The following is a 72089-nucleotide window of genomic DNA, read 5'->3' as shown; positions in this document are numbered from 1 at the left end:
ATTCTTCCTTTTTTTTGAATTGCAGGAGAAAGGAAAAGCTAAACAAAGAGGGCCCGAAGGCATACAAGCTTGGCGCCAGCGCCGCATCCTCAAGTAGCGCCTCAAGGTAGCCCGATGCTCCACCAATTCTTCCATAGGAGACCAGGGGCCACTGGCCTTGAGTCCAAGTTCGTCGGCCCCCAACTTCACGCCAGGCTCTTCTCCAGCTTCACTGGAGCGCTGCGGCGGGAAGAACCACTGGCGTCCTCGAGACGAGCACGAAGACGCGGAGGCCGGTCGTAGCCACTGCTGCTCGAGCTCTCGTCTGAGGAAGAGCTGCCATCACGGGAGGGGGAGCGCGCGTCGCCAAGGCCAAGCTCGCCATCGCCACCATCATCGTCGTTGCTGTCCTCCGGGCAGCACCCCACACGGCGACCGTCCCCCCTGAACACCCTGCTACGTCTTGAGCTTGCGTTGGTTTTCCTTGAAGAGGAAAGGGTGATGCAGCAATAGTAGCGTAAATATTTCACTCAGTTTTTGAGAACCAAGGTATCAATCTAGTAGGAGGCTCCTCAAAAGTCCCACACACCTACACAAACAAACAAATAACTCGCAACCAACGCATTTAAGGGGTTGTCAATCCTTCATGGCCACTTGCGAAAGCGAGATCCAATAGAGATAGTATGATAAGATAAATATTTTTTTGGTATTTTATAATATAGATGCAAAAAGTAAAGATGCAAATAAAAGTAGATTGGAAGCAAATATGATAAGAGATAGACCCGGGGGCCATAGGTTTCACTAGTGGTTTCTCTCAAGATAGCATAAGTATTATGATGGGTGAACAAATTACTGTCGAGCAATTGATAGAAAATCAAATAATTATGAGATTATCTAGGCATGATCATGTATATAGGCATCACATCCGCAACAAGTAGACCACTATTACTCCACACATGGACCGACTCCTGCCTGCATCTAGAGTATTAAGTTCATAAGAACAGAGTAACACATTAAGCAAGATGACATGGTGTAGAGGGATAAACTCATGCAATATGATATAAACCCCATCTTTTTATCCTCGAGGGCAACAATACAAGACGTGCCTTGCAACCCCTGCTATCACTGGGTAAAGATACCGCAAGATTGAACCCAAAGCTAAGCACTTCTCCCATGGCAAGAAAGATTAATCTAGTAGGCCAAACCAAACTGATAATTCGAAGAGACTTGCAAAGATAACTCAATCATACATAAAAGAATTCAGAGGAGATTCAAATATTTCTCATAGATAAACTTGATCATAAACCCACAATTCATCGGATCTCGACAAACACACCGCAAAAAGAGTTTACATCAAATAGATCTCCACTAGAGAGGGGGAGAACATTGTATTGAGATCCAAAAAGAGAGAAGAAGCCATCTAGCTAATAACTATGGACCCGAAGGTCTGTGATAAACTACTCACAACTCATCTGAGGGGCTATGATGTTGATGTAGAAGCCCTCCGTGGTCGATTCCCCCTCCGGCGGAGCGCCGGCAAAGGATCCAAGATGGGATCTCGCGGATACAGAAGGTTACGGCGGTGGAAATTGTGTTTTTGTTGGCTCCCTGGATGTTTTCGGGGTACGTAGGCTTATATAGGAGGAAGAAGTACGTCAGTGGCTGTCGGCGTTCTGGGACCGGGGGTACCCAGACTTGCCTGCCTGCGGCCTGCGGCGTGGCTCAAGGAGTGGCCCAGTACGACCCATCTTCATCAACACATGCTCAAGACCCTCACGAGGGGCCAAGCCTCGCGGGGCGGACGACAGGAGGCTTCCTCGGGCACGGCCTCGTTAGGCTGGCTCGCGAGGAGGCGGAGAGATCAAGGCGGGGTACCTTGCAAGGTGCCCATAACGCAAGCCATGACGACCAAGGCCAGGCGGGCACCGGCCTGCGCAGAGTCCTTGTTTCCTCTTTGGTGCAAAGGGGGCAAGCGCAGTCGAGAGTATCAAGCAAAGGCAACCATTTCGGTGCAACAAGACCAATACCAGCAAGACGACAGAACATAGGTCATCGTGGAGCCCAAGCCGGCGTCATCGCCAGGGTCTTTGGCAGGCGAGGACCAACTTTAGTCAGGATAAGTGTACTAGATGTTCCCCTTCAAAATGGCCAATTGTGGCGCCCTTTCCGCTCAATATTTGGGAAGAGGCCCGGGGCCTTCGCCTATAAATAGGACTAGCCACCCACAGGGTAGAGGCATCGGATCCGCATCTAAGACATAGAGAGAGAGAGAGAGAGAGAGAGAGAGAGAGAGAGACGATTGAACTCCCCTTAGCAGTTCATCGCCCCAGCCAAGAACAGACCCTCGCGAGGCTGTTCTTCCATTGTACTGTTCCTCATCAGCCCCTGAGGCAATCCACACACACCACAAACTGGAGTAGGGTATTACACCACAATGGTGGCCTGAACCAGTATAAATCTCGTGTCCCTTGTGTCGTTCTTCGTGTAGTTTAGATCCTAGCGAGGCGGCGAGACATGGGTAGGCAGGAGGTGTGATCTCTGCGCGCACCCCAGAGTTCGAACCTTGAGGGTCTGCCGAAACCCTGAATCCGACATTTGGTGCGCCAGGTAGGGGTGCGCTGGAGCTTTCCCTTCCACCAACCCGTGCTCCGCCAACACCGCAATTCGCCCTCATGATGGGCAACGCGCCGCCCGCTCCGGTCGCTGGCGTCATCATGGGGGCCAGGGGGCTCCGAGCCTTGGCCTCCGCCTTGCGACAGGTGCAATGGCCGAACAAGTTCAAGCCGGAGATGCCACCGCGCTACAACGGGATGGCCAATCCGCTGGCTTTCTTGCTGGCATACGAGGAGGCCATCCTCGAGGCTGGGGGCGATGATAGGGTCATGGCCAACTGGCTTCCCATGGCCCTCACTAGCGTCCCGCGTATGTGGCTGCTCCACCTGTCGACGGCTTCCGTGGCCTCCTCGGGGGAACTGCGCGGTCTCTTCCTCGCCCAGTACGCCGCACCGACGCACCCGGTCGTCGCAGCTCTCCTAGGTGGCTCGCAAGCACCACCTTCAGGCCGCCATATCAAGTCATTCGTTCGCCAGATCGGTGCCGCTTCCGCGCCGTGTGGGGCGCCTCTGGGATGGGCGGTGCCTAAAGCCGATCTGGCCTTCAGCTCGGATGATCACCCCTCCAACTCGGCCTGCTCGGGCACGCTCCCAATTCTATGAACTCCACCATCAGGTGGCCGTCACCAGGACCCTCATCGATGGCATTGCAGGCCTCAACATGCTCTTAGTGGAAGCCTTCAGCCTTCTCCACGTATCGCTGGAGCGGCTGCAGCCCAGCAGGCCCTTCTTGGGCGTCGGAGGCGGCTCCACTGGCTCCCTGGGGCAGATCCGCCTTCCGGTGACCTTCGGCACCTACGACAACTTCCACACGGAGCTAATCGACTTCGACATCGCCCCCATCAGCCTCCCACACAATGCCATCCTTGGCTACCCAGCACTAGCCCGGTTCATGGCCGCAACTCACCCAACGTACAACCTCATGAAGATGCCCGAGAGTAGCGGTGTCCTCACCGTGTCTGGAGACACTGGGGATGCGTTGCAAGCGCTCAAGCTCGCCTTCAAGGCCGCGGCAGTGGCGCAGCCCGCCGACTCAAACGCCCCTGAACCCAAGGGGGCTGCACCAGCCAAGAAGAAGCAGCTATTCACTTAGGACAAGGCGGAAACCATGCAGGTACTGGTCGACGAAGACGGATCTACCAGCGCCACCTTCACCATAGGCGCCAACCTCGAGCCCGAACAGGAGGAAGCCTTGGTGAAGTTCTTACGCGCGAACAAGAAGATATTCGCGTGGGAACCTGATCAGCTGGCAGGGGTCCCGAGGGGCGTAATTGAGCATCACCTCAATGTGTGCCCCAACGTGCGCCCCGTGAAGCAGAAGGCGAGGCGGCAGTCCACTAAGAAGCAAGACTTCATCGTCCAAGAGACCTGCAAGTTGGAGGCGGCGGGGGTCATTCGCGAGGTCCGTTACCCAGATTGGTTGGCTAACCCGGTTGTCGTGCCAAAGAAGGGGGGGGGGGAAGGAACGCATGTGTGTCGACTTCACCAACCTCAACAAGGCCTGCCCCCAGGATCCGTTCCCGCTCCCTCGCATCGACCAGATCGTCGACTCCACCGCTGAGTGCGACTTGTTGTGCTTCCTGGATGCCTTCTCCGGCTACCACCAGATCAAGATGGCAGTAGAAGATGTAGAAAAGACGACCTTCCAAACCCCGTGCGGAGTGTACTGCTATACATGCATGCCGTTCGGGCTGCACAATGCCGGTGCAACCTTCCAGCGGCTGATGCACATCGCCTTGGGCCGACAGCTCGGGAGGAATGCTGAGGCTTACGTTGATGACATTGTGGTGAAGTCTCGGGAGGCAAAAACCCTGATACAGGACTTGGAGGAAACCTTCGCGAGCCTAAATGAAGTGGACCTGCGGCTCAACCCGGAGAAGTGTGTGTTTGGAGTCCCCTCGGGCAAGCTCCTGGGTTTCCTCGTATCCCACCGGGGCATCGAGGCCAACCCAGAAAAGGTAAAAGCAGTTGAGGACATGAGCCCACCGAAGACCCTCAGAGAAATGCAGAAGCTCACCGGGCGCGTAACCGCGCTAGGGCGCTTCATCTCCAAACTAGGGGAACGAGCGTTGCCCTTCTTCAAGCTGATGAAGAAGAAGGGCCCCTTTGAATGGACTGAAGAGGCTGACAAGGCGTTCCAGGATCTCAAGAGGTACTTGACCAGCCCCCCGGTGATGGTGGCTCCGCGCCCTCAGGAGCCCCTGGTGCTTTACCTTGCGGCCACCCCCTACTCTGCCAGCACAGCCCTGGTGGCTGTTAGGGAGGAGCGTAGGACCAAGGCCGCAACAACCATCTGGGTTAAACCAAAGCAGGGCCAAGAGGGCCTCACAGAGACCGCGACTGCAGCCGAGAAGGACCAGCCATAGCATGGAAGCACACCCGGAACGGAAGAGGCCCCTCCTCCAGGCGACCAGTCGCTGGGGGCTCCATTGTCTCAGGAGGCAACCCGACCTCCGGAGGACACCGGCGGCACCAGCACTCCCAACCTAGTCGAGCACCCTGTGTACTTCGTCAGCACGGTGTTACGGGACGCAAGGGTGCGGTACCCCATGCCTCAAAAACTCCTCCTCGCGCTATTGGTGGCCTCGCGCAAGCTGCAGCACTATTTCCAAGGCCATCCCATCAAGGTTGTCTCAGCATACCCCTTGGAAAGGGTGCTCAGGAGCCCCAACTCAGCTGGAAGAGTCGCTGAGTGGAACATCGAGCTACAAGCGTTTCAGATAGAATTCAGCACAACCAGGGTCATCAAGGGGGCCGCGCTTGCGGACTTCGTGGCGGAATGGGCAGAGGGGCCAGGCCTCGAGGCTGGCGAGGATCGATCGCTGTCCCTAGGGAGCGAGGCGCCGGACGGATGGGTCATGTACTTCCACGGGGTGTTCTCCCGACACGGCGCGGAGGCTGGTGCGGTGCTCGTATCCCCCACTCAAGACAAGCTCTACTACACCGTGCAACTCTGTTTCCAGCACGGGGAAAAGGTCTCCAACAACATAGCAGAATACGAAGGCCTGATAGCAGGCCTGAAGGCTGCAGTCTCCCTGGGGGTGAAGCGCCTCACCATCAAGGGTGATTCACAGCTCCTCGTCAACTTCTGTAACAAAGTATACGAACCAAAGGACGAGCACATGGAAGCCTACCTCGCAGAGGTCTGCAGGATGGAGAAGCAGTTTTGGGGGCTGGAGTTGTAGCATGTGTCTCGCGGCACCAATCAAGAGGCTGGTGACATCGCCAAAAGGGCATCCAGGCGGCTACCTCAGGAGCCCAGCGTCTTCGAGGAGCGGCTCTTCAATCCCTCAGCGACGCCATCACTGTCAAGCATGGCACAGCCTCGGGGGGAGCTCCCCCAGCCGCCTGCCTCGGGAGCCCGGTCTGCGGCCCGACATCAGGAGCGCGCCTGCTCTTGGCGCTGGAACCTCAGGAGGGGTGCTGGATCATGGAGCTCAGGAGTTACCTGACACGAGGCACGTTGTCGGAAAAGGAGGAGGAAGTGGAGCGTGTGGCATGGCAGGCCACAACATACTGCCTTAAGGATGGGGAGCTCTACCGAAGACGACTGAATGATGTGTCCCTATGTTGCATTTCCAGGGAGCAAGGGAAGGAGCTACTGGCAGACATACACGGTGGCGACTGTGGGCATCACTCGTCGTCACGAATTCTCGTTGGCAAGGCGTTCCGCAGCAGGTTCTATTGGACCACGACACTCAATGACATTGTGGAACTGGTGAAAGCTTGCGAGGCCTGTCAGTTCCATGCCAAGAAGATCCATCAGCCGACGGGAGGTCTGCAGACTATACCCCTCTCATGGCCCTTTGCAGTCTGGGGACTGGATATCCTGGGCCCATTCCCTCGGGCGCTAGGGGGCTACCGCTACCTCTACATCACCGTGGACAAATTCACCAAGTGGGCTGAGGTGGAAGCTGTCCGCACCATCCCCGCAGGCTCCACGGTCAAGTTCATCAAGGGCCTCGTGAGCCGATTCAGGGTGCCGAACCGCATCATCACCGACAACGGTTCGCAGTTCACCAGTAACCTCTTCAAAACATACTGTGCTAACCTTGGAACGCAGATATGCTACGCTTCAGTGGTGCACCCGCGAAGCAATGGTCAGGCCGAGCGAGCCAACGCAGAGGTCCTGAGGGGCCTCAAGACCAGGACCTTCAAGAAGAAGCTGGAGGCCTGTGGAAGGGGCTAGCACGACGAGCTCCAGTCCGTGCTGTGGTCACTCCACACGACCGCAACCAAGCCGACTGGCGAGACCCTATTCTTTCTGGTTTATGGAGCTGAAGCCGTTCTCCCTCACGAGGTCAGACGTTGTTCCGCGCGGGTATTGGCGTTCGACAAAGTGCAGCAGGACGCCATGCGGGGGACGGATCTCTTGCTGGGGGAGGAGCATCGCCGAGAAGCCACGCTGTGGGTAGCAAGGTACCAACAAGCACTGCAACGATACCACTGTCGCAACATCCGCCCCAGGACTCTCGAGGTGTAACGCCCTGGATACAGCTTTCCATATTCGTAACTCCAACTCTTGCCTTTTCCGGAGATGCGATATGATATTTCCTTCGTGGTTGGCTTTTTGTCTTTTGTTTTGCATTTTGTTCTTGTTATGCATTTCATCATCGCATCATTTGCATTGCATCGGCACTCGTTGCCATCTTTATTTTTTTAACTTGCATCCGCTCATAGTTGCCGCATCCCCCCTTGCTTTCGTTGAATGTTCCGAGACCAACCAGGTTTTTTGAGTCCCTGTTGTTAGACCCCTTGTCTTCGTCGACCTCTCTCAGACACCTCACGTGCGTCCGAAACTTGCCCCGAACCTGAACCGCTCAGTCATCACTGTTGGATTCGGATCATCCCCAAACATCTACAAAACATCTCCGTTTTCCTATTTGGGCTCCCTAGCCAATTTATTCTCGATCGTCGCCGCACTCATCTCCCACCTCGGGATCCTCCTAGATCCCCTTCGCTCCAACCAGCCGCAAGCTCCTTCTTCCTCGATCTCCCCTGCCACCCAGTCCCGTCGATCCATCCATCCATCCCTCCTCCAACCTCCTGCCCGAGCACCCAACCAGCAGCTCCTTCTCGTCCTCATACCCGCTGCAGCCGCTCATCGACAGCCACCCCGACATCCCCGCCGCTGACCGACCAGGAACAGCCCCGTCGCCCCTCTGTTTCCTTCCTCCACTTCTTCTCCCTCGCTTCCTCTGATGGTGTTGCACCGCCGCCGTTTTTGCAGGAACCTGCCGCCCATGGAGCTCCTGGAGGTTCCTGTCACCTCCGCCTCGGTCCAGGGAGGGAAGCCCTCGCGCCCGCTCCTCCCGTCTGCTCGAGCGCCGCTGCATCGCGACCCCGCATCCCTCGCTGCCAGCCTCTGCTTCCCCTCCTGCGAGCAGTGGCTCAGGATCGAGCGCAGCCGGCGTGTCCGCCTCGTTGGCCAGCCCGCGCCTCGTCGGAACCGCGCCAAGCTACCATCTCCTACTTCACCGTCAAGTCCCCGCACCAAGCCCCGAATGCCATGGCCTCTCTGATCTAGGCCAAGCCGACGCCCTGCGCCCTCTGGTCTCCGCCGGACCTCCTTCCTCCGTCGCCAAGCCATCGCCTGCCCCCGCGTACCGCTCCGCCACGACCTCCTCCTGCCGTCGCCCGGATCCGGCGCCCCTTCGCCCGTCCTCGCCGGATTGAGCAGCCGCTGCCGTCTTCCCAGCGAACCTCGCGCGCACCCCTGCCTTCCCTGCATCGCGCCGCTGTTTCCTGCTTCAACCGCTGCTGCCTTCTTCGTCCACAGGCGCACGCGCTCGCGTTGACTGCATCCACATCGACCGAGCGCCTCCCTTCGATCTTGACCGGCTGGGCGACCCGCTTCATTCGTTGACTGCGGCCCAAGCCAGATCCGGCCTGCCTCGCTTCCTCTCCAGATCTGGCCCAGTGGCCCATGGTGAGGCCACCTCCAACAGCCTCCAAGGCCGAGCCCCAAGCCAACCGGCCTCCTCCAGCCTCTGCACCGAACGGCCCAAGGCCACTTGGTGAGCAGTCCCAGATCCAGCTCTCACTAGTCCGGCCCAGTCCGGCAGTTTCGGCCCATTATGTTTTTTCCTGTTCCAGCGATTTTAGCTATTTATCCAGGGAGTGCAGTTTTACAGAAAAACCCTCAATGTTCATGCATTTATTTCTCTCAAACCATGCATCGGATTAAAATGATTTATATATGTAAAATGCTTAGTTTTTCATCTAGTTTCATAATCTGCTACTTTCATCCATGTTAAATATGTTTAAAATGATGTTTGATTAAATTTGCTTAAATGCCATGTTAAAATGATTTATTTCATAACTAAATAACCGTAGCTCGGAATTAAATGTGCTTTATATGTCAATGGGGTGGAAAAATGCCTAGTTTAACATGGTGCACTTTATTTTCCTGTTTAACAACCTTAAAATATGGTTTAGGGCAGAATAGTACCAAATTCATTTTATGCATATGAGGATTTTCCCGGAATTGTTGTTTGTTGTTTCGGCCTCATTTAAACTTGCCTAAATATTTAGATTCCTTATGTTCCACCTCTTGCCATGTTTAACAACATTTAATATTGTTGTGTACCTAAACGAGAGCGAACTAAATAACTCGAATGTGGTGTTTCGTCAATATGCAACTCGTTGCATATTGAGCTCCACTTAATTTGTAGTATTGTTTGTGCACTTTGCCATGCCATGCCTTTTAAACCGGACATGCATCATACTTGAATTGTTCATCATGCCATGTTTATGCTTGTGCATTTATCATGTTGTTTGTTTCTTTCCGGTGTTGCTTCTTAGTTCCAGTAATGTTGCGATTGTGAGGATTCATTCGACCACTCTTGTTTGTCTTCTTCATGGACTCGTTCTTCTTCCTAGCGGGATTTCAGGCAAGATGACCGCTACCCTGGATCTCACTACTATCATTGCTATGCTAGTTGCTTCGTCCTATCGCTTTGCTGCGCTACCTATCATTTGCTCTTCAAGCCTCCAATTGCCATGTCAGCCTCTAACCTTTTGCACCCTTCCTAGCAAACCGTTGTTTGGCTATGTTACCGCTTTTGCTCAGACCCTCTTATAGCGTTGTTAGTTGCAGGTGAAGCTGAAGATTGCTCCATGGTGGACATGATTATGTTGCGATATCACAATATCTCTTATTTTATTAATGCATCTATATACTTGGTAAAGGGTGGAAGACTCGGCCTTATGCCTGGTGTTTTGTTCCACTCTTGCCGCCCTAGTTTCCGTCATACCGGTGTTATGTTCCCGGATTTTGCGTTCCTTACGCGGTTGGGTGATTTATGGGACCCCCTTGACAGTTCGCTTTGAATAAAACTCCTCCAGCAAGGCGCAACATTGGTTTTACCATTTGCCTCACCTAGCCCTTTTTCCCTTGGGTTTTCGGAGCCCGAGGGTCATCTTTATTTTACCCCCCCGGGCCAGTTCTCTTCCGAGTGCTGGTCCAAACCGAGCGATGTCCGGCGCCCCCTGGGCAATCAGGGTCTATGCCAACCCGACGTATGGCTCATCCGGTGTGCCCTAAGAACGAGATATGTGCAGCTCCTATCGGGATTTGTCGGCACAGCGGGAGGCTTTGCTGGTCTTGTTTTACCATTGTCGAAATGTCTTGTAAACCGGGATTCCGAGTCTGATGGGGTCTTCCTGGGAGAAGGTATATCCTTCGTTGATCGCGAGAGCTTATCATGGGCTAAGTTGGGACACCCCTGCAGGGTATAATCTTTCGAAAGCCGTGCCTGCGGTTATAGGCAGATGGGAATTGTTAATGTCCGGTTGTAGAAAACTTGACACCAGATCCGAATTAAAACGCATCAACCGCGTGTGTAGCCGTGATGGTCTCTTTTCGGCGGAGTCCGGAAAGTGAACACGGTTTTGGGTTATGTTTGACGTAAGTAGGAGTTCAGGATCACTTCTTGATCATTGGTAGCTTCACGACCATTCCGCTTGCTCTGTTCTCGCTCTTATTTGCGTACGTTAGCCACCATATATGCTTAGTCGCTGCTGCAACCTCACCACTTTACTCCTTCCTTTCCCATTAAGCTTTGCTAGTCTTGATACCCATGGTAATGGGATTGCTGAGTCCTCGTGGCTCACAGATTACTACAACAACAGTTGCAGGTACAGGTTATGCGATGATCATGACGCGAGAGCGATGCTTGCTTGTTGTCAGTTCTTCTTCTGCTTCATCATTCAGGGGATAGGTTCCTGGTCGGCAGCCTGGGCTAGCAGGGTGGATGTCGTTTGAGTTTCTGTTTGTGGTTCATCCGTAGTCGGATGATGCTCTAATGTATTGTGATGTTGTATTCGTGTGGCATTGTATGCCTTATGTATGTATCCCCATCTATTATGTAATGTTGATGTAATGATATCCACCTTGCAAAAGCGTTTCAATATGCGGTTCTATCCTTGGTGGGACCTTCGAGTCTCTTTAGGATAGTATCACATATTGGGCGTGACAAGTTGGTAATCAGAGCCTCGACCGACCATAGGAGCCCCCTTGATTGTTGGCCGTTGTTGAGTCTAGAAAGAAAACTATTTTTGAGTCTTAGGATTATATATATCGGAGAGTAGGATTCTTTTTACTCAGTCCCTTCGTCGCTCTGGTGAGATCTCCTGATGTAGATGTTTTGTCTTTCCTCTCCTCAAATTTCACTAACTTTTTTTAGGATCACGCGGGTATCTTGGAATCGCTCCGATGGTTTTGTGACGAGAACATTGTTCTTGGTGCCTCCTGTCTTTTATGTGGCATTGACCCGGGGAGTTGAGCTCTGAGGTGTTGTCGTCACAATTTTATCGTTGCGGTTCTGGAATACCTGAGTTTTGCCGACATCGAAAATCTCTTTTATGCAGTTGTTGGTGAGATAACCTCGACGCCACCTAGTACTGGGGCGGGAGTTCGGGAGTATTGCCATAACTCGTATAACGGATGCTTTTCGAAGGTTGAGATACACGATTTCCGAAGGTTTCTTGGTTATGTGTTGACGGATGGATACAACTGGATGTAGGTATTGTTAGTTTGGGTGAGATATATTGCTTCCCCTGTATCCCCAACACCAGATTGCATAACCAGAAAGTTTCGGGAGTTTATAGGTGGGAATTCAAGTAGCTTGTAGGATATCTTTCCAACAGACACATGATACGATATGGGATCTATCATATGTTTGTTCCGGCTTATTCTGCAAGCCAAATCCTTTGTTTTGTTTTATTTGCGGTATTCGAGTTGCTTCATTGTCAAGTGTTGATTCCATACCTTTCAAGTGGTGTTCTCATATTTCTATGAGAGTGCTAATCCTTCTTGTTTATCGAGATTGTCATGTCAATTCTTTTCCAACCAGCGTGCTTCTCTCCAGGCTAATACTATCATTTTATTTCCATTCGCGAGATCAATTCCAAGATTTCTCAAAGTTATCCATTCAATCTGCCCAAGTTGCCTTTGTTTCCTGCCCTCCCACCCTTTTTTCTTCAACGACTCAGATTTCTTAATCAAGTATCCTTTTTATTGATGGGAAGTCTCTCCATTCTTTTCCGTCAATATTCTTATCCGGTGATTCTCAGGAAGATACTAACGGAGCTTCTAGTTTATTATTCTTCGTCTTTTTATTCTCCGGTGGATTAATTTCAAGTTTCGGTGTTGATCTTGTCTCTTCCCTTTTGTTTCACATATCTTCCATGTGAATTTCGTATCCCAGGTTCTCTTATTTATTCACCTCTCACAGTTCATAATCCGGAGTGCTCAAGATATCTTAGAAGACATGTTTCCATTCTTAATCCATTCGAGTTAGTTCGAGGTTTTTCTATCATTCAAGCTATTTAATTCTACCGGTGCAATCTATATTTCAAGAAATCCTTCAACGATGGTTCTTTCGAGTGGGCCCTAACCCACAGGTCTTTTCCCAGGATCTTACCTGACTCCTCTAATTTCCCGGAGCCATTCCCAAATTCTTTTCAAAGTGTGACGTAAGAATGGATTTCATCAGTCACATGCCTTCTCCAAGATCAATTTCAAATTCTTTTCATTGTTGGTTCAACCTTTCTAATTTTCATTCTGGAGCGTCTCAATAATTCATGGTGGTGTTTATCGTCGTCATTCTCGGATTTTGAAGACCGAAGAAGAGTTCCTTTTAAATCCTTACCCGTTCTTCCAAAGATGCGTAGTTCAAGCTTGATGACATCCTCTCATAATTTTTTTATTGTGACAATTCTTTTCTTACCATCCGAAGCATTTCATGAGTTGTTTCCATTTCATTCCTCTGAAGGCCATCATGTCATAATTATTCATTCCAGCTTTCAGTTCTCGTTCTCCAAATCTTACCGGTGCATCGTTCAAATAACCTCTAATCAGTTCATGGCCTCTTTGTTCTCTTGTATCTAAATCCCTTCAAGTATCTTCATTCATTTTCAAATTCTTTCCGGTGAATTGTGCCTTTGCAACTTTCATTTTCAATTCTTACGGTGGTTCATTCAAGATTCCTCTTCCTTTGTTATCATATCAATTTATTCGTTGTTTCCAAATCCCACCGGTGGTTCCATTAATATCTTCTCAAGTTTGCGCTATATCTCTCTTAATCCTTTCTACGGGAATAAGTAGTATGCCAAATCCATTGCTTGTCATCAATTTAATTTGATGAAGGATAAGCATACAATAAATCTTATTCTTATTTCCTCGAGGTGATTCAATTCTTTTCTTCCGGAGATTGTTCATGATGAAGTAATTCTCGGTTGTAGTGTTTCATTATTTTTTTTCGAAGTTCCAAGTTTTCCGCATTATCTCGTCGCGAAGCTCCATCTAAATCATCGCAAGGCTTCACCTTGTGTTTTCAACTTCTCTTTCTTTCTATCATCCTTTCATTACTGGAGTTCTTCATGGAGGCTCTACATGATGGTTCGTCAAGGATTCTTTTCGTTCTTAAATTGTTCTTCAAGATTTCTCTTGAAGTTATGATCCGTCAAGCTATACTCTAAAATTAAACATGGTGCTCAACACATGTTTTGTTTTGGGGAGTTCAAGTATTCTTCATCTTGCATTCCGAAGTGCAATTCTTTCTACCTTATCTCTTGAGGTGGTGTTATGTCATTCTTGACAATTCGAGTTCGTGTTTCATGATTCACATGTTGTCAAGAATGAGGTATTTTAAATCCATCAACCTCTTTGTTGGAGTTATCTTGTGTCATATTTCACCTAAAGCCTTCCCTAAGGATTGTTGCTTTTGTGGTGCTTATCAATGATTCAAGTTATCTCTCTATCATCTTGGTGGAAGAAATTTTTCATCTCGTCGGTGTTATCAATTATATTATTTGTTTCGTAGTGGCAGAATTTCACCTCAAGTTTTGAGATGTCTACATAAGCCCACGAGGATCATATCCTTTCGTTGTTGGTTTTCCAACGACTCCATCAATTCCGTTCTAACCTTCTTGGAAGGGTGCTTTCCAAGATCATTTGTGGCAAAAGTTGTCATTTTCTTCTCCGTTCTTTTTCCAATGATCTATCTTCTTTTCGTTCTTCCGGAAGCATGGTGATGTTGCTCTTTTCACTCATCATCTCCAATTGTGAGGATCGTGTTCTTTTCTTTCTTATCCATTTAACCGGAGTGTTGTGTCATCTCTTCAAGTTCTTTTCATATTATCAAGTCTTGCATCTCTTTTCAACCGGAGTGCTGTCCGAATTTGTTCTTCCTTGTTCCGTGTTTATCTCATTTCAACCAGAGTGGTTCCAATTCCTTCTTATCCATTGTACTCGTCATTCATAGCTTTGCAGCCTCGAAGGTTCACATGGTGTTCCTTCTTTCTATTTTCTATCGCAGTGCTCTCAATTGTGTTCAACTCTGTTGTGTTCTTTCTTTCAACTTTTTAACCTCTCAAAGTTCTTTGGTTTCACTCATTTGTCGAAGAAGCAACATAGTTTTACCTCTTCTCTTCCTCTTCCGTTTCTCTCCGGTGCCATCCTAGATCTCGGGACGAGATCCTCTCGTAGTGGTGGAGTGTTGTAACGCCCTGGATACAACTTTCCATATTCGTAACTCCAACTCTTGCCTTTTCCGGAGATGCGATATGATATTTCCTTTGTGGTTGGGTTTTTGTATTTTGTTTTGCATTTTGTTCTTGTTATGCATTTCATCATCACATCATTTGCATTGTATCGGCACTCGTTGCCATCTTTATTTTTTTAACTTGCATCCGCTCATAGTTGCCGCGTCCCTCCTTGCTTTCGTTGAACGTTCCGAGACCAACCAGGTTTTTCGAGTCCCTGTTGTCAGACCCCTTGTCTTCGTCGGCCTCTCTCAGACCCCTCACGTGCGTCCGAAACTTGCCCCTAACCTGAACCGCTCAGTCATCACCGTTGGATTCGGATCATCCCCAAACATCTACAAAACATCTCCGTTTTCCTATTTGGGCTCCCTAGCCAATTTATTCTCGATCGTCCGTTTACGATCGGACGGACTAAACCCACTGTCTTTATCCTATATATAGACCAACCCTAACCAAATCTGCCCCAACCCTAAACTCTAGGAGTTTTGTCCCTGCCGCCGCCGCACTCATCTCCCACCTCGGGATCCTCCTAGATCCCCTTCGCTCCAACCAGCTGCAGCCTCCTTCTTCCTCGATCTCCCCTGCCACCCAGTCCCGTCGATCCATCCATCCATCCCCCCTCCAACCTCCTGCCCGAGCACTGAACCAGCAGTTCCTTCTCGTCCTCATACCCGCTGCAGCCGCTCCTCGACGGCCACCCCGACAGCCCCGCCGCCGGCCGACCAGGAACAGCCCCGTCGCCCCTCTATTTCCTTCCTCCACTTCTTCTCCCTCGGTTCCTCTGATGGTGTTGTGCCGCCGCTGTTTTTGCAGGAACCTGCCGCCCATGGAGCTCCTGGAGGTTCCCGTCACCTCCGCCTCGTTCCAGGGAGGGAAGCCCTCGTGCCCGCTCCTCCCGTCTGCCCGAGCGCCGCTGCCTCGCGACCCCGCATCCCTCGCTGCTAGCCTCTGCTTCCCCTCCTGCGAGCAGTGGCTCGGGATCGAGCGCAGCCGGCGTGTCCGCCTTGTTGTCCAGCCCGCGCCTCGTCGGAACCGCGCCAAGCTACCATCTCCTGCTTCGCCGTCAAGTCCCCGCGCCAAGCCTGGAATGCCATGGCCTCTCTGATCTAGGCCAAGCCGACGCCCTGCACCCTCTGGTCTCCACCGGACCTCCTTCCTCCGTCGCCAAGCCATCGCCTGCCGCCGCGTACCGCTCTGCCATGACCTCCTCCTGCTGTCGCTCGGATCCGGTGCCCCTTCGCCCGTCCTCGCCGGATTGAGTAGCTGCTGCCATCTTCCCAGTGAACCTCGCGCGCACCCCTGCCTTCCCTGCATCGTGCCGCTGTTTCTTGCTTCAACCGCTGCTGCCTTCTTCGTCCACAGGCGCATGCGCTCGCGTTGACTGCGTGCACATCGACTGAGCGCCTCCCTTCGATCTTGACCGGATGGGCCACCCGCTTCGTTCATTGACTGCGGCCCAAGCCAGATCCGGCCTGCGTCGCTTCCTCTCCAGATCCGTCCCAGTGGCCCATGGTGAGGCCACCTCCAACAGCCTCCAAGGCTGAGCCCCAAGCCAACCGGCCTCCTCCAACCTCTGCACCGAACGGCCCAAGGCCACTTGGTGAGCAGTCCCAGATCCAGCTCTCACTAGTCCGGCCCAGTTCAGCAGTTTCAGCCCGTTATGTTTTTTTCCTGTTCCAGCGATTTTAGCTATTTATCCAGGGAGTGCAGTTTTACAGAAAAACCCTCAATGTTCATGCATTTATTTCTCTCAAACCGTGCATCGGATTAAAATGATTTATATATGTAAAATGCTTAGTTTTTCATCTAGTTTCAGAATCTGCTACTTTCATCCATGTTAAATATGTTTAAAATGATGTTTGATTAAATTTGCTTAAATGCCATGTTAAAATGATTTATTTCATAACTAAATAACCGTAGATCGGAATTAAATGTGCTTTATATGTAAATGGGGTGGGAAAATGCCTAGTTTAAAATGGTGCACTTTATTTTCCTGTTTAACAACCTTAAAATATGGTTTAGGGCAGAACAGTACCAAATTCATTTTATGCATATGAGGATTTTCCCGGAATTGTTGTTTGTTGTTTCGGCCTCATTTAAACTTGCCTAAATAGTTAGATTCCTTATGTTCCACCTCTTGCCATGTTTAACAACATTTAATATTGTTGTGTACCTAAACGAGAGCGAACTAAATAACTCGAATGTGGTGTTTCGTCAATATGCAACTCATTGCATATTGAGCTCCACTTAATTTGTAGTATTGTTTGTGCACTTTGCCATGCCATGCCTTTTAAACCGGACATGCATCATACTTGAATTGTGCATCATGCCATGTTTATGCTTGTGCATTTATCATGTTGTTTGTTTCTTTCCGGTGTTGCTTCTTAGTTCCGGTAATGTTGCGATTGTGAGGATTCGTTCGACCACTCCCGTTTGTCTTCTTCATGGACTCGTTCTTCTTCCTAGCGGGATTTCAGGCAAGATGACCGCTACCTTGGATCTCACTACTATCATTGCTATGCTAGTTGCTTCGTTCTATCGCTTTGCTACGCTACCTATCATTTGCTCTTCAAGCCTCCCATTGCCATGTCAGCCTCTAACCTTTTGCACCCTTCCTAGCAAACCGTTGTTTGGCTATGTTACCGCTTTTGCTCAGCTCCTCTTATAGCGTTGTTAGTTGCAGGTGAAGCTGAAGATTGCTCCATGGTGGACATGATTATGTTGGGATATCACAATATCTCTTATTTTATTAATGCATCTATATACTTGGTAAAGGGTGGAAGACTCGGCCTTATGCCTGGTGTTTTGTTCCACTCTTGCCGCCCTAGTTTCCGTCATACCGGTGTTATGTTCCCGGATTTTGCGTTCCTTACGCGGTTGGGTGATTTATGGGACCCCCTTGACAGTTCGCTTTGAATAAAACTCCTCCAGCAAGGCCCAACATTGGTTTTACCATTTGCCTCACCTAGCCCTTTTTCCCTTGGGTTTCCGGAGCCCGAGGGTCATCTTTATTTTACCCCCCCGGGCCAGTTCTCCTCCGAGTGCTGGTCCAAACCGAGTGATGTCCGGCGCCCCCTGGGCAATCAGGGTCTATGCCAACCCGACGTCTGGCTCATCCGGTGTGCCCTGAGAATGAGATATGTGCAGCTCCTATCGGGATTTGTCAGCACAACGGGAGGCTTTGCTGGTCTTATTTTACCATTGTCGAAATGTCTTGTAAACCGGGATTCCGAGTCTGATCGGGTCTTCCTGGGAGAAGGTATATCCTTCGTTGATCGCGAGAGCTTATCATGGGCTAAGTTGGGACACCCCTGCAGGGTATAATCTTTCGGAAGCCGTGCCTGCGGTTATAGGCAGATGGGAATTTGTTAATGTCCGGTTGTAGATAACTTGACACCAGATCCGAATTAAAATGCATCAACCGCGTGTGTAGCCATGATGGTCTCTTTTCGGCGGTGTCCGGAAAGTGAACACGGTTTTGGGTTATGTTTGACGTAAGTAGGAGTTCAGGATCACTTCTTGATCATTGCTAGCTTCACGACCGTTCCGCTTGCTCTCTTCTCGCTCTTATTTGCGTACGTTAGCCACCATATATGCTTAGTCGCTGCTGCAACCTCACCACTTTACTCCTTCCTTTCCCATTAAGCTTTGCTAGTCTTGATACCCATGGTAATGGGATTGCTGAGTCCTCGTGGCTCACAAATTACTACAACAACAGTTGCAGGTACATGTTATGCGATGATCATGACGCAAGAGCGATGCTTGCTTGTTGTCAGTTCTTCTTCTGCTTCATCGTTTAGGGGATAGGTTCCTAGTCGGCAGCCTGGGCTAGCAGGGTGGATGTCGTTTGAGTTTCTGTTTGTGGTTCATCCGTAGTCGGATGATGCTCTAATGTATTGTGATGTTGTATTCATGTGGCATTGTATGCCTTATGTATGTATCCCCATCTATTATGTAATGTTGTTGTAATAATATCCACCTTGCAAAAGCGTTTCAATATGCGGTTCTATCCTTGGTGGGACCTTCGAGTCTCTTTAGGATAGTATCGCATATTGGGCATGACACGAGGTAGGGGACCTCGTGCTCAGACGGGTTCTCTCGAGGGAGGGGCTGCATAAGCTCTCTCCCATGTGGGAGGGCCCGTTTAAGGTCGTTCATGTTTCCAGGCCCGGCTCCGCATGCTTGGAGACCCAGGAGGGGGTGCCCATCCAGAACACGTGGAACATCCAACATCTCCGAAGGTTTTACCCCTGAAAAAGGCTCGGTGCATGTGAAGAAGGTGAATGCCTGTGAAGTTGCAGTGTTTTGGGAAAAGGCCCAGTGCCTGTGAAGAAGGCAAATGCCTGTGAAGTAGCTGTGTTCTAGGAAAAGGCCCGGTGCCTGTGAAGTATCTATGTTTTGGGAAAAGGCCCGGTGCATGTGAAGAAGGCGAATGCCTGTGAAGTAGCTATGTTTTGGAAAAGGCCCGGTTCCTGTGAAGAAGGCAAACACCTGTGAAGCTCGCCGCTCGTGACACTCTCACATAATAATGAGTGGGGCTGTACACGCCCCGGAGTCTCCGGAGTGCCGCCCTCGGGCCTCGGGGGCTCCCGCCCACGCCCAGTGGCAGCATTTAGCTCCGCGCTGGTGAGAAGACATTGAAGACTAGACTAGGTGCCGGGCGCGGCTTCTTTCATTTGCTTTCCGCAGTTGGCTTGTTTGTTCCTATTTGAAGTTTTTCTGAATCTGTTACCGTTTCGAACTCGCGACCCCTCGTCCGTTTCACTTGTTGGTTTTCGTTTTCTCTCGCGCGAAGTCTCACGAGGGAGGAACACGGGCACCCTCGCGAGTGTTTTCTGCCCCGGTGGTTTGGAACTTCCTTATCTGAGTCCGCTGCGGGAGCACCCCTCCCATTCTGTGCCCCACAGGCATCGTGACGTAGTCATGGGACTTGGGTTAGTTGTCCTCGCTATCAAGGCTGGAGATTATCCCCACTGACTAAACCCTACAGGACACAAGGCGCACGACAAGGCCCTAGCCTCGAGAGGTGAGTATCGCAACAAGCTTCCCCCCAAGATAAGTGATTTCCATGCATAAGCACGCGGAACAAAATATAGCACAGAAACAGTAGAAACAGCGTGCCAATTAAACAGCGACAGTTCAACACACCCCCGTGGGGGACCAGACTACATTCTTTTTGTGCAGGAAAGAAAGGAAAGCAAAAGGGGGCACGACTTGCCCGGCGCCAACTCTCAGCGAAAGCTGGTACTGCCTCCGGAGCTCAGCTGGATTCCGCCTCCCGCTTCACCGAGGCGTGGTGTCGGACCGACCCGTTGCCCTCTCCCAGGCGAGCGCGGCGACGAGGGGGCTGGTCGCGACCGCCACTGGAGGAGCTGCCATCCGAAGGGGAGTCACCAGAGCTTGGCGGGCCTCGGGCCCTGGTGCCCGCGCGCCCTTCGCCACCTTCATCCCGACCAACGCCGGGGCTGGGCGCGCAGGCACGGTCATCGTCTTTGGGGCAGCATCCGGCATAGCGGCCGTCTTCCCCGAACACCCTCACGTAGAGGGTGGTGTCACCGTCGAACTTGAGGTGTAGAGTGCATCGTCGGCACAGGCCGCGCGTGCGGGCAAATGTTTGCCACCCGCGGGTCAAGGCCGCCTCCCCGGCGGTGGAGACCTCCAGGGTAGACCAAGAGGCCCTGCTGCAGCAACCATCTGCCTGAAGCCAAAGGCCGTCTGGGGCACCAACCGGAAGCTCACCTATGAAGAAGCGGGGGAGCTGGAGCCAGGTGCCGGTCGGGTCCGCTGACCACACGATGAACTCCGGCAGCAACTCCGCCGAGCGGAAGCGCGGCCTTGGGGGTCGCGCAGCCCCAGCGTACCTCTCGATGGCAGCCGGACACCCACCGCTGCGCAGAGGGCTGTTTCCACGGCCACGGGAGGCTGCAGCTGGGGCCATAGGGTGCCTGCAAGGGCGGCCCCGACCACGCTTGGCCGAAGGAGAGCCGGGTCCTTCCTGGCGAGCCTTCCCTTTCTCCGCGGCCGAGAACCTCTTCGGCGGGGCCATGCGGATGGCGAGCGGCCGAGAACAAGACGGAGAGTAGCAAGGAGGGATGAACTGGAGGGGCTCGTGCTGTTCCGTGCATATAGCCGAGGGAGGCCAACCGTCGGCCTCCATGATCACAGGTAATCATGACCCGTTTTGCATGCAGGGACTTGTCAATCCGTGCAGTTATCGAGGCGTCGTGGGGGAGCCAGGACGCCCACGTGCAATCAACCGCCACGAGGTGCCAAAGGCCGCAGGCTATTGGGGCCCACGACGCTTCGTACTTGCCCCTTCGCTTCCTTGCTAAGCCGAGTCCGGGCGTGCCTTGGGCCTGGGGGCTACTCTTGGCGTTCTGGGAACGGGGGTACACAGACTTGCCTGCCTGCGGCCTGCGGCATGGCTCAAGGAGTAGCCCAGTACGGCCCATCTTCATCAACACATGCTCAAGACCCTCTCGAGGGGCCAAGACTCGCGGGACGGACGACAGGAGGCTTCCTCGGGCACGGCCTCGTCAGGCTGGCTCGCGAGGAGGCGGAGAGATCAAGGCGGGGTACCTCGCGAGGTGCCCATGATGCAAGCCATGAAGACCAAGGCCAGGCGGGCGCCAGGCGGGCACCGACCTGCGAAGAGTCCTTGTTTCCTCTTTGGTGCAAAGGGGGCAAGCGCAGGTGAGAGTATCAAGCAAAGGCAACCATTTCGGTGCAACAAGACCAAGACCAGCAGGACGGCAGAATGGAGGTCATCGTGGAGCCCAAGCTGGTGTCATCGCCAGGGTCTTTGGCAGGCGAGGACCAACTTTAGTCAGGATAAGTGTAGTAGATGTTCCCCTTCAAAATGGCCAATTGTTGGCGCCCTTCCCGCTCAATATTTGGGAAGAGGCCCGGGGCCTTCGCCTATAAATAGGACTAGCCACCCACAGGGTAGAGGCATCGGATCCGCATCTGAAACATAGAGAGAGAGAGGCGATTGAACTCCCCTTAGCAGTTCATCGCCCTAGCCAAGAACAGACCCTCGCGAGGCTATTCTTCCATTGTACTGTTCCTCATCAGCCCCTGAGGCAATCCACACACCACAAACTGGAGTAGGGTATTACACCACAATGGTGGCCTGAACCAGTATAAATCTCGTGTCCCTTGTGTCGTTCTTCGTGTAGTTTAGATCCTAGCGAGGCGGCGAGACATGGGTAGGCAGGAGGTGTGATCTCCGCACGCACCCCAGAGTTCGAACCTTGAGGGTCTGCCGGAACCCTGAATCCGACAGTGGCCGCCCGAGGGACCCATGAGACAGGGGGGCACGCCCTATAGGGGGGGGGCTACCCTCTTGTGGCCGCCTCATCTGCTTCTTGACTTGCACTCCAAGTCCTCTGGACCACGTTCGTTCCAAAAATCACGCTCCCGAAGGTTTCATTCCGTTTGGACTCCGTTTGATATTCCTTTTCTTTGAAATACTGAAATAGGCAAAAAAACAACAATACGGGCTGGGCCTCCGGTTAGTAGGTTAGTCCCAAAAATGATATAAATGTGTAAAATAAATCCCATAAACATCCAAAAGGGGTAATATAATAGCATGGAACAATCAAAAATTATAGATACGTTGGAGACGTATCAAGCATCCCCAAGCTTAATTCCTGCTCGTCCTCGAGTAGGTAAATGATAAAAACAGAATTTTTGATGTGGAATGCTACCTAGCATAATTCTCAATGTAATTTTATTTATTGTGGCATGAATTTTCAGATCCAAATGATACAAAATAAAAGTTCATATTAACATGAAAATAGTGATACTTCAAGCATACTAATCAAAGTAATCATGTCTTCTCAAAATAACATGGCCAAAGAAAGTTATCCCTACAAAATTATATAGTCTGGCTGTTGCTCTATCTTCATCACACAAAGTATTTAATCATGCACAACCCTGATGACAAGCCAAGCAATTGTTTCATACTTTAATAATCTCAAACTCTTTCAACTTTCACGCAATACATGAGCGTGAGCCATGGACATAACACTATATGTGGAATAGAATGGTGGTTGTGGAGAAGACAAAAACGGAGAATATAGTCTCACATCAACTAGTCGTATCAACAGGCTATGGAGATGGCCATTAATAGATATCAATGTGAGTGAGTAGGGATTGCCATGCAACGGATGCACTAGAGCTATAAATGTATGAAAGCTCAACAAAAGAAACTAAGTGGGTGTGCATCCAACTCGCTTGCTCACGAAGACCTAGGCTATTTTGAGGAAGCCCATCATTGGAATATACAAGCTAAGTTCTATAATGAAAAATTCCCACTAGTATATGAAAGTGAAAACATATGAGACTCTCTATCATGAAGATCATGGTGCTACTTTGAAGCACAAGTGTGGAAAAAGAGATAGTAGCATTGTCCCTTCTCTCTTTTTCTCTCATTTTTTTTCTTTTTTTTCTTTTTCTCTCTCTTTCTTTTTCTTTTTTTTCTTTGTCCTTTCTTTTTTTCTTTTTGGCCTTTCTCTTTTTTTTCTTTTTTTTGTAAAGTTCGGAGTCTCATCCCGACTTGTGGGGGAATCATAGTCTTCATCATCCTTTCCTCACTAGGACAATGCTCTAATAATGAAGATCATCACACTTTTATGGATTTACAACTCAAGAATTACAACTCAAACTAGAACAAGATATGACTCTATATGAATGCCTCCGGCAGTGCATCGGGATATGCAATGAATCAAGAGCGACATGTATGAGAATTATGAAGGTGACCTTGCCACAAATACGATGTCAACTACATGATCATGCAAAGAGCAATATGACAAAAGTAATGCGTGTCAAATGAACGGAACGGTGGAAAGTTGCATGGCAATATATCTCAGAATGGCTTTGGAAATGCCATAATAGGTAGGTATGGTGGCTGTTTTGAGGAATGTATATGGTGGGTGTATGATACCGGCGAAAGTTGCGCGACACAAGAGAGGCTAGCAATGGTGGGAGGGTGAGGTGCGTATAATCCATTGACTCAACATTAGTCAAAATAACTCATGTACTTATTGCAAAAATCTAGAAGTCATCAAAAACAAAAGCACTACACGCATGCTCCTAGGGGGATAGATTGGTAGGAAAAGACCATCGCTCGTCCCCGACCGCCACTCATAAGGAAGACAATCAATAAATAAAATTGTGCTCCAACTTCATCAAAAAGCGGTTCACCATACGTGCATGCTACGGGAATCACAAACCCCAACACAAGTATTTTTCATAATCACCTTAACTAGCATGACTTTAATATCACTACCTCCATATCTCAAAACAATTATCAAGCATCAAATTGATCATAGCATCCAATTCCTTTTTCTATGATAGTTTTTATTATACCCAACTTGGATGTTCATCATTCTAGGACCAAATTTGTAACCATAGCAAATACCATGATGTTCTAAAAGACTCTCAAAATAATATAAGTGAAGCATGAGATACTAGCAATTTCTTCAAAATTAAGTCACCACCGTGCTCTAAAAGATATAAGTGAAGCACTAGAGCAAAAACTATCAAGCTCAAAAGATATAAGTGAAGCACATAGAGTATTCTATCAAATTCTAATCAAGTAGGCTTCTCCCAAAAGGTGTGTACATCAAGGATGGTTGTGGTAAACTAAAAAGCAAAGACTAATATAATACACGACGCTCCAAGCAAAACACATATCATGTGGCGAATAAAAATATAGCTCCAAGTAAAGTTACCAATGAACGAAGACGAAAGAGGGAATGCCTTCCCGGGGCATCCCCAAGCTTAAGATTTTGGCTATCCTTGAATATCTTGGGGTGCCATGGGCATCCCCAATCTTAGGATCTTGCCACTCCTTATTCCATAGTCCATAAAAGCTTTACCCAAAACTTGAAAACTTCACAACACAAAACTCAACAGGAAATCTTATAAGCTCCGTTAGTGAAAGAAAACAAAACCACCATATAAGGTACTGTAATCAACTCATTATTTATTTATTTTGGTGTTAAACCTACTGTATTCCAACTTCTCTATGGTTTATAAACTATTTTACTAGCCATAGATGCATCAAAATAAGCAAACAACACACGAAAAACAGAATCTGTCAAAAACAGAACAGTCTGTAGCAATCTGTAACTAACGCAAACTTCTGGAACTCTAAAACTCCTACCAAAATAGGAAGTCCTGGAAAATGTGTCTATTGATCAGCGGAAAAAAGAATCAATGCAAAAGAACGTTTTTGTGATTTAACAAAACTAAATTCATGCGCGTAAAGTTTCTGTTTTTCAGCAGAATCAAATCAACTATCATCATAGGTTATCCTATAGGTTCTACTTGGCACAAACACTAATTAAAAGATAAAAACACATCTAAACAGAAGGTAGATGAAAGATTTATTACTAAAGAGGAACAAAAACAAAAAACACAAAGAAAATTTGGCTGCCTCCCAACTAGCGCTATCGTTTAACGCCCCTAGCTAGGCATAAAAGCGAAGATAGATCTAAGTAGTGCCATCTTTGGCACTAAATTCATAAGTAGCTTTGAAAGTGCTCCACGCCTTTCTTTCTTTGACTTTCTTTCTTTCTTTGAAAGTGCTCCACGCCTTTCTTTCTTTGAAAGTGCTCCATGCCATTCATAAGGTAATTTGACTTTCTTTCTTTGAAAGTGCTCCACGCCTTTCTTTAATGGAAATTGGAATCTAATATTCTGTAACACCCCGGATGTAACTTTCCATCTTTGTAACTCCAACTCTTGCCATTTCTGGCCATGTGTTATGATAGTCCCTCCGTGGTTGGGTTTTGCCGTTTGTTTTGCATTTTTATTCATGTCATGCATCTCATATCATGTCATCATGTGCATCTCATTTGCATACGTGTTCGTCTCATGCATCCGAGCATTTTCCCCGTTGTCCGTTTTGCAAACCGACACTCCCACATGCACCGGCGCACCCCTCTTGTCTCTTTTCGTGTGCGGGTGTTAAACGTTCTCGGAATGGACCGAGGCTTGCCAAGTGGCACTAGTATAGCACCGGTAGACCGCCTGTCAAGTTTCGTGCCATTTGGAGGTCGTTTGATACTCCAACGGTTAACCGCATAACCGCAAAGGCCTCTTTTGAGTTGCAGCCCAACACCCCTCCAAAACAGCCCAATAACCCATCTAAGTCACTTCCATGCTCTCCGTCGTCGGATCACGATCGTGTGGGCGAAAAGTACACTCCATTTGGAGCTTCCTAGCTCCTTCTACCTATAAAAATACCCCCCCTTCGAAATTCCAGATCAAATCCACCCTAAACCCTAGCCCCGCACCTCTCCCCGCCGCTGGACACGTCCGGACAAAGCCGGACGCGTCCGCTCGGCGCCGCCGACGAACCGCAGCCCGCCACATGGCCCCAGCCACCGAGCACCGCCGCCAGCCCGCTCGGCCCGTGCGGGGCCCCCGCGGCCCGCCGCCGCCCGCTCCCGTGGAGCGCCGCGCCGCCGCCCGCCGTCCGCCTCGCCGCCGCCACCCGCCGTCCTCCGCCGCCTCGGCCGCCGGCCGCCGCCTCCTCCCGGCCCAGTTCCGGCCGCCGCGCCCCATCGCTCCTCGCCGCCGCGGATCCGCCGCCCCGGCCCCTCGCCGGCCTTCCCCGAGCTCCTCTCCGGCCCCTCCCGACCAGCAGCTCCGGCGAGCTCGGGCCTCACTTCGGTTCGCGTGTCAGATCGGATCTGAGAACCCGAGGTTGACCCCTGAATTTTGCCTAAGTCCTCGATTATTTTGATATTATCATGTCCTGTTCTTCATGTCATAACTTTGCATCCGTGGCTCCATTTTGGGCGTGTAGCATACCGCATTGCTCGTCTTGACGAGTACATCATTTCATCTCATTGCATCATTTTTATTTGAGCTCATCTTGATGCCCGAAATGCTGTTGGAAGAGTGCTTCATAATGTTAGTTTCAGATTCTTATCAGAACATGCACTTTTGTCATTTTTGCCATGATTGATGTGTGCATCTTATGTACTTGAGCCCTACATGTGTTTTGAACTATGCCATGCCATCTTTACAGAGGTGCTTACCATGTATTTTTGTGATCAATGTGGTGACTAGCACAAGCATGCAAACTAGGCTTCGTGATATTGCTGATTTTAGTCCCTGTTCTGCTGTTATTTTGATGCCATGTAAACATGATGCTACAGAGAGATCCATGCATATTTTGAGATACTTCAGTAAGGATGTTTTGAACATATGGTTATGCTCTATCCATCCATGCCCCTGGTTGCAATTATGGAGTAGTCTAGCATGTCATTTTCGTGCTCTACTTTTGCTACAAAATGTTTCCTGGCAGATTGTTTACATGTTATTCAATTTTGCCAAGGTTGTTGTAGTTGATCCGTGTATGCTATGATGTTGTTCTTGCCATGTATAGCTTCTATGCCATGTCTTCTTGATGGATGTATGCTTAGTTTATCATGAAATGCTCTGTAGTGAGTGCATCGAGCTCGCGAAGATGCCTTCGTAATTCTGTCAATGCCATGCTTTGTTTGCTGAATCTGTTAACGAAACTTGCTATGTTTACATGGGTGCCATCATATCTTCTGGTCCTTTTTGGCTCATGGTCACTAAGGGACTTTTGATCTATGCTTTGAGTAGAATCATGCATGTCTTGTTTTGCTATTATAAGTTCCTGTAGCATGTTGATAACTTGCTCTGAACATTGCTTCGTGATGCTATTTATGCCATGTCCTACCTGATATTTTTTGCTCTTTTGCCATGCTTGTTTGAACCTGTTATGGTGTGATTTAGCCGTAGCTCAGTGTTCCTCTTTTGTTAAGCATCTCCTGTAGATCACTGCCATATGCTTTGTTTTATGTTGGGGTGCTGTAGCATAGTTTCTTGTTGCATGCTAAGTAGCATCGTGCTGTTAATCGCAGATTTGTGCCATTCTTGTTTTGCTTGCCATTTGCAAACCGTGCATCCGTTCCCGGTGATCTTATATCGATTTCAACCGAAATCATCTCATCTTTCCAGCGGCATACTTGGTTTGCCAAGTTGATGCCTTGTTCATCCTTTTTCCTCCCGGAGCACGCATATGCATTGCATATCACATCTCGCATATCATGACATGTATTGCATCATGTTGCTTGTGCATTGCACCGTGATTTATTGTGGTTCCTTTGCTTGTGTTCTTGCTTTGGGTAGAGCCGGGAGACGAGTACGTGCACGAGGAACCTGTTGAGTACGCTAACGAGGATCAAGCCTTCGACAACTCTGAGAACCTTGCAGGCAAGATGACCATACCTTCGATATCACTTCTATCTTTGCTTTGCTAGTACTCGCTCTATCGCTATGTTAGCTCTACCTGCCACTGTTTATCATGCCTCCCTATTGCCATGTCAAACCTCTAACCATCCTGTCCTAGCAAACCGTTGTTTGGCTATGTCACCGCTTTTGCTCAGCCCCTCTTATAGCGTTGTTAGTTGCAGGTGAAGATGAAGTTTGTTCCTGGTCGGAACATGGATATTTTGGGATATCACAATATCTCCTGTTTAATTAATGCACCTTATATACTTGGTAAAGGGTGGAAGGCTCGGCCTTATGCCTGGTGACTTGTTCCACTCTTTCCGCCCTAGTTTCTGTCATACCGGTGTTATGTTCCTTGATTTTGTGTTCCTTACACGGTTGGGTGATTTATGGGACCCCCTTGACAGTTCGCTTTGAATAAAACTCCTCCAGCAAGGCCCAACCTTGGTTTTACCATTTGCCACCTAAGCCTTTTTCCCTTGGGTTTTTGCGAGCCCGAGGGTCATCTTTATTTTAACCCCCCCGGGCCAGTGCTCCTTTGAGTGTTGGTCCGAACCGAGCAGCCTGCAGGGCCACCTCGGGGAAACTTGAGGGTTGGTTTTACTCGTAGCTTGACTTATCCGGTGTGCCCTGAGAACGAGGTACGTGCGACTCCTATCGGGATTTGTCGGCATATCGGGCGGCTTTGCTGGTCTTGTTTTACCATTGTCGAAATGTCTTGCGAACCGGGATTCCGAGACTGATCGAGTCTTCCCAGGAGAAGGTATATCCTTCGTTGACCGTTAGAGCTTGTGATGGGCTAAGTTGGGACACCCTTGCAGGGTATATTATCTTTCGAAAGCCATGCCCGCGGTTATGAGGCAAATGGGAATTTGTTAATGTCCGATTGTAGATAACTTGACACTTGACTTCATTAAAATGCATCAACAGCGTGTGTAGCCGTGATGGTCCCTTCTCGGCGGAGTCCGGGAAGTGAACACGGTTTGAGTTATGCTTGACGTAAGTAGTTTCAGGATCACTTCTTTATCACTTCTAGCTTCTCGACCGATGCGTTGCTTCTCTTCTCGCTCTCACTTGCGTATGTTAGCCACCATATATGCTTAGTGCTTGCTGCAGCTCCACCATATTACCCCTTTTCCTACCTATGAGCTTAAATAGTCTTGATCTCGCGGGTGTGAGATTGCTGAGTCCCCGTGGCTCACAGATTCTACCAAAACAGATGCAGGTGCCGAGGATAGCGGCGCAGATGGCGCAACCGAGCTCAAGTGGGAGTTTGATGAGGACCTTGGTCGTTACTATGTATCGTTTCCAGATGATCAGTAGTTGAGCCCAGTCGGGACGATCGGGGATCTAGCATTTGGGGTTGTCTTCTTTTCATTTGGATTTGACCGTAGCCGGTCTATGAGTGTATTTTGAATGATGTATGATCTTAATTATGTATTGTGTGAAGTGGCGATTGTAAGCCAACTCTCTTTATCCCATTCTTGTTCATTACATGGGATTGTGTGAAGATGACCCTTCTTGCGACAAAACCACCATGCGGTTATGCCTCTAAGTCGTGCTTCGACACGTGGGAGATATAGCCGCATCGTGGGTGTTACAAGTTGGTAATCAGAGCCATCCCCGACTTAGGAGCCCCCTGCTTGATTGTTTGCTGGCGTTGTTGAGTCTAGAACAAAAATGTTTTGAGTCTTAGGATTATATATATCGGAGAGTAGGATTCTTTTTACTCCTCAGTCCCTTCGTCGCTCTGGTGAGGTCTCCTGACGTAGATGTTTTGACTTTCCTCTCCTCAAATTTCACTAAAAATTTTTAGGATCACGCGGGTATCTTGGAATCGTTCCGATGGTTTTGTGACGAGAACATTGTTCTTGGTGCCTCCTGTCTATTATGTGGCTTTGACCCGGGGAGTTGAGCTCCGAGGTGTTGTCGTCACAATTTTATCGTTGCAGTTCTGGAATACCTGAGTTTTGCCGACATCGAAAATCTCTTTTATGCAGTTGTTGGTGAGATAACCTCGACGCCACCCAGTACTGGGGCGGGAGTTCGGGAGTATTGCCATAACTCGTATAACGGATGCTTTTCGAAGGTTGAGGTACACGATTTCCGAAGGTTTCTTGGTTATGTGTTGACGGATGGATACAGCTGGATGTAGGGATTGTTAGTTTGGGTGAGATATATTGCTTCCCCTGTATCCCCAACACCTGATTGCATAACCAGAAAGTTTCGGGAGTTTATAGGTGGGATTCAAGTAGCTCTAGCATTTCTTCCCGCAGATATTTGGTTTGTGATTGGGTAATCCTTACCACTTATTTGTTCCAGTTGTACCTTGTTTATTTCATTCATCAATCTCTTATCAAGTGGCTTCTCACCTTAATGGATGTGTGATGTTAGCTTTGGGAATTCATTCGTTCATCCTTGTTCGAATGTTTATTGTGAAGACTATATGTTGCAATTTCTATCCGTTGATTCAACTTGTCTATCTGTCTATCAAGATGCTAACGGATGTCACCCTCTTCAGGATGGCTCCGCCAACGCGTCAGAATCCGGAACGCAATGATGGGAGTCAGGCGAACCCTCCACCTCCACCTCCGCCTCCGGAGGCATGGCAAGCTTTGATGGCAGCCACAAACGCCAATGCCCAGATGATGATTCAGCTCATGCAAGAGCGCAACCAAGGCCAAGGCAACCAAGGGAATCAAGGTCAAGGGCAGTTCAATCATCAGCCTCAATTTCCTACCCTCAACCAATTCCTTGCAAATCAGCCGAAGTCTTTCAGCTACTGTGTCGAGGCCACAGACGCCGATGATTGGCTCGTGGATATCAACAAGCATTTTGAATGCAGCAATGTCAGGCCTGAGGACTATGTCAAGTTCGCTTCTTTTCAGCTCAAGGATCAAGCAGCTGATTGGTTCCAGCAATACAAGGATTCCAGAGGAGGTCGAGTGATTACTTGGACTGACTTCTGTCGGGACTTTAAAGCTCACCACATTCCTACCAGTGTTGTTGAGAGCAAGCGTGAGGAGTTCCGCAATCTCAAGCAAGGCAACATGTCAGTGTACGAATACAACAAGCAGTTTCAGAAACTTGCTCGCTTCGCTAAGCAAGATGTTCCTGATGAGAAGAGTATGATCTATCAATTCAGAGGTGGCCTTAGAGAGGATCTGCAGTTAGCTATCGTTCTTGTTGAGCCTACTCAGTTTGATCAATTCTACAATATGGCCCTCAAGCAAGAAGGTGCTCAGCTCAAGTGTGAGGCTTCTAAGAAGAGAATCAGGGATGCAGTGCAGTCTTCTTCTTCCTCACAAGTGGCAGCTAAGCAACAGAAGTTCTACCTTCCTCCTCCTCTGTTTCGTCAGCCTTACCAGCAGAAGAACTCAGGTGGTCATGGATCTTCCCACCCACCCAACCCAGGCTATCAGAACAAGTCTCAGCCTCAAGCTCCAAGGCCAAATGCTCCTTATCATCGTCCACTCTCAGAAGTGACTTGCAACAAGTGCCAGCAGAAAGGTCACTATGCGAACAAATGCTTCAATCAAAGGCGCCTTCCTCCTCCTCCTCCTGTGAGATCTTCAAGCAATGCTATGGTCAAGCATAATCCAAAGTCTGCAAAGGTCAACATGATGAATGCAGCTCAGTCAGAGGATTCTTCAGATGTGATCATGGGTAATCTTCCAGTTAATGATATTCCTGCAAAAGTCTTATTTGATACTGGTGCATCACATTGTTTCATGTCAAGATCGTTCTTTGCATAGAATGATTTTACTTGGTCTTACCTGGATAAACCCATGGATGTCGTTTCTCTGGGTAAATGGTTGAGCTCCAGTTTGGTGGTTCCGGATACCACAATCAAGATGGGTGACTATAGATTTCTATCTTCTCCAATGGTTCTTGGCGACTCTGATATTGATCTAATTCTCGAGATGGACTGGCTTTCTAAGCACAAGGCTCAGCTTGATTGTGCTGCCAGGCAGATTCAATTGACACACCCTTCTGAGGATGTTATCATCTATGCCGCTCGTGATGAAACCATTCGGTTGTTTTCTCATAATGAGAAGGGCGAGTTGGATGCTATTTCTCAAATTCCAGTCGTTTGTGAGTACCAAGATGTCTTTCCAGAAGAGCTTCCGGCTATGCCTCCTCATCGGCCAGTCGAGTTCGTTATTGATCTTGAGCCTGGAACTGAACCCGTTTGCAAGCGTCCTTACAAGCTTGGGCCCAAGGAACTGAAGGAATTGAAGAAACAGCTCGATGAACAAGAGCGTCTGGGTTTGATCAGACCGAGTTCATCTCCATGGGGTTGTGGAGTTCTTTTTGTCCAGAAGAAGGATGGCACGGACCGACTTTGCGTCGATTACCGTCCATTGAACAAGAAGACAATCAAGAACAAGTATCCACTTCCCAACATCAATGAGCTTTTCGAGCAACTCAAAGGTGCTAAAGTATTCTCCAAGCTTGACCTTCGTATGGGTTATCATCAGATTCGCATTCGTGAACAAGATATTCCCAAGACAACATTCAGAACAAGCTATGGTTCTTATGAATATACCGTCATGTCTTTCGGCCTTGTCAATGCTCCTCCAACGTTCTCTCGCATGATGAACTTTATCTTCAACCCCTACACCAATGAATTCGTCTTGGTGTATCTCGATGATATCTTGGTCTTCTCCAAGAATAAGCAGGATCATGCCAAACATTTGCGATTGGTCCTCGACAAGCTCAGAGAGCATCAATTCTATGCGAAGTTTTCCAAATGTGAGTTCTGGCTTGATGAAGTTCTTTATCTTGGTCATATCATCTCTGCCAAGGGCATTGCTGTTAATCCCGCGAAGGTGTCTGCAGTTGTGAATTGGGAACCTCCTCAGAATGTCAAGCAGCTCCGCAGTTTTCTTGGTCTTGCAAGCTATTGCCGAAGATTCGTTGAGAACTTCTCTAAGATTGCAAAGCCTCTTTCCAACCTCCTCCAGAAGCATGTCAAGTATGTCTGGACGCCTGAGTGTGACGTTGCTTTCAACACCCTCAAAGAGAAGCTAGTCACAGCTCCTGTCTTGACTCCTCCTGATGAATCCAAGCCATTCGAAGTGTTCTGTGATGCTTCTCTTCAAGGTCTCGGTGCTGTGTTGATGCAAGAGAAAAAAGTTGTGGCCTATACCTCTCGTCAGTTGAAGCCCAACGAAAAGAACTACCCCACTCACGATCTTGAGTTGGCGGCAGTTGTCCATGCATTGATAACATGGAGACATCTCTTATTGGGAAGGCAAGTGGACATTTTCACCGATCACAAGAGCCTCAAGTATATCTTCACTCAACCCAACCTCAACCTCAGGCAAACTCGATGGGTCGAAATGATTCAAGAGTACAATCCGAGTATTGAATATACTCCTGGCAAGGCGAATGTGATTGCAGATGCTCTGAGCAGAAAGGCTTATTGCAACAGTCTAATTCTCAAGCCATTTCAACCGGATCTTTGTGAAGCTTTCCGCAAGCTGAATCTTCAAGTTGTTCCTCAAGGCTTTCTTGCCAACCTCATAGTCTCTCCTACTTTGGAAGATCAAATTCGTGAGGCACAACTCCTGGATACCATGGTGAAGAAGGTGAAACGTGGTATTGACAAGGGCATTCCCAAATACAAGTGCTATCGCTTGGATGACAAAGATACTCTTTTCTTCGAGGATCGAATTGTGGTTCCTAAAGGCGATCTGAGAAAAGTCATCATGAACGAGGCACACAATTCCCTCCTATCCATTCATCCTGGAAGTACAAAGATGTACCATGACCTCAAGCAGTCATATTGGTGGACTCGAATGAAGCGAGAGATTGCTCAATTCGTGAATGAATGTGATGTCTGCAGAAGGGTGAAAGCAGAACACCAAAGACCAGCTGGTCTCCTCCAACCTCTTGCTATTCCAGAATGGAAGTTTGACCATATCGAGATGGACTTCGTGACTGGTTTTCCTAAGTCCAAGCGTGGAAATGATGCTATCTTCGTTGTCATTGACAAGCTTACTAAAGTGGCTCATTTCCTTCCTATCAAAGAATCTATCACAGCAGCTCAGCTGGCAGAGCTATACACCTCCAGAATTGTCTCCTTGCACGGCATTCCACAATTGATATCTTCAGATCGTGGAAGCATCTTCACTTCTAAGTTCTGGGACTCCTTTCAGAAGGCCATGGGCACCAACATTCGTTTCAGCACAGCTTTCCATCCTCAAACAAGTGGCCAAGTCGAGCGAGTCAATCAAATCCTTGAAGATATGCTCAGGGCTTGTGTCATCTCTTTCGGTATGAAGTGGGAAGATTGTCTTCCATATGCCGAGTTCTCCTACAACAACAGCTTCCAAGCGAGTTCGGGCAAGGCCCCATTCGAAATTCTCTATGGCAGAAAGTGCCGTACTCCTCTCAATTGGTCCGAGACAGGTGAACGCCAACTTCTTGGCAACGACTTGATCACAGAAGCCGAAGAAATGTGCAAAGTCATTCGTGAGAATCTCAAAGCCGCGCAATCGCGCCAAAAGAGCTATTATGATAGCAAGCACCGTGACTTGGCTTTTGAAATCGGAGACCATGTCTACCTCCGCGTCTCTCCAATGAAAGGCACTCGTCGCTTCGGTATCAAAGGGAAGCTTGCCCCTAGATACGTGGGTCCTTTCAAGATCATTGGCAAAAGAGGCGACCTCGCCTATCAACTTGAGCTTCCGTCCAACTTTGCGAACGTGCACGATGTGTTTCACGTGTCACAGCTTCGCAAGTGCTTCAAGACTCCTGAGCGCACTCTCAACTTAGAAGAGATTGACCTCCAAGAAGATCTCTTTTATCATGAGCACCCCGTTGCTATTCTTGAAGAAACCGAGCACAAGACTCGCAACAAGTCAATCAAATTCCTGAAACTGAAGTGGTCACACCATTCCGACCGAGAAGCCACCTGGGAGCGCGAGGATCACCTCCGTTCCGAATATTCGGAGTTCTTTCAGTCCTAGATCTCGGGACGAGATCCTCTTGTAGTGGTGGAGTGTTGTAACACCCCGGATGTAACTTTCCATCTTTGTAACTCCAACTCTTGCCATTTTCGGCCATGTGTTATGATATTCCCTCCGTGGTTGGGTTTTGTCTTTTGTTTTGCATTTTTATTCATGTCATGCATCTCATATCATGTCATCATGTGCATCTCATTTGCATACATGTTCGTCTCATGCATCCGAACATTTTCCCCGTTGTCCGTTTTGCAAACCGACACTCCCACATGCACCGGCGCACCCCTCTTGTCTCTTTTCGTGTGCGGGTGTTAAACGTTCTCGGAATGGACCGAGGCTTGCCAAGTGGCCCTGGAATAGCACCGGTAGACCGCCTGTCAAGTTTCGTGACATTTGGAGGTCGTTTGATACTCCAACGGTTAACTGCATAACCGCAAAGGCCTCTTTTGAGTTGCAGCCCAAAACCCCTCCAAAACAGCCCAATAACCCATATAAGTCACTTCCATGCTCTCTGTCGTCGGATCACGATCGTGTGGGCGAAAACTACACTCCATTTGGAGCTTCCTAGCTCCTTCTACCTATAAAAATACCCCCCCTCCGAAATTCTGGATCAAATCCACCCTAAACCCTAGCCCCGCTCCTCTCCCCGCCGCCAGACACGCCCGGATGGAGCCGAACGCGTCCGCCCGCCGCCGCCGACGAACCGCAGCCCGCCACGTGGCCCCAGCCACCGCGCGCCGCCACTGGCCCGCTCGGCCCGTGCGGGGCCCCACGCGGCCCGCCGCCGCCCGCTCCCGCGAAGCGCCGCGCCCGCCGCCGCCCGCCGTCCGCCTCGCTGCCGCCCGGCGCCATCCTCCGCCGCCTCGGCCGCCGCCTCCTCCCGGCCCAGCTCCGACCGCCGCGCCCCATCGCTCCGCCGCGCCCCATCGCTCCTCGCCGCCGCGGATCCGCCGCCCCGGCCCCTCGCCGGCCTTCCCCGAGCTCCTCTCCAGCCCCTCCCGACCAGCAGCTCCGGCGAGCTCCGGCCTCGCCTCGGTTCGCGTGTCAGATCGGATCTGAGAACCCGAGGTTGACCCCTGAATTTTGCCTAAGTCCTCGATTATTTTGATATTATCATGTCCTGTTCTTCGTGTCATAACTTTGCATCCGTGGCTCCGTTTTGGGTGTGTAGCATACCGAATTGTTCGCCTTGATGAGTACATCATTTCATCTCATTGCATCATTTTTATTTGAGCTCATCTTGATGCCCGAAATGCTGTTGGAAGAGTGCTTCATAATGTTAGTTTCAGATTCTTATCAGAACATGCACTTTTGTCATTTTTGCCATGATTGATGTGTGCATCTTATGTACTTGAGCCCTACATGTGTTTTGAACTATGCCATGCCATCTTTACAGAGGTGCTTACCATGTATTTTTGTGATCAATGTGGTGACTAGCACAAGCATGCAAACTAGGCTTCGTGATATTGCTGATTTTAGTCCCTGTTCTGCTGTTATTTTCATGCCATGTAAACTTGATGCTACAGAGAGATCCATGCATATTTTGAGATACTTCAGTAAGGATGTTTTGAAGATATGGTTATGCTATATCCATCCATGCCCCTGGTTGCAATTATGGAGTAGTCTAGCATGTCATGTTCGTGCTCTACTTTGGCTACAAAATGTTTCCTGGCAGATTGTTTACATGTTATTCAATTTTGCCAAGGTTGTTGTAGTTGATCCGTGTATGCTATGATGTTGTTCTTGCCATGTATAGCTTCTATGCCATGTCTTCTTGATTTATGTATGCTTAGTTTATCATGAAATGCTCTGTAGTGAGTGCATCGAGCTCGCGAAGATGCCTTCATAATTCTGTCAATGCCATTCTCTGTTTGCTGAATCTGTTAACGGAACTTGCTATGTTTACATGGGTGCCATCATATCTTCTGGTCCTTTTTGGCTCATGGTCACTAAGGGACTTTTGATCTATGCTTTGAGTAGAATCATGGCATGTCTTGTGTTGCTATTATAAGTTCCTGTAGCATGTTGATAACTTGCTCTGAGCATTGCTTCGTGATGCTGTTTATGCCATGACCAACCTGATATTTTTTGCATTTTCGTCATGCTTGTTTGAACCTGTTGTGGTGTGATTTAGCCGTAGCTCAGTGTTCCTCTTTTGTTAAGCATCTCCTATAGATCACTGCCATATGCTTTGTTTTTATGTTGGGATGCTGTAGCATAGTTTCTTGTTGCATGCTAAGTAGCATCGTGCTGCTAATCGCAGATTTGTGCCTTGTTTTGCTTGCCATTTGCAAACCGTGCATCCGTTCTCGGTGATCCTTATATCGATTTCAAACGAAATCACCTCATCTTTCCAGCGGCATGCTTGGTTTGCCAATTTGATGCCTTGTACATCCTTTTTCCTCCTGGAGCACACATATGCATTGCATATCACATCTCGCATATCATGACATGTATTGCATCATGATGCTTGTGCATGGCACCGTGATTTATTGTGGTTCCTTTGCTTGTGTTCTTGCTTTGGGTAGAGCTGGGAGAAGAGTACGTGCACGAGGAACCTGTTGAGTACGCTAATGAGGATCAAGCCTTCGACAACTCTGAGAACCTTGCAGGCAAGATGACCATACCTTCGATATCACTTCTATCTTTGCTTTGCTAGTACTCGCTCTATCGCTATGTTAGCTCTACCTGCCACTGTTTATCATGCCTCCCTATTGCCATGTCAAACCTCTAACCATCCTGTCCTAGCAAACCGTTGTTTGGCTATGTCACCGCTTTTGCTTAGCCCCTCTTATAGCGTTGTTAGTTGCAGGTGAAGATGAAGTTTGTTCCTGGTCGGAACATGGATATTTTAGGATATCACAATATGTCCTGTTTAATTAATGCACCTTATATACTTGGTAAAGGGTGGAAGGCTCGGCCTTATGCCTGGTGACTTGTTCCACTCTTGCCGCCCTAGTTTCCGTCATACCGGTGTTATGTTCCTTGATTTTGCGTTCCTTACACGGTTGGGTGATTTATGGGACCCCCTTGACAGTTCGCTTTGAGTAAAACTCCTCCAGAAAGGCCCAACCTTGGTTTTACCATTTGCCACCTAAGCCTTTTCCCTTGGGTTTTCGCGAGCCCGAGGGTCATCTTTATTTTAACCCCCCCCCCCCCGGGCAAGTGCTCCTTCGAGTGTTGGTCCGAACCGAGCAGCCTGCGGGGCCACCTCAGGGAAACTTGAGGGTTGGTTTTACTCATAGCTTCACTTATCCGGTGTGCCCTGAGAACGAGATACGTGTGACTCCTATCGGGATTTGTCGGCACATCGGGCGGCTTTGCTGGTCTTGTTTTACCATTGTCGAAATGTCTTGCAAACCGGAATTCCGAGACTGATCGGGTCTTCCCGGGAGAAGGTATATCCTTCGTTGGCCGTGAGAGCTTGTGATGGGTTAAGTTGGGACACCCCTGCAGGGTATATTATCTTTCGAAAGCCGTGCCTGCAGTTATGAGGCAGATGGGAATTTGTTAATGTCCGGTTGTAGATAACTTGATACTTGACTTCATTAAAATGCATCAACAACGTGTGTAGCCGTGATGGTCCCTTCTCGGCGGAGTCCGGGAAGTGAACATGGTTTGAGTTATGCTTGACGTAAGTAGTTTCAGGATCACTTCTGGATCACTTCTAGCTTCTCGACCGATGTGTTGCTTCTCTTCTCGCTCTCACTTGCGTATGTTAGCCGCCATATATGCTTAGTGCTTGCCGCAGCTCCACCATATTAACCTTTTTCCTACCTATGAGCTTAAATAGTCTTGGTGAGATTGCTGAGTCCCTGTGGCTCATATATTCTACCAAAACAGATGCAGGTGCCGAGGATACCAGCGCAGATGGCGCGACCGAGCTCAAGTGGGAGTTTGATGAGGCCCTTGGTCGTTACTATGTATCGTTTCCAGATGATCAGTAGTGGAGCCCAGTCGGGACGATCGAGGATCTAGCATTTGGGGTTGTCTTATTTTCATTTGGATTTGACCGTAGCCAGTCTATGAGTGTATTTTGAATGATGTATGATCTTATTTATGTATTGTGTGAAGTGGCGATTGTGAGCCAACTCTCTTTATCCCATTCTTGTTCATTACATGGGATTGTGTGAAGATGACCCTTCTTGCGACAAAACCACCATGCGGATATGCCTCTAAGTCGTGCTTCGACACGTGGGAGATATAGCCGCATCGTGGGTGTTATATATTCCCTTCCTTCATATCAATAATCACGCTAATCGTTCTAAGTAAAGGTCTACCAAGAATAATAGGGCAAGAAAGATTGCAATCTATATCAAGAACGATAAAATCTACGGGCACCAAATTTCTATTAGCAACAATGAGAACATAATTGATCCTTCCCATTGGATTTTTAATGGTGGAATCCGCAAGTTGCAAATTTAAAGAGCAATCATCAAGATCATGGAAACCTAGAATATCACATAAAGTTTTCGGAATCGTGGAAACACTAGCACCCAAATCACACAAAGCAAAACACTCATGATCTTTAATTCTAATCTTTATAATAGGTTCCCACTCATCATTAAGTTTTCTAGGTATAGAAACTTCCAAATTAAGTTTTTCATCATAAGATTGCATCAAGGCATCAACGATATGTTTGGTAAAAGCTTTATTTTGACTATAAGCATGAGGAGAATTAACAACGGATTGCAACAAGGAAATACAACCTTCTAAAGAACAATTATCATAATCAAATTCCTTGAAATCTGAGATAGTGGGTTCAATGCTATTTAAAGTCATGACCTCTCCAATCCCACTTTTACCAAATTTAGCATCAAGATCTAAAAAATCCAAATTCTTGGGACGCCTTCTAGGTAAAGTTGACTCATCTTCAGTCCCATAATTATCAAGATTCATATTGCAAAACAAAGATCTAATAGGAGACGCATCAATAACTTTAAGATCCTCATCAGTATTTTCATGGAAACTAGAAGAACACGTCTTTATAAAGCAATCTTTCTTAGCACGCAATCTAGCGGTTCTTTCCTTGCACTAATAAATGGAAATTCTCATTGCTTTGAGAGTTTCCATTGATATCATGCTTAGGAGGATAAGATCTAAGTTTAAGAGAATCAATATCAAGCGAAAGTCTATCAACGTTCCTAGCCAAATCATCAACTTTGAGCAATTTTTCTTCAAGCAAAGCATTAAAGTTCTTTTGAGAAATCATGAATTCTTTCACACTATTCTCAAAATCAGAGGGCATATTATTAAAATTACCACAAGAATTATTGTAGGAATTTCCATAATTATTAGAGGAATTACTAGGGAACGGTCTAGAATTAAAGTTTCCTCTATAAGCATTGTTTCCAAAACTATTCCTACCAACAAAATTCACATCCATAGATTCATTATTATTCTCAATCAAACTAAACAAAGACATATCATTGGGATCAAGAGGACTATTTTTAGTATCCAACAATTTCATAAGTTCATCCATCTTTCCACTCAAAACATTGATTTCTTCTATAGCATGCACTTTTTTACTAGAAGATCTTTCGGTGTGCCATTGAGAATAATTAGACATAATATTATCAAGAAGTTTTGTAGCATCTCCTAACGTGATTTCCATAAACGTGCCTCCTGCGGCCAAATCTAAGAGATTTCTAGAAGCAAAGTTCAAACCGGCATAAAATTTTTTGTATGATCATCCATAAATTCAAACCATGAGTAGGGCAATTGCGAATCATCAATTTCATTCTTTCCCAAGATTGGGCAACATGCTCATGATAAAGTTGTTTAAAATTCATAATATTGTTCCTAAGAGTGATAATCTTAGCAGGAGGAAAATACTGAGAGATAAAAGCATCTTTGCACTTGTTCCAAGAATCAATACTATTTTTAGGCAAAGACGAAAACCAAACTTAAGCACGATCTCTAAGTGAAAACGGAAATAACTTCAATTTAACAATATCGTTATCCGTATCTTTCTTCTTTTGCATATCACACAAATCAACAAAGTTGTTTAGATGAGTAGCGACATCTTCACTAGGAAGGCCGACAAATTGATCTTTCATAACAAGATTCAGCAAAGTATTGATTTCACAAGACTCAACATCATTAATAGGAGCAATCGGAGTACTAAGGAAATCATTATTATTGGTATTCGAGAAATCACACAATTTGGTATTATCTTGCGCCATGGCAACAAGTAATCCAACACACAAGCAAACAGAAAAAGGCAAGCGAAAGAGAGAGGAGGAGATTGGGAAAGAGAGGCCGAATAAAACGACAAGGGTGAAGTGGGGCAGAGGAAAACGAGAGGCAAATGGCAAATAATGTAAATGCGAGGGAGATGAGTTTGTGATGGGTACTTGGTATGTCTTGACTTGAGCGAAGACCTCCCCGACAACGGCGCCAGAAATCCTTCTTGCTATATCTTGAGCTTGCGTTGGTTTTCCTTGAAGAGGAAAGGGTGATGTAGCAATAGTAGCTTAAGTATTTCCCTTAGTTTTTGAGAACCAAGGTATCAATCCAGTAGGAGGCTCCTCAAAAGTCCCACGCACCTACACAAACAAACAAAGAACTCGCAACCAACGCAATAAAGGGGTTGTCAATCCCTTCACGGCCACTTGCGAAAGTGAGAACTAATAGAGATAGTATGATAAGATAAATATATTTTTGGTATTTTATAATATAGATGCAAAAAGTAAAGATGCAAATAAAAGTAGATTGGAAGCAAATATGATAAGAGATAGACCCGGGGGCCATAGGTTTCACTAGTGGCTTCTCTCAAGATAGCATAAGTATTATGATGGGTGAACAAATTACTGTCGAGCAATTGATAGAAAAGTGAATAATTATGAGATTATCTAGGCATGATCATGTATATGGGCATCACGTTTGCAACAAGTAGACCGACTCCTGCCTGCATCTACTACTATTACTCCACACATCGACCGACTCCTGCCTGCATCTAGAGTATTAAGTTCATAAGAACAGAGTAACACATTAAGCTAGATGACATGATGTAGAGGGATAAACTCATGCAATATGATATAAACCCCAAAATTTTATCCTTGATGGCAACAATACAATACGTTCTTGCAACCCCTGCTATCACTGGGTAAGGACACCGCAAGATTGAACCCAAAGCTAAGCACTTCTCCCATGGCAAGAAAGATCAATCTAGTAGGCCAAACCAAACTGATAATTCGAAGAGACTTGCAAAGATAACTCAATCATACATAAAAGAATTCAGAGGAGATTCAAATATTTCTCATAGATAAACTTTATCATAAACCCACAATTCATCGGATCTCGACAAACACACCGCAAAAAGAGTTTACATCATATAGATCTCCACAAGAGCGGGGGAGAACATTGTATTGAGATCCAAAAAGAGAGAAGAAGCCATCTAGCTAATAACTATGGACCCGAAGGTCTATGGTAAACTACTCACAACTCATCGGAGGGGCTATGGTGTTGATGTAGAAGCCCTCCGTGGTCGATTCCCCCTCCGGCGGAGCGCCAACGAAGGATCCAAGATAGGATCTCGCGGATACAGAATGTTACGGCGGTGGAAATTGTGTTTATTGTTGGCTCCCTGTATGTTTTCGTGGTACGTAGGCTTATATAGGAGGAAGAAGTACGTCGGTGGCCGCCCGAGGGGCCCACGAGACAGGGGGCGCGCCCTATAGGGGGGGATACCCTCTCGTGGCCGCCTCGACTGCTTCTTGACTTGCACTCCAAGTCCTCTGGATCACGTTCGTTCCAAAAATCATGATCCCGAAGGTTTCATTCCGTTTGGACTCCGTTTGATATTCCTTTTCTTCGAAATACTAAAATAGGCAAAAAAAACAGCAATACTGGCTGGGCCTCCGGTTAGTAGGTTAGTCAAAAAAATGATATAAATGTGTAAAATAAAGCCCATAAACATCCAAAAGGGGTAATATAATAGCATGGAACAATAAAAAATAATAGATACATTGGAGACGTATCACATCCTCACATAGAGGGTCGCCATGCCGTCGTACTTGAAGTGGAGGGTGCACCGTCCGCCCAGGCCACGCGCGCGGGCGAAGGTCTGCCAGCCGCGAGCCAACACCACACTGCCAGAGGTGGAGACCTTGGTACCAACCCACGAAGCTCTGCTACAGCACCCGTCAGCCCTGAAGAAGGCAGCTCGTCGGAGAAGAAGCGTGGGAGCCGGGCAAGGTGACATCCGGTCTCTCCGAGCACACCACAAACTCAGGGAGCACCTCCAGCGAGGAAAAGCGCGGCCGAGGCAGGCGCACAATCACGGCGCACCTCCCTTCATCATGGGGGCTTCTCCAAAGCCGGTGGCCCCCGTCGCAGGAAGAGGCGCCATCACGGGCGCCTAGAGCAACACTGCCTCAGGGGGGCGTGTGCCCGTGCCCCCTGGATGCTGCCGGAGGACCGCATGGTGCTTGCGGGGACAGCCACGCCCCCTCTTGGGAGGAGGAGAGGCTGGCCCCTCCTTGGAGGCCTTCTCCTTCTCGGCCGCTGAGAACCTCTTCGGCGACGGCATGGGAGCAAGATGGAGAGGAGAGAAGCAGGCGGGAGCAAGACGAAAGAAAGATGGACGGGGGGCTCTGCCCCTCCCTCACATTTATAGCCAAGGGAGGCCAACCGCCGGCCTCCACGACCTCGCTCCATCATGACCTTCTGCATGCCGCGTCGACCAGTCAAGTCGAGCAGTTGCCGAGGCAGCATTGGGAAACGGAGTCGCCTACGTCCAATCAATCGCCACGCGTCATCAAGGCCATAGGCGGTTAGGGCCCATGGCGCTCCGCACTTGCCCTTTGGCTTCTCCTGGAAGCCAAGTCCGAGCGCGCCTTGGGCCTGGGGGCTATTGTCGGCGTCCTGGATTCGGGGGTATCCAGCCCTGCCTGCCTGTGGCCTACCACGTGACTCCATCGACGGCCTGGTACGGCCCAACTTCAACACTGTCGGTATTCTGGGAACGGGGGTCTCCAGACTTGCCTGCCCGTGGCCCACGATGTGGCTTCATGAGTGGCCCAGTACGGCCCGTCTTCGTCAACCAACACTCAAGACCCTCGCGAGGGGCCAAGCCTCGCAAGGAGGACAACACAAGGCCTCCCCAGGAGCGGCCTCACCAGGCAGACTCGCGAGGGGATGGAGAGATCAAGGCAAGGGGTACCTCATGCGGTTTCCGTGACGCAAGCCATGACGACCAAGTCCAGGCGGGCGCCCGGCGGGCGCTAGCACGCGTAGTGTCCTCGTTTCCCCTTTGGTGCTAAGGGGGCAAGCACAAGCGCAGAGTACCAAGGCATCAGGCAAAGGTTTCCATATCAGTGCAACAAGACCAAGACCAGCAGGACGGCAGGACGGAGGTCATCGTGGAGCCCAAGACGGCGTCACCACCACCGCCTTTGACAGGCGAAGACCACCTTTAGTCACGATAGCTTGTACTAGTTGTCCCCTTTCAAATTGGTCGTTGTTGGATCCCTTCCCGCTCTATATTTGGGGAGAGGACCAGGGCCTCTATAAATAGGGCTAGCCACCACAGTAGAAAGGGACGGACTGAAATGAGCTCAGTTCATCCTCGCACCCACCAAGCACAAGAACACCTCTCCTCCGGAGGCTCTTCTTCCCATGTACTGTTCATCATTAGCCAAGAGGCAATCCACCACCACCACACTGGAGTAGGGTATTACACCACAACGGTGGCCCGAACCAGTACAAATCTTGTGTCTCTTGTGTTGTGAGTTCATCGAGCTAAGTTTAGAGATCGCGGCGAGGCTAAGGGCGAGATTCGGTAGGGGAAATATTCGTGCACACCCTAGTGTTCGAACCTCAAGGGTTTTGCCAGAACCCTAAATCCGACATTTGGCGCGCCAGGTAGGGGTGCGCCGGAGCTTTCCTTCCGTCGGGCCGCACTCCGTCAACACCGTGCTTCGCCCTCATGGCGGACATCACGCCTCCGGCCCTAGTGACCGGTGCCAGTGCTGGGGCCAGGGGGCTCCGAGCCTTAGCCCCCTCCTTACGACGGGTGCAGTGGCCGCCCAAGTTCAAGCCAGAGATGCCACCGTGCTACGACGGCACGGCGGACCCAGTGGTTTTCCTGCTGGCGTACGAGGAGGCCGTCCTTAAGGCCGGGAGCGACGACAAGGTCATGGCCAACTGGCTTCCCATGGCCCTTACTGGCGTCCTGCGCGCCTGGCTGCTTAACCTTCCTGGGTCCATGGTGGCATCTTGGGAGGAGCTGCGCAATCTCTTCGCTGCGCGCTTCGCGGCTCCGACGCCCCACGCGGTCGCGGCCCTCCTTGGCGGCTCACAAGCGCCACCCTCAAACCGCCACGCCAAGCCGTTCTTTCACCAGATCAGCACCGTCCTCGTGCGACAAGGAGCTCCCCGAGGTTGGGTGGCGCCCAAGGCCGACCTGACCTTCGACTCAGAAGATCACCCCATCACCACCGCCTGCTCGGGTGCGCTCCTGATGCTCTGCACGCCCACCATCTGCCATGTGGCCGTCACCAAAACCCTCATCGACGGTGGTGCCAGCCTCAACGTGCTATCGGTGGAGGCCTTCAGCCTCCTCCACGTACCGCTGGAGCGGCTCCATCCCAGCAAGCCCATCTTAGGCATCGGAGGCGGTTCCTCCAGTCCCCTGGGGCAGATCCGCCTTCTCGTGACCTTCGGCACCCGTGACAACTACCGCACGGAGCTGGTCGGCTTTGATATTGCTCACATCGGCCTCCCGTACAACGCCATCCTCGGATACCCTGCCCTGGCTCTGTTCATGGCAGCAACCCATTCGGCCTACAACCTCATGAAGATTCCTGGAAGCAAGGGCGTCCTCACCATAGCTGGAGATACCAAGGAGGCTCTTATGGTGCTCAAGCTTGCCCTCAAGGCCGCCGCGGCGGTGCAGCCCGCCGACACGGACGCCTCCAAGGCCAAGGAGGCTGCATCGACCAAAAAGAAGCAGTTGTTCACTCAGGATAAGGCGGAGACCAAGAAGGTGCCAGTTGAGGAAGACGGGTCCTCAGGAGCCACCTTCACCATAGGTGCCGACCTCGACCCCGACCAAGAGAAGGCGTTGGTGAAGTTCTTGCGCTCGAACAAGGAGGTGTTCGCATGGGAACCCAAGCAGCTAGTGGGGCTCCCAAGGGAGGTGATTGAGCATCACCTGAATGTGTGCCCCAATGTACGTCCTGTGAAGCATAAAGCGAGGCGGCAGTCCACGGAGGAGCAGACCTTCATCGTCCAAGAAACCCGCAAGCTGGAGGCAACAGGTGTTATTCGCGAGGTTCGCTACACCGAATGGCTGGCGAACCCCGTTGTTGTGCCAAAAAAGGGGGGGAAGGAGCGCATGTGCGTCGACTTCACCAACCTCAACAAGGCCTGCCCCCAAGATCCGTTCCCGCTTCCCCGCATCGACCAGATCGTCGACTCCACCGCCGAGTGCGACCTGCTATGTTTCCTGGATGCGTTTTCGGGTTATCATCAGATCAAGATGGCGGTGGAAGACATGGAGAAGACAGCCTTCCTGACCCCGTGTGGGGTATACTGTTACACTTGCATGCCGTTCGGGTTGCGCAACGCAGGCGCGACCTTCCAACGGCTGATGCACATTGCCTTGGGCCGGCAGCTCGGGAGAAACGCCGAGGCTTACGTTGACGACATTGTGGTGAAATCTCGGGAGGCAAAGACCTTGATCCAGGACTTGGAGGAGACCTTCGCGAGCCTCCGCCAGGTAGACCTGCGACTCAACTCGGAGAAGTGCATGTTCGGCGTCCCTTCCGGCAAGCTGCTGGGTTTCGTCGTGTCCCACAGGGGGATCGAGGCCAACCCGGAGAAGGTCAAGGTGATCGAAGACATGAGTTCGCCGCAAACCCTCAGAGAAATGCAGAAGATCGCCGGGCGCGTGACCGCATTAGGACACTTCATATCCAAGCTGGGGGAGCACGCCCTATCATTCTTCAAGTTGATGAAGAAAAAGGGCCCATTTGAGTGGACACAGGAAGCCGACCAAGCGTTTCAACATGTGAAGAAATACCTGACCAGCCCCCCCCCCCGTAATGGTGGCACCACACCCTCTCGAGCCCCTGGTGATCTATGTTGCCGCCACTCCGTACACCACCAGCGCAGCCCTGGTGGTGGTTCGGGAGGAGCGCCAGGCTAAGGCCGCGTCCCGCCCAGCTACAGCCTCAGCCGGGGCAACACAAGACCAGGAAAGCCTCGCGAGGACCACGACAACGGCAGCAAGGAACCAAGCTCAGCAGGACGGTGCCCCTGGGGCTGAAGAGGCCCCACCAAGCGACCAGGCGCTAGGGGCTCCATCATCTCAGGAGGCGCCTCAACCTCCGGAAGACGCAGGCCACGTCAGCGCCCCCACCCTCGTCGAGCATCCGGTGTACTTCGTCAGCACGGTGTTGTGGGATGCAAGAGCACGGTACCCCATGCCTCAGAAGCTATTACTCGCGCTCTTGGTGGCCTCACGCAAGCTGTGGCACTACTTTCAAGGTCACCCCATGAAGGTCGTCTCGGCCTACCCATTGGAAAGGGTACTCAGGAGCCCCAAATCCATTGGAAGAGTCGCCGAATGGAACATCGAGCTATAGGCGTTCCAGTTGGAGTTCAGCACAACCAGGGTCATCAAGGGAGCCGCACTTGCTGATTTCGTGGATGAGAGGACAGACGCACCAGAGCTCAAGGTGGGCGAGGACCGGTCTCTCTCCCCAGGAAGTGAGGCACCAGATGGTTGGGTCATGTATTTTGATGGTGCCCTCTCGTGGCAGGGCGCGAGGACTGGTGCAGTGCTTATATCACCCACTCAGGACAAGCTTTACTACGTTGTACAGCTCTGTTTCCAGCAGGGCGAGAAGGTCTCCAACAACATAGCAGAATATGAGGGCCTCATAGCAAGCCTGAAAGCTGCAGCAGTACTGGGAGTGAAGCGCCTCGTCATCAAGGGCGATTCACAACTCCTCGTCAACTTCTCCAACAAGGTGTACGAGCTGAAGGACGACCACATGGAAGCATATCTTGCGGAAGTACGCAAGATGGAGATGCAGTTCTGGGGGCTGGAGTTGCAGCATGTGCCCCGCAGCACCAAACAAGGGGCTGATGACATCGCCAGGAGGGCATCCAAACGGCTGCCTCAGGAGCCTGGCATTTTCGAGGAACGACTCTTCAAGCCATCAGCGGCACCACCACTTTGAAGAACGGCATAGCCTCGGGAAGAACTCCCTCAGCCACCTGCCACAGGAGCCCCGGCCCATGGCCTGACCTCGGGGCGCACCTACTCTTGGCGCTGGAGCCTCGGGAGGGATGCTGGACCAAGGAATTCAAGGAATACCTGACGCAAGGGACACTGCCGGAGAAAGTAGAGGACGCGGAGTGCGTGGCCCGGTAGGCCACGACCTACTGCATCCAAGACAGAGAGTTATACCGGAAATGGCCGAATGACGTTTCCGTACGTTGCATCTCCAGGGAACATGGGAAAGAGCTGCTGCTCGACATACATGGTGGAGATTGCGGACACCACTCGTTGTCACAGAACCTCGTCGGCAAGGAATTTCGTAGCGGATTCTATTGGCATACGACACTCAACGACGCGACCGAGCTGGTGAAGTCCTACGAGGCCTGCCAATTCCACGCCAAGCAGATCCATCAGCCAGCTCAAGGCCTACAGACCATCCCGCTCTCGTGGCCGTTCGCGGTCTGGGGGCTGGATATCTTGGGCCCATTCCCTCGAGCTCCTGGGGGCTACCGATACCTCTACGTCGCCATCGACAAGTTCACCAAGTGGGCGGAAGTGGAAGCCGTCCGCACCATCCCAGCCGGCTCTGTGGTCAAGTTCATCAAAGGTCTCGTGAGCCAGTTTGGGGTCCCTAACCGCATCATCACCGACAACGGTTCGCAGTTCACTAGCAATCTCTTCAAGACGTATTGTGCTAACCTTGGAACGCAGATCTGCTATGCTTCGGTGGCGCACCCCCAGAGCAACGACCAGGCCAAATGCGCTAACACGGAGGTCCTAAGGGGGCTCAAGACCAGGACCTTCAAGAAGAAGCTGGAGGCCAGTGGCAGGGGCTGGCACGACAAGCTCTAGTCCATGTTGTGGTCCATCCGGACCACCGCCACAAAACCAACGGGCGAGACCCCGTTCTTCCTCGTCTATGGGGCAGAAGCGGTTCTCCCTCACGAGGTCAGGCGTCGCTCCGCGTGTGCCCTAGCGTTTGATGAGGCGCAGCAGGATGCCATGCGGGGGATGGACCTCATGCTGGGAGAGGAACGCCACCGTGAAGCCATGCTACGGGCGGCAAGATACTAGCAGGCGCTGCGGCGGTATCACTGTCGCATCGTCCGCCCTAGGACACTCGAAGTGGGTGACCTCGTCCTAAGGCGGGTGCTCTCCATGGAAGGGCTGCATAAGCTCTCACCCATGTGGGAGGGCCCGTTCAAGGTCATCCACGTCTCCAGGCCTGGCGCCGTGCGCCTGGAGACCCAGGACGGGGTACCATCCCGAATGCCTGGAACATCCAGCACCTCCGGAAGTTCTACCACTGAAGAAAGGCTCGGTGCTTGTGGAGAAGGCCCAGTGCCTGTGAAGCTCGCCGCCCGTGACACTCTCACGTAATAATGAGTGGGGTTGTTCATGCCCCGGAGTCTCAGGAGTGCCGCCCTTGGGCCTTGGGGGCTCTCTCCCACGCCCAGTTGCAGCACTTAGCTCTGCGCTGGTGAGAAGACTTGAAGACTAGACTAGGTGCCGGACGCGGCTTTTCATTTGCTTTCTACAGTTGGCTCGCTCTTCCTTGATTGAACTTTGATTAAAGTTGCTTCTACTATTCTTTGCTGGTTCTGTTCCATCGCCTTCTGCCCCCGTTTTCTGTCTTCAACTCTTTGTCTGATGTGCTCTCTCTCGCATGCCTCACGAGGGGGCTGTACAGGCGCCCTTGTGAGCCTTTTTCTTCTGATTTTCACGAGGCACTCTCGTTCGAATTTGCAGCGGGAGCACCCCTCTCAGTCCGTGCCCCTCGGGTACCGCGACACGAAGCGCCGGGCCACGGCCGGCAGCCCTTGCAACCAGGGTTCAGAAAATAATAGTCTCTCAACAAGTTTTTTGCAGCTCCTAAGGGCAGGGCCTGAAGCGGGCACCTAGCAAGGCGGAAACTACTTCAAACGTGCCAAGCTAAGTTGTTCTTACACACCGACGTACAACAACGACGCCTTGACACAGCACAAGAATAGTAAATGCAGCATGTTAACTAGGAAATCATAGTTTGTTGCACGCCCCCACGAGGCCCCATACTTGTCTCTCTCAATGCAGGAAGGAAGGAAAACAAAACAAAAGTAGCACGCGCCTTGCAGAAGTTCGCGAGGAGGGATCTACGGCGACCTCCTGAGCTCAGCCAGACCCCACCTCGCGCTTCACTGAAGCGCGGCAACGAGACGACCCGCTGCTGCCATCGAGGCGGGCACGGCGGTGTGGTGGTTGATCGTAGCCACCGCTGGAGGAGCTGTCACCGGAGGAAGAGCCGCAGTAGCTTGACGAGCCGCGGTCACCACCGGGAGCAAGTTCGCCTTCACTCTCACCACAACCATCGCCAAGACCGAGCACCTCATCGCCGTTGTTGTCTTCAGGGCAACACCCAATGCAGCGGCCATCCTCCCCGAACACCCTCACGTAGAGGGTCCCGTTGCCATCGTACTTGAAGTGGAGGGTGCACTGCCTGCACAGACCCCGCGCACGGGAAAACGTCTGCCAGCCTCGGGCCAAGGCTGCGTTGCCGGCGACACATACCTCCACCGCGACCCAGGAGGCCCTGCTGCAGCAGCCGTCTGCCTGCAACTAGAGCCCGCCTGGGCCAGCGGCCGGCAGCTCACCGATGAAGAAGCGCGGGAGATGAAGCCAGTTGTCGGCCGGATTCTCTGACCACATGACGAATTCCGACAGCTCCTCCTCCGAGTGGAAGCGCGGCCGGGGAGGCCGCGCGGCCACAACACGCCTTCCTCCACCAACTGGGCTCCCTCGACATGGGCGGCCCGCACCACGTGAAGGACCACCGCCGCGGCCGCGGGGAGCCACGGTAGGGGTCGCGGAGTGCTTGTGATGGCAACTGCCTCCGCGCTTGGGCGAAGGAGAGCCAGGCCCTTCCTGGCGAGCCTTCCCCTTCTCCACGGCTGAAAACCTCTTCGCGGGCACCATGGGGACGCTACAAGCAACAGAGCGAGGGAGGAGAAGCGAGCGTAATGGAAAGAGATGGGTGACGGGGGCTTTCATCCCTTCTCATTTATAGCCCAAGGGAGGCCAACCGTCGACCTCCACCATCGAGGTAATGATAACCCCTTTTGCATGCAGCAGGGACTCATCAAGTCGGGCAGTTGCCGAGGCAGCGTGGGGAAGCGGAGATGCCCATGTCCAATCAGTCACCACGCATCGACCAAGGCCGCGGGCTGTTGGGGCCCGCGGCGCTCCGCACTTGCCCTTTGGCTTTGCTGCTAAGCCAAGTCTATGTGCTCCTTGGGCCCGGGGGCTACTGTCGGTGTTCTGGTAACGGGGGTCCCCAGACTTGCCTGCCTGCGGCCCGCGGCGTGGCTCCACCAGTGGCCCAGTACGGCCCGTCTTTGTCAACCAACACTCAAGACCCTCGTGAGGGGCCAAGCCTCGCGAGGCGGACAACACAAGGCCTCCTCAGGAGCGGCCTCACCAGGAAGGCTCGCGAGGGGGCAGAGAGATCAAGGCAAGGGGTACCTCGTGAGGTTCCCATGATGCAAGCCATGACGACCAAGGCCAGGCGGGCGCCAGCATGCGCAGTGTCCTCGTTTCCCCTTTGGTGCTAATGGGGCAAGCGCAAGCGCGGAGTACCAAGGCATCAGGCAAAGGTTTCCATATCGGTGCAACAAGATCAAGACCAGCAGGACGGCAGGACGGAGGTCATCATGGAGCCCAAGACGGCGTCACCACCAGCGCCTTTGATAAGCGAAGACCACGTTTAGTCAGGATAGCTTGTACTAGCCGTCCCCTCTCAAATTGGCCGTTGTTGGATCCCTTCCCACTCAATATTTGGGGAGAGGACCAGGGCCTCTATAAATAGGGCTAGCCACCACAGTAGAAAGGGACGGACTGAAACAAGCTCAGCTCATCCTCGCACCCACCAAGCACAAGAACACCTCTCCTCCGGAGGCTGTTCTTCCCTTGTACTGTTCATCATCAGCCCAAGAGGCAATCCACCACCACCACACTGGAGTAGGGTATTACACCACAATGGTGGACCGAACCAGTATAAATCTTGTGTCTCTTGTGTTGTGAGTTCATCGAGCTAAGTTTAGAGATCGCGGTGAGGCTGAGGGCGAGATTTGGTAGGGGCAAATCTTCATGCGCACCCTAGTGTTCGAACCTTAAGGGTTTTGCCGGAACCCTAAATCCGACCAACACCAACACCACAAGACCCTCGTGAGGGGCCACGCCTTGCGAGGCGGACGATGCCAAGACCCCCGAAGGAAGTAGCCTCCCTAGGAGGGCTCCTGAGGGGCGGAGAGTTCTATGCGAGATATCTCATGAGTCTCAGTGTGACGTGAGCCATGACGACCAAGGCCAGGCGGGCGCAGAGTGCAGGTTTCCTCTTCGGTGCAAGGGAGGCAAGCAACAGGCGCGGAGTCCCAAGCAATCAGCCAAAGGTTTCCATTTTGGTGCAACAAGACCAAGACTGCCAGGACGGCAGGGCGGAGGTCATTACCGAGCCCACCACAACGTCACGACCAGAAGCTTTTCGCAGGCGAAGACTACTTTTGTCAGGATAGACTATACTACTTGTCCCCTTTCAAATCCCGCTATTGTGGAATCCCTTCCCGCTCATATTTGGGAAGATGACCAAGGCCACTATATATAGGACATAGCCACCACCATAGGAGGGGGACCGAAATCAGATCAAGTAGAGCACCACACCAGCTCAAGAACAGCTCACCTCCCGAGGCTTGTTTATGCTTTGTACTAGTTCATCCATAGCCCCTCGAGGCAATCCACCGCACCACACTGGATTAGGATATTACACCACAACGCTGGCCCGAACCAGTATAAATCTCTGTGTCTTTGTGTCTCCTTAAGCTCGACGCGCTAGGCTAGGAGGATCGCGAGTAGGCAGGCTGGGCAGGTTGAGATCTCCGCACACACCCCAGAGTTCGAACCTCTCAAGGGTTGCCGGATCCCTAAATCCGACAGCTCCCAACGAGGTAAAAGCCTATGTCCTGCTTCTAGTTGTATTGCTCGAGTTTCAATTACAAGGGAGCGATTATGCTTGACCTAGCTATCAACCAGTTGTTTCTTGAGTTAACCCGCCACCGGGTATCACCTTTATATACACAGATCGAGGCCCGACGGTACAAGACTCCGAGCCGGATCACACATCATGACTAGCTCGGTTTCCAAGTCGCCTTGCCTTACCAGGCAAGTCATCATCAGGCGATTCACACTTCCGATTCCTGGGCCATCACCACGCCAGCCTCTTAAGCCGCCGCCTTCCTACTTTGTCTTCTTGGGCCTTCTTCATGTTAAGTCGCCAATGTTGTAACCCGACCCCTCTTGGGCGGGTCACACCTCGGGGTTATATCCCCAACATTAGGCCCAAGATTGATTTGAACTCGTTCATGTCAATCTTCACTGCCTCATTCGGCGAGTCATCTTTAACAGACTTATCCTTAAATAAAACACTATAACTCGCCATGACGTCACGTAAAATATTCATGAAAACTCATGACATCACAATAGATCTTTGCATTAACTGGACGCCCGAAAATCGAGGCGCCTGCACTGTTGAGATAATCATGTCGCCTCCTTGATTTCCGCGCACACCATTTTACTGGTCCCTTATAATTAGGGATGGGGTCCTCTCTTTTCACTTTTACCCCACCCTCTCTCTTCTTCTTCTTCCTCGCATCAATCGCCGCTGCCGGAGCTCCGCCACCCCAGCCGACCGTCACGAACAACGCCATCCAGGCTGCTGCATCAACCTGACCGAACCAGAGCACAACGTCGCACCTCCGCTCTTCATCAATGCTTCGAGGTATTCTCCCCCCCCTTCTCAGATCTACATTAGATCAATCTCGTTCATATGGTTCATCAGAGTTCTTCAGAGCTCGTGCCCGTCCAATCATCTACTGCTTGAGAACATATAATTTGTCCCAAAAACCCAAACAGAGGTAGTACGACGGTAGATTTTATCCCTTCATTCATATCCTGTGTAAATCCCATCTTCTTAACCAACCAACGATTAGGTCTCTAGTTCTTCCACTGCCATGCTTTAGGTTTAGCCTTTTATCAGAGCTGTAGTAGATCCAAAATTATGGGCAAAAATTGTGAAACTTGTTTTTCTCACACTTCGCAGAATTTCATCAATCTCGGATTTGTATATAACCGCCCTGAGCATGCTATTCAGGCGCCTTAAATAATAACCTCATAACCCACTAGCCTATTAACCAGCTTATCTGTAACATGTAATCCGCCTGGAGCCCTGAACATGCTTCTGCAATTTGACGCATCAATATGATGCTCATAACTCGATAGTCATACCTAATAGTTAAGGTATCTCTTAATTGTAGTTGACCCGCCTTTCAACACATAAACGACTTGTGATGTACTCATAATCACGACCCATCATGTATCCGTACTTAATTTGTAGTCCTATAAATAGTCATCTTCACCATTAATCAAATCAACAACATAGTATCAACTCACCACTTTATACTTCCAGGCCATAATTTTTCAATTGTCAAAAATGACCATCGTCAACTGGGAACGATCCTTGGTTACCAAGAAAATCCTTGATGATTCCGTAGGACAAGGCCTATTGGCGAGTCAACAAGAGATCGATTGGCGAGCTTGCAATGGGGAAGTAATCCCTACCCCTGCCGAGGACGAAATTGTAATCTTCACTAATCACATACTCAAAGGATTTACTCCACCCGGGTCTAAATTCTTCCAGGATCTCCTTCACTATTTCAATCTGCACCCTCAAGATATTGGGCCGAACTCAGTGTACAACATTTGTCATTTCCAAATCTTCTACGAAGTTTATTTTCAAACAGCATCCATAGTTCCCCTCTTCAAGGAGTTCTTTTACATAAACCGCTAGACTCAATTCAGAGACGGAGGGACAACAGCTTTCCCTCCACCGTCTTGCCCAGTCACCCCAAAGGATGGTTAACCACCTTGTTTTCCTGCAAAAACACCGCACCAGCCATAGAAAACCCATTGCTTGGGTTTAGAGATGAGCGTCTCCCACTGAACCCTCCAAGCAAGATTATTCAAGAAGATCATGCCCTGTCTCTCCCATTCCTTTCCAGAGCTGAAGTCTTATTGGCTAACGGGTTACTTGGGGTTGATTTGACCCAGTGCAGGGTCTCCTGGAAGATACTCCCTCTAAGCCACCGCTCCGGCTTAATGTATGAATATTCTAGTGAACCAGACGTCCCTCAACGATTCACAACAGATAACTTTACCACTGAAGAAATCTTTAAGACCATGAGGACTCTGCTTGACGAGTCTCATGAGAACTATAACAAAGTTGGCCTGCCACCATTCTTTAAGCATAACCCAGCTCCACCTGTAAGTACTTACATTTACCTATTTCAATACAAGTTAACTCGACATTATACCTTGTTTTAATCTTGTTTTGGGATTATGCAGGCTGACTCCGCCTTCTAGACTAGAAAACCACAGGCCGCCACCTTGGTTAAGCAACCTAAGGCGAAAACCCATGCTCCGGGTAACCGTAAAAAGCAAACAACACAAGACCTTCTCAAGTTGGATGACTCAGAGGTAGAACCCGATTCCCTTGGCCATCTTTTTATGCAACTTATTGATGCAGACTCTTCACAAGATGACGCGGAGACAAGCTAGGCAAATGCAACAGAGGTAATACCTGTCTCCTCCGGTTCAAATCCTTTGCCAAGAAAGAAAGCCCGGTGGGTCAACCAAAAAGTAAGATTTTCTCATCCTCTTGCTTATTTGGATCCCAATTTTCTTTTGAAGAAGTAGCAGCATGCACTACAAAAAAAGACACATTCGTGACATTTTGGGCCGAACAAAAAAATCTGTCATACTTATGACACTTCTATGACAATAATTATGACAAAACCCAGTATCATCATAGATGTGGTGGGCTCCTACTTCTATGACAAAAAATCATGACAGAAAAAGGGCTTTTCATCCTAGGCGGGTCGGATACGCAGCTGCATGACATTCTTTGGGCCGTCCATGACGGAAAAAACCGTGGTAGAAGCAAGGACGAGGAAAATATAGGGGAGTTCCCGGTTACGGTGTGTGGTCGGGGGCCGAGTGATGCACGTTTCTCTCATCCACGTACGTGTGTGGGTGCCAGGCGTTGGGCTCTAACTGAACCTGAGCGAGGCGTTCACCTACTGAACCCGAGTTGTTGCACTGCAGGCTACGCGTTACTGAACCCAAGCGATCGATCGATGGCTGTTAACTAAACCCGATCGAGCGATTCCTCTGCTACTGCTGCTAACTGAAGCCTCTAGATGAACATTGAGCGTTGTTCGGGGGGGGGGGGGTTGGATGAATAGTTCCTGGTGGGGGGTTGGATGAACAGGACCCCGTGGTAGTAGAGGTCGTTGTCGCTGGTTGAACAAGACCCCAATCGAGCAGGTTGGGGTGGATGAACAGGACCTCGTGGAGTGCTGGATAAACAGGACCCCGTGGAGGGCTGGTTGAACAGTAGCGGTGGAGGGCTGGATGAATAGTAGCCCATGGAGGGGTGGTTGAACAGGACCCCGTGGAGAGGGCTGGTTGAACAGTAGCCGGTGGAGGAGCGCGCGGTGGAGGCTGGATGAACAGGAGCCCGTGGATGAACAGTCGCAGGTGGAGGCTGGATGAACAGGAGCCCGTGGATGAACAGTCGCAGGTGGAGGCTGGAGGAGGTCGACGGTGGATGAATAGTAGCCTCTGGAGGCTGGAGGAGGTCGACGGTGGAGATGAACAATATCCCGTGGAGTCCCGTTTTGCGGTACGCCACATCCCTCCAGATGAACAAGACCCTCGTTTCGACCATAGCGCTCCAACACAAGTCAGTTTCCTCCGTTTTGCACTACATGTCAGGACTGGATTTTTGGGATATTAATTTCCCAGAAAATGGCCCTTGTGCTCACCAGCCCCAGGATTACTGTTAGCTGGTGAGACACCAACTTGATACAGAAATTCCAAGCAAGATTCAAAATATATAGTACAAGACCATTCTGGCCTATGAGTACAACAAATGGTTTCTAGTGGCTGATGGCGGAAGCGGTTTGCGGTTCATCAGCGTCTATGGGACTCCTTTTCCCACATGAACAGCTGACCTGGATAACTCCTATCTTCGCGAGGCTGCTATCATCATTGCGTAGGTTCCGGGGTTGTCATCGCAACGCTCCACTCCATGCAAGAATCTAGCAAAGACAATAGCCAGGGACAAGCCAGTGAGTACTTTTGAATGTACTCGCAAACATTATGAACACAGGTATAATATAACAAATGATAATCATGCTCTGAACTATTTTATGATCACAACATCAGTCACAAAATATAATCCATGATGCATGCAAGCAAGTTATTCATATACAACATGAATATGTAATAATGGAGTAGAAATAGAATGCACCGATCGGGTGTCTGATGCGACGCCTCGAAAGGATAATAATTTAAAGCATGCCTCAGTCGGGCGTCTGAGCGACACCACATAAAGGGCTTATAAATAAAAGAAAGAACAAGCATGCCACAGTCGGGCGTCTGAGCGACACCACATAAAGGGCTTATAAATGAAAGAAAGAACAAGCATGCCACAATCGGACATCTGTGCGACACCACATAAAGGGCTTATAAAAATAACAAGCATGCCACAGTCGGGCGTCTGTGCGACACCACATAAAGGGCTTATAAGAAAGTAATCACAGTGAAATATCCAGGAGGTAGAACCATCCCAGGGATACTTAATAATTCAAATAATATAAAGGGTTAGTCCATAATAAAAATAATCATAAACATCATATGTCACAAGTCATGTTCCATGTTCTGGTTTAGCAGTTTCTCCTCTGAAGACCGACAATAAGACCGACACTTGACCCATCCCAGACTCTCGTCCTTAACCATGGACACGGCTATTCGAATAGATGTAACCTCTGCAGAGGGTGTACTCTTTACCCACGAGTAATGGATTCCTTTAGTCCATCGGGACTAATTCCATTTACGGTCTTTTAATTGAAAACACACTTGACCCGCACACACCAGCTTAACTTACCGGTGTCTGGAATCAACACGACACCTATCAAGAAAAACTCTAAGTGGGGAGGCTACAACCTCGATTAGCATGGGATCAAATTTATACCGCGCGCTACTAAGGGGTGCCCCCCTCTCGGTCCCAATCGGAAACACCCATGCCCTCGGACCAAGTGGTATGCCTACCGGATGCAGCCGGTATCTTCCACCATGGCCTCTCTGTATGTTGTGTGCCAAGAAAGGGGTTGACAACTTACTGAAATGTGCCCTAGCTACGGCAGGGACAAGTGGTAGTACGAAACAAACATGGGGGTTACTGGAATAAGACTCGATCTATGGTCGACTCAGGAGGTTTATGTATTCCCTGCATGATTAGCATAACAAATATATTTCATCCAACAGACATAATCACCACTCATCATACCTCATCATGCCATACCGGACACAACCGTCTCGACGAGGAACTAGAGACAAGCTCGTGTCTACCCAAGACAGAGACTTTCTTGGATTCCTTCCGATAGGCATTAAAGGCATACGAGGGTGATTACTATCACCAGCATATCAAATTCCAAGAGCAAGGAACATTCATCGTGCACTCATGAGTGTGATCATATCATCACATAAAATAACGAATACTTCGTGTTAAGGTGGTGTTGTAACCGTATCAAACAACACAGAAAAATATTATGCCAGGGTTCAGAATGCTTGCCTTCAAGTTGTGGAGAGGTAGGGTGCATTCCAAAACTTTTGAAAGTTTTCTTCTCTCTCCAAAAATCCTATTTTGAGAAAATTCAAATTAACACATAGTTTCAAAACAGTACAAAAAGGTTGTTTGGAAAATTTTCAAATAAACATGAAAATAAACTAGACAGAATTTGAGAAACAACAGAAAAACAATCAAGTCATTTCGACTTATATTTTAAAAGTTATAGCCAGTCAAAGTTTAGTCAAAATTCTGTTTTTAAAATAAAACAGAAAAAGAAAAAAAAAGTTTCGAATAAAACACATAGGAGACGTACTCTGGGTTTACGCCTCCACTTAATCTAGCGTAGACCGGCTCATGGGTCACTGACAGTGGGTCCCTTGGGCCCACTGGTCAGGTTTGACCAGTCGCCCGCCTCCTTCCTCTTCTGTCCGAGCAGAGGCGGGGCTCCGGCGATCGACGCCGGCGAACGGCGGCTCCCCGCGGGGTTCTGAGGGCGTGGATGGATCCGCCAGTCCAGGGCGGTCCTCCCGGCGTGTAACGCCCCAGATTCGATACGCCAGGTGTCTGCCAGTTATTGCCGTCGTTGCCATGTCATTTGCTTGCGTGTTGCATTTTATCATGTCATCATGTGCATTTCATTTTGTATACGTGTTCGTCTCATGCATCCGAGCATTTTCCCCATTGTCCGTTTTGCAATCTGGCGCTCCTATGTCATCCGGCGTTCCCCTTTTTCTCTCCTGTTGTGAGCGGGTGTTAAACTTTCACGGAATGGCCCAAGGCTTGCCAAGTGGCCTTGGTATAACAACGGTAGACCACCTGTCAAGTTTCGTGTCATTTGGAGTCCGTTTGATACCCCAACGGTTAACCAGGTAACCGTAAAGCCCCTCTCTTTTTGCAGCCCAACACCCCTTCCAAAGTGGCCCAAAACCCATCTAACTCCCCTCCATGCTCTCGGTCGTTCGACCACGATCGCGTGGCCGAAAACTGCTCCTCATTCGGACTCTCCTAGCTCCCTCTAGCTATAAATAGGTGTCTCCCCCGGAATTTTCGCGCAGATGAACCCTAGCCTCTTCCCCTGCGCGCCGCCGGACATGTCCGCCCGGCGGCCGGACACATCCACCGCCCCGAAGCCACGTCGCCCCGGCCAATCGTGGCTCGCCACCTCAGCTCCGCTGTCGCCTCGCCCAATCCCACCGCGCCACCTCACCCTCTCTCTCCACCCCGCCGCCGGCCCGCGCGGCCCGGATCAGGCCCGCGGGGCCCATCTCGCCGCCGCCGCCCAGTCCGCGCTCCGTGTCCGCGCCGCCGCCGCCCGCCTCCGGCGCCGGCCAGGCGCCCCGCCGTCTCGGCCGCTGGCCTCCACGCAGCCCGCCGGCGCGTCGTCGCTGCCGCCCGGATGCCATCTCGCCGGAGCCCCGCGCCTCGCTGGAGCCCCGCCAGCGCCTCCGCGATGCTCCTGCCTCCCCGTTCCAGGCGGGATCGGGAGGAGGACCACCTGCTCGCGCCCCGTGGGCCGGCCACCTCGCCGACCGGCCCAGCCCGCAGCCCCAGTCGGCCCACCTCGTCCTCCACCAATCTGGGCTCAGCCCGCTAGGTGAGCGGCCCGTCTTTACCCCGCCTGTGCATAGCCTAACTATATGACGCTCTCCATTTTTTTCCTGAAAACTGCTAAGTCCCAGATTTTTGTTATTTTCATGCCATGTTCGACCTGCCATATCTCTATGCATGTAGCTCCGTTTTGTGCGTGTAATATGTCAGATTGTTCGTCTCAATGAGTACATCATTTCATTCCATTGCATCATATACATTTGAGCTCATCTTGATGCCTGAATCATCATTGTAAGAGTGCTTCATGATGTTTTCTGCTTTCTGTTATCAGAACGAGCTCTTTTGTCATTTTTGCCATGATTGATGTGTGCATCCTATGAGGTTGATGTCTACATGTGTTTTGATCTATGCTATGTCTTCTTTTCAGAGGTGCTTACCATGTATTTTTGTGATCAATGTGGTGAGTAGCACAAGAATGCAAACTAGGCATCGTGATATTGCTGATTTTAGTCCCTGTTCTGCTGTTATTTTGATGCCATGTAAACATGATGCTACAGAGAGATCCATGCATATTTTGAGATAGTTCAGTAAGGGTGTTTTGAACATGTGGTTATTGTCTATCCATTCATTCCCTTTGTTGTAATTATGGAGTAGTCTAGCATGTCATTTTCGTGCTCTACTTTTGCTTTAAAATGTTTCCTGGCAGATTGTTTACTTGTTATTCAATTTGGCCAAGGTTGCTATAGTTGATCCTTGCATGCTATGGACTTGTTCTTGCCTTGGTTGGTGACACAAACATGTCTTCTTGATGATGCTATGCTTATATTGTCATGAAATGACTTGTGGTGAGTGTATGGAGCTTGTTAAGTAGTGTACATGATGTTGCTGTTTCGTTAGGCTGAATCTGTTATTTCGCGATGCTATATAAACATGTTTCTACTAATCATTCTATGCATAATATGGAGATGTCCACTAAACATGTTTTGATCTACATTTCATCCTCTATCCATCCATACCCCTGGTTGCATTTATAGGTTGATGTAGCTTGTTCATATATTGCTCCAAAGTTGCTTCATAATGTTGCTGTCAGCCTGTTAACATTAAGTTCACTTGTTCCCATGCGTTTTGCTAGTGTTACATGCACCCTATGACCTTGCTCTTGCCATGCTTAGCTTCACAAATATGTATTCTTACTGTTGGTTGCCTTTCCATGCCATGTATTGCTCTATGGTGAGTTGCACAAGCTCATCTACATGCCTTCATAATTCTGTTTCTGCCATGTATGAATCTGTAATATAACTTGCTATGTTTATGTGGGTGCCATCATATTTTCTGATCCTTTTTGGCTCATGGGCAGTAAGGGAATTTTGATCTATGCAATTAGTAGATTCATGACATGCCTTTGTTTGCCATTATAAGTTCCTGTAACATGTTGTTTGGTCGCTCTAAACATTGCATCGTGATGTTATTTTCTGGAAAGTCTGAAATCGTTATAACTTGCAATCTTACCATGTGGGTTTGAGCATGTTCTAGTGATTTCTAGAGATAGCTCAGTGTTCATGTTTTGTAATGCTTTACCTGTACATCATGCCCATGCCTTTTGTTATTATATTGTGGAGCTGTAGCTTATTGTTTTGATGCTTGCAATATGCCTAGTTGCTGTTTTGGACAGCTTGTCCTTTAAACTTGTTCCATGTGCGTGTGTTGGACCGTTGCTCTGTTTTGAGTGTGCTCTATATGAAACTTGCTTGATTTTGCATGTAGCTTCATATTATCATGTTGCATCCATGTTTTGGTGTGTTTGCTTGTTGTTTGGGTGTATTTTGCATCAATGCCATGTTTATATTGTTTTGCTCATATCTTCTAGGCCGTAGTTCCGAACTAAATGAACTTTATATGTAACTTGACTAGAATCTCGTGTAGATCTTCTTGGTGCATCTTAACTTTCTGTTTAACAACTTGAACATAAGGTTTATTCAGATCTGGACCAATTTCGAAATTTGCATATGAGGACTTACCGGAATTGTTATATGTAGTTCCCGGCCTCATTTAAACTTGCCTTGATGTGTTGCTCTTGTTTGCATCATCTCTTGCCATGAGTAGCTTCTTGTAGCCTTGTCATGCATCATGCTTGTTGTGCATAATGCCTTGTATATGTGTGGTGTGTTTACTATGTTGTGTGCTTCTTCTCGATAGTTCTCATTTCGTTGCGATCGTGAGGATTCGTTCGTCTACGCTTGGTTCGTCTTCGTGGCTTCATCTTCTTCATGGACTCGTTCTTCTTCCTTGCGGGATTTCAGGCAAGATGACCGCTACCCTGGATCTCACTACTATCATTGCTATGCTAGTTGTTTCGTTCTATCGCTATGCTGCGCTACCTATCACCTATTTATCAAGCCATCCCAAATTGCCATGAACCTCTAACCTTTGACACCTTTCCTATGCAAGCCGTTGTTTGGCTATGTTACCGCTTTGCTCAGCCCCTCTTATAGCGTTGTTACTGCAGGTGAAGTTGAAGATTTCTCCATGGTGAACAGGATTTTGGTTGGGATATCACAATATCTCTTATATTATTAATGCATCTATATACTTGGTAAAGGGTGGAAGACTCGGCCTTTTGCCTAGTGTTTTGTTCCACTCTTGCCGCCCTAGTTTCCGTCATACCGGTGTTATGTTCCCGGATTTTGCGTTCCTTACGCGGTCGGGTGATTTATGGGACCCCCTTGACAGTTCGCTTTGAATAAAACTCCTCCAGCAAGGCCCAACCTTGGTTTTACCATTTGCCTCACCACCACCTATCCCTTTCCCTTGGGTCGGCCAACCTGAGGGTCATCTTTATTTTAGCCCCCCCGGGCCAGTGCTTGTCTAAGTGTTGGTCCGAACCGGGCAGACTGCGGGGCCACCTCAGGGCAACTCGAGGGCTGGTTTTACTCGTAGGCTGGCCCATCCGATGTGCCCTGAGAACGAGATATGTGCAGCTCCTATCAGGATTTGTCGGTGCATCGGGAGGCTTTGCTGGTCTTGTTTTACCATTGTCGAAATGTCTTGTAAACCGGGATTCCGAGTCTGATCGGGTCTTCCTGGGAGAAGGTCTATTCCTTCGTTGATCACGAGAGCTTGTCATGGGCTAAGTTGGGACACCCCTGCAGGGTATAATCTTTCAAAAGCCGTGCCTGCGGTTATAGGTAGATGGGAATTTGTTAATGTCCGGTTGTAGATAACTTGACACCAGATCCGAATTAAAACGCATCAACCGAGTGTGTAGCCGTGATGGTCTCTTTTCGGCGGAGTCCGGGAAGGGAACACGGTTTCTGGGTTATGTTTGATGTAAGTAGGAGTTCAGGATCACTTCTTGATCATTACTAGTTGATGATCGTTCCTCTTGCTCTCTTGTCGCTCTTATTTGCGTATGTTAGCCACCATACTTGCTTAGTCGCTGCTGCAACCTCACCACTTTACCCCTTCCTTTCCTATTAAGCTCTGCTAGTCTTGATACCCATGGTAATGGGATTGCTGAGTCCTCGTGGCTCACAGATTACGACAACAACAGTTGCAGGTACAGGTTGTGCGATGATCATGACGCGAGAGCGATGCTTGCTTGCGTTGAGTTCTTCTTCTGCTTCTTCGATTAGGGGATAGGTTACAGTCGGCAGCCTGGGCTAGCAGGGTGGATGTCGTTTGAGTTTCTGTTTGTGTTTCATCCGTAGTCGGATGATGCTCTTATGTATTGTGATGTTGTATTTGTGTGGCATTGTATGCCTTATGTATGTATCCCCATCTATTATGTAATGTTGATGTAATGATATCCACCTTGCAAAAGCGTTTCAATATGCGGGTCTATCCTTGGTGGGACCTTCGAGTTCCTTTTGGATAGGGTCGCATATTGGGCGTGACAAGTTGGTATCAGAGCCTCGACCGACCCTAGGAGCCCCCTTGATTGATCGGTAGTTTGGCCGTTGTTGAGTCTAGAAGAAAACTGTTTTCGGAGTCTAGTTATATCGGAGAGTAGGAATTCTTTTTACTCCTCAGCCCCTTCGTCGCTCTGGTCAGGAATCTTGACGTAGGTGTTTTGAATTACTCCTCTTCCCCTTTCAAATTTTCTTTAGGATCCCGCAGTTGGTTTTTCGATCGTTGGTTCTCAGCTCTTTTGATCCGGTGTATTTCTCGTCAAGTTGACTCGAGCCTCTTCATCTTTGAGTTCAATCCTCAGTTGTTTTTTTTCACCCGCCCACCCTTCTTCCTCTCGAAACCGGAGTACGTAATCGAGTATCCTTCCTACTCGTGCGAAGTCTTTGCTTTCTTTCCTCAATGATTTCAACCGGTGTTTCCTCTTCAAGTTGTTCGTCGATTCCACCTTCCAAGTTGCATTTATTTTTCCCGCCCTCCCACCCTTTTTCTTCCAGGATTCTGTCTCTCTCTCGACCATCAACTTCATTCGTGTGGAGCCTCTTCAGTCTTTTGTCAATTGTTTCAACCGGTGAATTCTCTATTGTTTGACATTCTTCATCTCTTTTCCGGTGGATTCAATTCCAATTTTTGGTAGTGATTAGATTCTTTTCCTCGGCTCAAATGTTTTCCCCTCGCTCGCTCGCCTCTCGTCAGTTTATCTTTTCGTAGTGTTCAAGTCATCTCAAGAGATTCGTCTGTGTTTGAATTGATTCGAGGTTGTCACCTCATTCAAATATTTCAGTTGTTCCGGTGCATCATCTATCTGTTCAACAATCCTTTTCAATGGTGTTTCTTTTCAGTGGCCCCTAACCCACAGGTCTTTTTCTAGGATCTTACCTGACTCTTCTAATTTCCCCGGAGTTATTCTCAATTCTTTTCAAAGTTGTAACGTAAGAATGGATTTCATCAGTCACATGCCTTTTCCAAGATCGATTTCAAATCATTTCATTGTTGGCTCAACCTCTCTGCTTTTCATTCTCCCGGAGTATCTCAGTATTTTGGTGGTGTTTCTCGTCGTCATTTGAAGATCGAAGAAGAGTTCATCTTAAATCCTGTCCGTTCTCTCGAAGTTTCGTGGTTGTAGCTGCATGTTATCCTCGCGAATTATTCCATTTGTCAGATATTCTTTTTTCTCACCAACCAGAGTTTGTCAGAAGTTGTCTTTCCGTTTCTTTTCACCGAAGGCCATCGTTCCATAAGAATTTTTCGTCCTCACATTTCAGCTACTGTTATCCATTATCCCGGTGCTTCATTCAAGTGTTCTTTAATCAGCTCGTGATCTCTTTGTTCTTTTGCTTCTAACTCCCCTCAAGCAGATTTGTTCTTCTAATTCTTCCCGGTGATTCATTCTCTTTCGTCAGTTATTTCCGAATTTTTATGGTGGTTCATTCAGATTCTTTTTCCTTGATTATCATATCAATCCATTCGCTCTTTCAATCCTACCGGTGGTTCATGAAGACCTTTCTCAAGTTTTGTGTTGTATCCCCCTTAATCCTTTTCAAGAAGAATAAGTAGTATGCAAAAATCCACTGCTTGTCATCAATTTAATTTGATGAAGGATAAGCATACAATAAATCTTATTCTTATTTTGTCCAAGTGAGTAATCCCTTCCTTCAGAGTTTGTTCTTGATGAATAAATTCTAATTCCAAGTGTTCTCCATCTTTTCTTTTTCCGGAGTTCAATTTCCTCAGCCATTTCGTCGGAATCTCCATCTAAATCACCGCAAGGCTCATCTTATTCTCATCCTTCATTCTATCTCATCTTCCTTTTGTTAACAGAGTTATTCATGGTGATTCTTCATGATTTAATTCTTTCCTCAAGAGTTCATCAAGATTTTATTGGAGGAGTTCAAGTATCTTTTCTTCTCGCGTCTTGAAGTGCAATTAATTCTCCATATTCTTTTGAAGTGGATTTTTGCATTTCTTCGTTCCTCTCAGCTATCCAATCATTTCTATTTGTGGTCGGTTATCACCTCATAATTTCTGAGATGTTTTCCATAAGTCCACAACAAGCTTATTCTTTCGTTGTTGATTTTCTCAACAACTCCATTCAACCCTTCCTTTTAAGTTCTTTTCATTCAAATTCTTTCAATTCTTCCGGAGGCTTTGCGTTGTTCATCTCGTCAAGTGCCATCCCATCTTGTGAAGTTCTTGTTCTATTCTTTCCGTTTTCAGCTGGAGTGCTACCTAAATCCTTTCAATCTTATTCGTTTCTTATCTCGTTCTAACCGGAGTGATTTCTTAGTCTATCTGATTCCGTGAGCGTTCGATTCTCGTCATTCTCGGCGTTCCTCTCTTCTTCTCGAGTGCTCTCGATTCTTGGCTTCTTCTCTTCAGTTCTTGTTCACCTCATCCTTTTTTCCCTTCCGTCTCGGTCCTAAGATCTCGGGACGAGATCTCTTGTTAGTGGAGGAGTGTTGTAACGCCCCGGATTCGACGCGCCAGGTGTCTGCCAGTTATTGCCGTCATTGCCATGTCATTTTCTTGCGTGTTGCATTTTATCATGTCATCATGTGCATTTCATTTTGCATACGTGTTCGTCTCATGCATCCAAGCATTTTCCCCGTTGTCCGTTTTGCAATCCGGCGCTCCTATGTCATTCGGCGTTCCCCTTTTTCTCTCCTGTTGTGAGCGGGTGTTAAACTTTCTCAGAATGGCCCGAGGCTTGCCAAGTGGCCTTGGTATAACACCGGTAGACCGCCTGTCAAGTTTCGTGCCATTTGGAGTCCGTTTGATACCCCAACGGTTAACCGGGTAACCGTAAAGCCCCTCTCTCTTTGCAGCCCAACACCCCTTCCAAAGTGGCCCAAAACCCATCTAACTCCCCTCCATGCTCTCGGTCATTCGATCACGATCGCGTGGCTGAAAACCGCTCCTCATTTGGACTCTCCTAGCTCCCTCTAGCTATAAATAGGTGTCTCCCCCGGAATTTTCGCGCAGATGAACCCTAGCCTCTTCCCCTGCGTGCCGCAGGACATGTCCGCCCGGCGGCCGGACACGTCCACCGCCTCGCAGCAACGTCGCCCCGGCCAATCGCGGCTCGCCACCTCAGCTCCGCCGCCGCCTCGCCCAATCCCACCACGTCACCTCACCCTCTCTCTCTCTCCACCCCGCCGCCGGCCCGCGCGGCCCGGATCGGGCCCGCGGGGCCCATCTCGCCGCCGCCGCGCTCCGCGTCCGCCCCGCCGCCGCCCGCCTCCGGCGTCGGCCAGCCGCCCCGCCGGCCGGCCGGACTTCGCCGCCTCCGTCGGCGACCGCCGCTGTCGGCGCGCCCTACGCCCGGACCCGCGTCTCCGGCGCCCCGCCGTCCCGGCCGCTGGCCTCCACACAGCCCGCCGGCGCGTCGTCGCTGCCGCCCGGATGCCATCTCGCCGGAGCCCCGTGCCTCGCTGGATCCCCGCCAGCGCCGACGCGATGCTCCTGCCTCCCCGATCCAGGCGGGATCGGGAGGAGGACGACCTGCTCGCGCCCCGTGGGCCGGCCACCTCGCCGACCGGCCCAGCCCGCAGCCCCAGTCGGCCCACCTCGTCCTCCACCAATCTGGGCTCAGCCCGCTAGGTGAGCGGCCCGTCTTTACCCCGCCTTTGCGTAGCCTAACTATATGTCGCTCTCCATTTTTTCCTGAAAACTGCTAAGTCCCAAATTTTTGTTATTTTCATGCCATGTTCGACCTGCCATATCTCTGTGCATGTAGCTCCGTTTTGTGCGTGTAATATGTCAAATTGTTCGTCTCAACGAGTACATCATTTCATCCCATTGCATCATATACATTTGAGCTCATCTTGATGCCTGAATCATCGTTGTAAGAGTGCTTCATGATGTTTTCTGCTGTCTGTTATCAGAATGAGCTGTTTTGTCATTTTTGCCATGATTGATGTGTGCATCCTATGAGGTTGATGTCTACATGTGTTTTGATCTATGCTATGTCTTCTTTTCAGAGGTGCTTACCATGTATTTTTGTGATCAATGTGGTGACTAGCACAAGCATGCAAACTAGGCATCGTGGTATTGCTGATTTTAGTCCCTGTTCTGCTGTTATTTTGATGCCATGTAAACATGATGCTACAGAGAGATCCATGCATATTTTGAGATAGTTCAGTAAGGGTGTTTTGAACATGTGGTTATTGTCTATCCATTCATGCCCTTTGTTGCAATTATGGAGTAGTCTAGCATGTCATTTTCGTGCTCTACTTTTGCTTCAAAATGTTTCCTGGCAGATTGTTTACTTGTTATTCAATTTGGCCAAGGTTGCTATAGTTGATCCTTGCATGCTATGGACTTGTTCTTGCCTTGGTTGGTGACACAAACATGTCTTCTTGATGATGCTATGCTTATCTTGTCATGCAATGATTTGTGGTGAGTGTATCGAGCTTGTTAAGTAGTGTACATGATGTTGCTGTTTTGCTAGGCCGAATCTGTTATTTCGCGATGCTATATAAACATGTTTCTACTAATCATTCTATGCATAATCCGGAGATGTCCACTAAACATGTTTTGATCTACATGTCATCCTCTATCCATCCATACACCTGGTTGCATTTATAGGTTGATGTAGCTTGTTCATATATTGCTCCAAAGTTGCTTCATAATGTTGCTGTCAGCCTGTTAACATTAAGTTCACTTGTTCCCATGCGTTTTGCTAGTGTTACATGCACCCTATGACCTTGCTCTTGCCATGCTTAGCTTCACAAATATGTCTTCTTACTGCTGGTTGCCTTTCCATGCCATGTATTGCTCTGTGGTGAGTTGCACAAGCTCATCTACATGCCTTCATAATTCTGTTTCTGCCATGTATGAATCTGTAATATAACTTGCTATGTTTACGTGGGTGCCATCATATTTTCTGATCCTTTTTGGCTCATGGGCAGTAAGGGAATTTTGATTTATGCAATTAGTAGATTCATGCCATGCCTTTGTTTACCATTATAAGTTCCTGTAACATGTTGTTTGGTCGCTCTAAACATTGCATCGTGATGTTATTTTCTGGAAAGTCTGAAATCGTTATAACTTGCAATCTTACCATGTGGGTTTGAGCATGTTCTAGTGATTTCTAGAGATAGCTCAGTGTTCATGTTTTGTAATGCTTTACCTGTACATCATGCCCATGCCTTTTGTTATTATATTGTGGTGCTGTAGCTTATTGTTTTGATGCTTGCAATATGCCTAGTTGCTGTTTTGGACAGCTTGTCCTTTAAACTTGTTCCATGTGCGTGTGTTAGACCGTTGCTCCGTTTTGAGTGTGCTCTATATGAAACTTGCTTGATTTTGCATGTAGCTTCATATTATCATGTTGCATCCATGTTTTGGTGTGTTTGCTTGTTGTTTGGGTGCATTTTGCATCAATGCCATGTTTATCTTGTTTTGCTCATATCTTCTAGGCCGTAGCTCCGAACTAAATGAACTTTATATGTAACTTGACTAGAATCTCGTGTAGATCTTCTTGGTGCATCTTAACTTGCTGTTTAACAACTTGAACATAAGGTTTATTCAGATATGGACCAATTTCGAAATTTGCATATGAGGACTTACCGGAATTGTTATATGTAGTTCCCGGCCTCATTTAAACTTGCCTTGATGTGTTGCTCTTGTTTGCATCATCTCTTGCCATGAGTAGCTTCTTGTAGCCTTGTCATGCATCATGCTTGTTGTGCATCATGCCTTGTATATGTGTGGTGTGTTTACTATGTTGTGTGCTTCTTCTCGATAGTTCTCGTTTCGTTGCGATCGTGAGGATTCGTTCGTCTACGCTTGGTTTGTCTTCGTGGCTTCATCTTCTTCATGGACTCGTTCTTCTTCCTTGGGGGATTTCAGGCAAGATGACCGCTACCCTGGATCTCACTACTATCATTGCTATGCTAGTTGTTTCGTTTTATCGCTATGCTGCGCTACCTATCACCTGTTTATCAAGCCATCCCAAATTGCCATGAACCTCTAACCTTTGACACCTTTCCTATGCAAGCCGTTGTTTGGCTATGTTACCGCTTTGCTCAGCCCCTCTTATAGCGTTGTTAGCTGCAGGTGAAGTTGAAGATTTCTCCATGGTGGACATGATTTTGGTTGGGATACCACAATATCTCTTATATTATTAATGCATCTATATACTTGGTAAAGGGTGGAAGACTCGGCCTTTTGCCTAGTGTTTTGTTCCACTCTTGCCGCCCTAGTTTCCATCATACCGGTGTTATGTTCCCGGATTTTGTGTTCCTTACGCGGTCGGGTGATTTATGGGACCCCCTTGACAGTTCGCTTTGAATAAAACTCCTCCAGCAAGGCCCAACCTTGGTTTTACCATTTGCCTCACCACCACCTATCCCTTTCCCTTGGGTCGGCCAACCCGAGGGTCATCTTTATTTTAGCCCCTCCCAGGCCAGTGCTTGTCTAAGTGTTGGTCCGAACCGGGCAGACTGCGGGGCCACCTCGGGGCAACTCGAGGGCTGGTTTTACTCGTAGGCTGACCCATCCGGTGGGCCCTGAGAACGAGATATGTGCAGCTCCTATCGGGATTTGTCGGCGCATCGGGCGGCTTTGCTGGTCTTGTTTTACCATTGTCAAAATGTCTTGTAAACCGGGATTCCGAGTCTGACCGGGTCTTCCTGGGAGAAGGTCTATTCCTTCGTTGATCGCGAGAACTTGTCATGGGCTAAGTTGGGACACCCCTGCAGGGTATAATCTTTCAAAAGCCGTGCCTGTGGTTATAGGCAGATGGGAATTTGTTAATGTCCGGTTGTAGATAACTTGACACCAGATCCGAATTAAAACGCATCAACCGAGTGTGTAGCCATGATGGTCTCTTTTGGACGGAGTCCGGGAAGGGAACACGGTTTCTGGGTTATGTTTGACGGAAGTAGGAGTTCAGGATCACTACTTGATCATTACTAGTTACCGACTATTCCTCTTGCTCTCTTCTCGCTCTTATTTGCGTATGTTAGCCACCATACTTGCTTAGTCGCTGCTGCAACCTCACCACTTTACCCCTTCCTTTCCTATTAAGCTTTGCTAGTCTTGATACCCATGGTAATGGGATTGCTGAGTCCTCGTGGCTCACAGATTACTACAACAACAGTTGCAGGTACAGGTTGTGCGATGATCATGACGCGAGAGCGATGCTTGCTTGCGTTGAGTTCTTCTTCTGCTTCTTCGATCAGGGGATAGGTTCCAGGTCGGCAGCCTGGGCTAGCAGGGTGGATGTCGTTTGAGTTTCTGTTTGTGTTTCATCCGTAGTCGGATGATGCTCTTATGTATTGTGATGTTGTATTTGTGTGGCATTGTATGCCTTATGTATGTATCCCCATCTATTATGTAATGTTGATGTAATGATATCCACCTTGCAAAAGCGTTTCAATATGCGGGTCTATCCTTGGTGGGACCTTCGAGTTCCTTTTGGATAGGGTCGTATATTGGGCGTGACACGATGGTCGATAGGCTGGCGGGGACAAAGGGAGTCGCCGACGGCGAGCTCTGCGGCGGAGGTGGTTTCAGGAGGGTTTGGGGATTTAGGCTACGGTGGTTCCCGGTCGTGTTTGAGAGGTTGGGCGGCTCCGCAAGATCGAGGGGAAGAGAATGGTGGCACTGGATGGACGGGAGGAGCTCTGCTTGCGACGAACTGGACCAGAGGGCGACGATGGTCGAACTGGCTGGAGAGGGGGAAGACGGCCTTCCCGCTGTCGATTGCTGGCCGTGGGGGCTTTGGAAGAATGGCTTGAGGTCGCTTGGGGGCTGGACGGGCTTCGGGGCTCCCTTTATAGGCGGCCGAG

Source organism: Triticum aestivum, chromosome 7B (assembly GCF_018294505.1).
Source record: "Triticum aestivum cultivar Chinese Spring chromosome 7B, IWGSC CS RefSeq v2.1, whole genome shotgun sequence".
Classification (NCBI taxonomy): Eukaryota; Viridiplantae; Streptophyta; class Magnoliopsida; order Poales; family Poaceae; genus Triticum; species Triticum aestivum.
The sequence above is the reverse complement of the archived record's forward strand: the minus strand, read 5'-3'. Positions refer to the sequence as shown.